This window comes from Acipenser ruthenus, chromosome 53 (genome assembly GCF_902713425.1).
Source record: "Acipenser ruthenus chromosome 53, fAciRut3.2 maternal haplotype, whole genome shotgun sequence".
NCBI classification, from domain to species: Eukaryota; Metazoa; Chordata; class Actinopteri; order Acipenseriformes; family Acipenseridae; genus Acipenser; species Acipenser ruthenus.
The window spans coordinates 4,558,483-4,619,430 of record NC_081241.1 but is presented as its reverse complement, the minus strand read 5'-3'; the positions used below and the strand labels follow the sequence as shown (position 1 = coordinate 4,619,430).

Here is a 60,948-nt window from a genome sequence, read left to right as displayed (position 1 = left end):
ACTGAGCACTGAGCACTGAGCACTGAGCACTGAGCACTGAGCACTGAGCACTGAGCACTGAGCACTGAGGTTTATGTCTGTGTTGATCAGTGAAGCCTGACATTAGTGTTTTGTTTGAACTGTTTATTTTGGCCCTTGTGCTGCTGTTTGTTTGTTTGTTTAATAAATGTCTGCAACAGCACTTAAACTGCAGCTCTCTGTGTCTGAGCCTCTCTCCGAATCACTTACTAACTTCACTAGTCTGCGCAACAGCACTTAAACTGCAGCTCTCTGTGTCTCTCCTGCCGGTAACGAGGCTTGCCAGTGATCCCACCCTGTCACAAAAAACTCATATAGTATTTGAAACACTCGTATGATTTTATACTCACGTGACTTTATACACTCATATAGTATTTAAAACACTCATATAGTATTTTAAACACTTATAAGGAGGCTTGGTGGTCCAGTGGTTAAAGAAAGGGGCTTGATACCAGGAGGTTCTAGGTTAAATCCCAGCCACTGACTGACTGTGTGACCCTGAGCAAGTCACTTAACCTCCTTGCGCTCTGTCCTTTTGGATGAGACGTAAAACTGAGGTCCTATTGTGTCTCTGTAAGTCACTTTGGATGTCTGCTAAATGACCAATTAATAATAATAATAATAATAATAATAATAATAATAATAATAATAATAATAATAATAATAATAATATTTCAAATACTCATAGTAGTTCAGAGACAAAACCACTTCCTATTCTGCAGCTCAGTTTCACTGCAATGCTACATCACTAATCTATAACCAGAAGATTTCCAACACAAAAAAGTGGGTTGACAATGCAGCTGTTTCTAATACTAGGTATATACATGCATTTTAAAACTTGGTTATCACTCCTGTACATGCTGCGGTCTATAATATAATAAGAGTCGAATGCATTATTATAATAACAACAATATACGTTTGTTTTAAGATAATGATAATGACGGCATGAAATGGAAAACAACAAAAACAGGTATGTATCTTTTTGTATTTTCCATCTGTCTGTCTGTCCGTATGAGTCTGACTTTCACTCTTAATTATTAGTCCTTTATGCTATTGTATTTAGTGCTCTGAATTGCATTGCACTTTAACATTGTATTAATTAATGACTGTATCTGTTTCAGTTCCTAACTTTGTAGTTGTCAGTGTGCTGTGTACACTTGGATCCATTGCTGTGCTGTCGGTGGCAATGGCACTGCTGATCACCCTATTCAAACGCATGAAAACCCTGAAGATGGAACCAGGTAGTGTGTATTTAGTGCAACAGCTCTGATCAGTGCCGTTTACACCTGCATTTCATCTGCTCATGCCAGCTCAAGAGATGGTACAAGGAAACTGACGTGCCCATATCTAAATCCAGTTACAAACTAGGTCTTATGCCAAGTGTCTGAGGGGTGGGTGTACAGCTATGGCCAAAAGTCTTGTATCACCTAGAATTTTTGGACTGACACATAATAACATAAATAAAATATATATAAACATCATTTTTAGATCTTTTATTTAATATCATTTAATATCAAGCCATAAGAGTAGTACATTATTTCATGTCAGATTTCAAAATGTCAATTTTTTTATTTGTGTCAGTTTTTCATTAAGCGGTATATCATTCAAATGTTAATGTAACATTATTCAGAAGGTTTCATTCGACTTTATGAAGCAAAATGTGTTAATTCTGTGAGGTGATGCAAAACATTTAGCCATAGCTGTACATACTACGTTGAACATCACCAAATATAACTAAAAACAAACTCAATGTATATGTCTAAATGTGTTTCGTAGCCAGGATACTTGAGCATAAAGGATGCTAAGTATCAAAATATGCATGTGTGCACAAGCAGTTTGAACTGTGATTCTGAGAGAATGTTCTGATTGGATTGTAAGTGCTATCACAGAATCCTGGATTGAAGTAAATAAACAACATATTAGGAGACATAAGCCGAAAAGCCACTGACCGAATAGCATCAACTGCAACAAAGACGTTCACAAACCAGCAAAAGCATTGTTAGTTCATACCTACGGCAGTTAACATTTGCAGATCAAGGTTCTTTAGATTTTGTCAACATCACCACCTGAGTGCCGTGTATAACTTAACAATCCATTGTTTCTTGGTATTTGAAATCAAATGTGTTGTAATATTGCTGTCCTGTTACAAAGCTGTTAAACCACAGATGCAGACTGGTGCTGTATTACCTTACTGCAGCAAGCCTGGTCATCTTATTGACACAACAGAAAATGAACATGTTCCTAAACAGCGATGCCAGACTAGTGTACATTTTTAATGCAAATTCATCTTTGCAATGCACTGTAAGGATGAGCGGATGTCTTTTTAATACATCAAAAGTTAAATGAATCTCACTGGTAAATGAAATAATAGCACAAGCAATAGTGTTGTTATTAGTTACAGCACACTCTTGTTTCATTATTTTTATGTGTGTAAATAATCAGCATGAAGCATTTTAAAATGCCTGTGAGAGGGGGCGTGTGGGTGAGTCACTGATTGAAGCCGAGTCACTTTTTTTTTTTTAAACGCCACACAAGCAAACTGTTTTCTTTTCACTGACACCGTTCTGAAGCACCTGCAGGTGCTAAAAGCACACGTAAAGTTCAAAATCAAACAATGAAACAAAAAGGAAAAAAAACACTAAATAAAACTACAAAGACAAGTACTGCTTTCCGGAGGGTCTCGCCACCTCCGCTATTCTGCAAGGTACGAGACTATATCGTTCTATTATTCCCTAAATATACTTTTGACGGGGTTACCCAGATCCCCCCAAGCTAACTAACTAACATCCCAGGGACTGGATTAACTAACACCAGTTTGGGTACATGGAAAATACAAGGTTGGCGGTTGTGTCCTTTCAGCCGTTTCAGTTTGCTCTTGCTGTGGTTGCTTGCAGCCACTTTTCGTCAGGCTTGTCCCACATCAAAATCCTAAAAGGTATAGACAATGTCGACCCAGGGGACTTCTTTGACCTGAAAAAAGAAACAAGGACCAGGGGTCACAAATGGAGATTAGATAAAGGGGCATTCAGAACAGAAAATAGGAGGCACTTTTTTACAGAGAATTTTGATGGTCTGGAACCAACTCCCCAGTAATGTTGTTGAAGCTGAAACCCTGGGATCCTTCATGAAGCTGCTTGATGAGATTCTGGGATCAATAAGCTACTAACAACCAAACGAGCAAGATGGGCTGAATGGCCTCCTCTTGTTTGTAAACTTTCTTATGTTCTTATGTTCTTATCCCTTTCTTTCGCCTCCTGTACCGTTTTACTCCAGTTCACCCGTCGCAGCTCCAGACAGATTGTCTCCTACAAGGGCAGCCTGAAGGAATAACAGAACATTCTTTTTTTTTCTTGGCCGCCCTGCCAGACCAGCCCCCGACCAATCAGAGGCCCTCGCTCAACCTCTCTGTGTCAGTGCCATGATTGACAGGCAGGTCAAACCGGGCTTTTTTATTTTTTTTGAAGATGTCTCAGCTGTAAAAATAAATACATAAATCAATAAAAATAAGTAGTAAAAAATAACACATGGGGTAATGTGTTCATGCTTCTTTTTTCTAGTTATAACTCTTATTGTTGTTATAACACGTATATTTCATACAATGTTGGTTCTTTGGAAGCTACCTTGTCTGTGGAACATGCATATTCCATATTCCATATTCCTTTGTATTTCGAAGCTACAGTATCTACACCAGAAACCCCCAGTGAGGCTGGTACCAGCTCCGCAGTGGATCTGAATAAGAGAAGGCAAAGTAAGGAATCAAACCATCCTCTTTTTCTCTTTCTCCTTCTGTCTGTGTCTTGCATTGTAATGTATATCATATGAAAGAAATCAACAGCTCCAATTAGGGAGCTGTCAAAATCCCAGTATAGAAGCACTGATATGGACCAGCCGTTTAAACTGATTTATAATCCAAACCCTCTGCTAATGAAATGAATGCTGAAAGAAGCTGCAGTCACTGGAGTTCACAGTGGTGAATTGAAATATCATTGCAAACAGTGAAAGTATTTTAAATCAGTTATAACAATGGCTGTTAATCAAAACACAAATGGGACTGACTTAAAAGGGTAACTTGGCTGGTGGCACTTCCAAGGTAAAATAATAATTAACAAAATTAATAATAATAATAATAATAATAATAATAATAATAATAATAATAATAATAATAATAATAATAATAATAATAATAAACTAGCCATGGTCCAGGAAGTTAAACAGAATATGAATTATAAAACAAATAATCAGAATTATGAAACAAGTAATCCATACGTTTCTTTATTGTGTTTTTGTATGATAAATGACTGTGCTGTCAACTTGCCGAGCACACTGCTACTGTTTTGTACTTTTAAAAATATGAATACAAAATAGCAAAACCGGGACGATTTAACAATTTACTGTCTCTGACCAGGACAAGAAATGAAGGCTGAAAACCAGGACGATCCAAGATTTCCTGTAATGTCTGGTAACCCTATGCTATTTATCCTTAGAGAAACTGAGTGCCTGACCTGAGCTTATTGACCTGCCAGCATAACACAGAGAAGACTGTCAGGTTGTTTAACATGGTTTCCAGTACAGTGCTACAGGAAAGAGCTGTCCACAAGCATCACATTATTATTTCCATGAAAGACACTTTTAATTGTCAATTGGCATAAACATGTCCCAGAATTTGATTGCAAGCCAGACATGGACCACTAACACTTTGTAATCATGAACCAGAAAGCTTACATAATGAAACAGTGCCCTCTAGGGGAGAAAAGAAAACCTGCACTGTGTCCACTGTTCTGTCACTCTTCAGTGGCTGTTGTTGCAAGGGCATGCTATACAGATTGTGATAGTTGAAAATAGAAAATATGATTTATGAAGAGGGAACAAGCGTGCTGTACCATCTGGAAAATGTTGCAGGTGATTGATTGATTTATTTATTTATTTATTAACCAGTGCTTTTTTTAAGTGTTTAAGCAAACGTGTAGACTCAACAGGACACATGGAGATAATATTTGTATTATGTATTGTGGACAATTATTAACTGCACTGTATGTTTCCACAGAGGTTACCCAAACACAAGCGAGGTGAGTGGATCTATTTTACTCTATACATTTATCAGTTTTTCCAGCAGCAGCTTCATCAGTATCTACACATAAACTTAATCCCATTTAACAGCCTCATACCTTCAAGCTTGAGGTTGCAATCTATTTTTCTTCTTTCTTGTTAGCACACAGCCAGCTGTTGAAGATTATGCAGAGCTACAGTGTTTTCCAGGTTAGTAAAATCCCATTGTAATTTAAAGGAGAGGTTTTTTTGTTTGTTAAGATACGAGAGCACATTGAGTAAAATGGGTTCTTCTGCACTGTGGTTGATATTATATCTGAAACATGTGGCTCCCTGTGGCAAAGTGTTTACCAGTGTGCATCTGCAGGTGATCCATAATCAGACAGGCAATAATAATCCAGGTGCAATGTTGTTTTATTTGTATGATCCAATTGCCTGTTTTAATCCCATTTGTTTTCAACCACACGTAACACAGACACCAACACAAAGCCCACAATGCATGCCCTAGTGCTCGTAGTGAAAATGCAGTTCTTTAGTGAAACAAGGTGAAGTGTTGTCCAGGTTCATGCTGGCCTTAAACGTCAGCTCCTGGATTATGTTTAGCCGTCTAACAAAACACAGACAGTGTATTAATAACGACAAACAAACACTCCCGGTATTACAGCACAGTTCTCCTTTCAGTTACCTTATAACCATTTACAAAGGAACAGATCACTTAACTAAGTCCCCTTACATACAGTCAACCATGACCCCTTGGTTAACGATTGCAACTGCTCCTTCAGTCCGCGACTGCCACATCGTTTCCCTTCCGGGTCGATGATTTAGTGTACGGTAGCTCCGCCCCCTTTCTAGATGACCGACTTCTGTCTAACTCTGGGAATGAATTGTCGGGCCATCCAGTCGAGGGTACTCTGTTCCCCTTATACAGCGCCCTCACAGGTCGGGAGGGAGATCTAACACCAAGAATCATTCGATCTCTGTCACAGTCCCCTTCAATGATTTTTTTGTTACTCTTCATATAATGTATCCCAGGAAATTCCAGAGAGGCAAACATAGAGGACTGTTACTGGACTCTAATGACTCCTCAGAAGAAAGGGAGAGGTAAGGCTCTTGGTCAAATGTCTATCTGATTTCTGTCTCATATTGTAAGAGGTTGTTTCTTAATGGTAGAACATGTTTAATGTTTAAATTAATGTTTAATGTTTTGACAATGTAATACATTACAATCTTAAAGGAGTATGGCACGCCAAATGATCACTTAGAGATACCTCAAATTGCATTTAAAGATATCTTGAAATATTTAAAAAATATCTTTAAATCATTTCGAGATATCTCAAATTGAATTACAGATATCTTTATTTGTGCAGTTTTTAAATATCTAAAATTCATTTTAAGATATCTGTAAATCAATTAGAGATATCTAAAAATGAAATAAAGATATCTCAGTTTGATTTACAGATATCTTTAAATGCTATGGAAACCATGTGTTTTTTGCTAGCATGGTACGCCAAACTGTCATTTAGAGATATCTTAAAATTAGGGTTTTAAAGATATCTATAAATCATTTGAAAAGATATCTCTAAATTATTATTATTTGTTTATTTGGCAGACGCCTTTATCCAAGGCGACTTACAGAGACTAGGGTGTGTGAACTATGCATCAGCTGCAGAGTCACTTACAATTACGTTTCAACCGAAAGGCGGAGCACAAGGAGGTTAAGTGACTTGCTCAGGGTCACACAATGAGTCAGTGGCTGAGGTGGGATTTGAACAGTGGCGACGCATAGGGGGGGCACGCCTGGTCACGTGCCCCCCCAGATTTCTGCCAGGAAGTGGCTTAGCCACTGTGTTAGGATCGTTCACTCTGAAACATGTGTAAGAAATTGCAATATTGTTATATTTTTCGCTTCCCATTATAGCGGGGCGGACGTGGCATGGGCGGCGCTGATTTTTCTTTTCGCTCACGGAAAGAACTTTTTATTTACCGCGTTGCTATCAACCAATGAGAATACATAAGCAAGCTGTACTTGCTCAACCCCAAACACAGATGCATGAAACATATAGGCTATGATTACTGTATATGCTATGTAGCCTAGCTACTACACACATAGATGTGGTAGAGGACATCTACTATGTAATGAGAAGCCTATGTATTTACATAGAATGCACTCGCCTCATGACATATCTTATTGCCAGCTGACCTCTCCAGCAGCCAGCCTACTAATAAGATTATCATTTTTCACGGATTGTGCAGCCAGCTTCATCAAGGGACGGTAAACAAGTCCAACCAGGTCTTGGAGATGGAGTGGTAAATGTACAACCTGTTATTAATTGAATAACTAAAGACATAAATCAGAATGAAAACAGTTCTGGACGCTGCTGAGAGAAAACCGGCAAAACTGTTTCAATTCCCGAGTTCGGTTACCTACTTGTTTTCATTCTGATTATTTGTTTAGGCTACAGCGTGTCCGTCAGCTCAACTAGCGAATGTCAGTGCAGTGTGATACCAAAAAAAATGAGTGGTTGGATTTGCTGTCAATCAACCCAAGTTTTTTGTTGGATCAGCTGTTTGCACATTTTTTTTTGTTTTTAAAGGCGCTGTAGTTATACAATGTAGTTAATGCAACTGTGTGCACAAGTCCCTCCTCCCCTGAACCTCCAGAAGATTAGGTACCATCGGCAGTCCTGCGTCAGTCAAAGAGTAATTACATTAGTCAGGATTTGTGAAATTAAATAAAATGGTTTGCTTTGCTTTGAACACCAAATGTGAAATGAACAACCATAAGTACGAATGAAATTATATATAGTTATTTATTATCATAATGTGAAATTGAAATCTGATGCGCATGTTAAAAGTTCAAGTCCTTTGCTTCGTATTTCCTTTTTTGTTTTTAAACGGAAGTGTTCTGAACTGAATCTCTATTTTTAACTATTTTGCACAACAGTGTATTTGGTTATTGGATCTTCTGTTAAAAAAAAAAAAGTTCTTTATTTTTCGAAAATAAAACGTCAATGCACTAATAAGAAATCAGGTTGCCAATTTCACCACTGTGACTATTCACCTTAAAAAAGTTACCATTGCCACCCTCTCCCGAAAAAAAATCCTGGCTACGCCACTGTTGCCAGGTTTTATTATTTAAAAATGCGCAGTTTATTTCAAACTTTCAAAACATAATAACATAACAAAGAGTGTCTAAGACCCTTCACCGTTATATTTGTTCTCGTGTGAGACTTTCACTTTTTCAGTCAGCGAAAACATGTGCTAAAACGGAGTGAATTTGAGCCCTGTTAAAATGGCAAAAAGACAGCTACGTTTGGAGTTTTTCTACAACAAAAAAGCTAAACCTCCAACGCCAGAGACATCAACAGAAACCGAACCTGACTCTTCTGTAGTTCAGAATGTTACGAACAGCACAAGAGTGTGACGATCCTTCCATTTCAAACGCTCAGGTTAGTGCAGGTGTAGCTGTCTGTCAATAAGAGACTCTTGCCTGTAAAGTGTTGTTTGCAGCTCTCTTGATTGTGACAATCTGGCGTAGAACTGTTTGTGATGAAATATCTGGTAATGTTAGAAAGCTAGCTTAATGTTTACATAAAAATGGTTAAAATCGGGCATCGGGTTTGAGCACGTTTTTTTTTTTTTGGGGGGGGCTGTGCCCCACCAGTTTTTCTAGCCATGAGTTGCCAATGGATTTGAACCGGGGACCTTCTGCTTACAAGCCCTTTTCTTTAACCACTGGACCACACAGCCTCCTTGATATTTTCAAATGAACCAGAAGCCTTTCAAGATATCTCAAAATGACTTCCTGTGAAAATGTTTTGAATGGACGACACATTTAGAGAGATCTCTAAATGAACAGGAAGTTATATTTAGGTATCTGTAAATGATACATTTAGAGCTCATTTAGAGATCTCTCTAAGTGAACAGGAAGTAATTTTAAGATATCTTAAATTGAATTTCAGATATCTTTAAATGATTTAAAGATGTCTCAAAATCCATTTTATATATAGATATATCATTTAAAGCTCCATTTAGAGATATTTGTAAATCAATTTAAGATATCTCTAAATGTATTTTAGATATCTTCAGATATCTCTAAATGTATTTTAGATATCTTCAAATATTTATTTAGATATCTTCAAATATTTATACATGAAACTTGGTATTAACATTATTTAGTATACGTTACATACACAGCTCAGTTCTAAATGGATTGACTCATGAACATTTGTAAATTAACACACAATTAAGGTGAAAAGGGGACATTTTATAAAGAGTAGACCACTTAGGTATTTTGTATTATGATAATAACAAATGTCTGTGATGTTCTTTGAGCCCTGGATGTGGAAGCAGCTATCTTGTTTGTTTGTGGTCGTGTTATCTCTGTGGTGCCGGGGCGATGTGTATTGCTCAGATCCACCCCTTTTTTTCTGGCTTTTCTCGGCTCCTATCGGTCTCACTCGGCCATTGAATGGTTTTCTCACCTTTTTCATGAGAAAAAACGACCAGAGACCTGTGCTTTACGTCTTTTTGATGATGTTGGACAGGGTCCGACGTCGGACCAGAAAGGAAAAATTGTAATGGCGGACCTGGTCTGTGCAGAATTCAGTAATAAATAAGCTAAGCCAAATCAAATCCACTCATGGCTGACCCTTCACATTTTGGTATTCAAGTTTTGTACATTGATAGAGTGATTTTCACTGCAATATAATTCAGTGATAGTGCAGGCTCTACCATGTGGAAGTTGACTGCGACTGGAGTTATGCATCCTGAAGGTGAGAATGTTAATGGAAGTCAAGGTCAACTATCACATGGTTGACCTTCAATTTAAAAAAAAAAAAAAAAAAAAAAAAAAAACTACTGTGACAGGATGATGGAGGTTGAGACTCAGACAGTGTGAAAACTTCAAAAATAAAGCTTTTTAATACACAAAAATACAAAATAAACCAGCACGAGGGCCAAACAAAAAGGTTTCAAAACACAGACAATAAAAACAAAACAAAACTTATAAAATAAGGCTTCCAGGCTGGGCGTTGCCTTCACTGGATTCAAAAATAAACAAAAAACCAGCACACACAAAAAACCCACTCTTACTTCCTCAGCTACTCTCCTCTTTCTAGAACTCTCCCTGGGAGGCTGAGGCCTCCTTTCATGCCAGGTGGCTGGATGGTAATTGAATAATTAATTGACTGATTGCTCCCACCTGACGCAATCAACCTGGGCAGGGAGGAGAATTTAACTCCATCCCTGCCAGTATTTCTAAGGGCAGAGCCCTGCTCTGCCACACCTACATTTACCTTGAACTTGTAATGATTCATATGGTAGCCTTAAAACACAACAATTCAAAGCGAGAAAGCAGGCACATGCACAGATTGATTTAAATTTGATTCACAGTTGATGCTCTGTCATTCCACCAGGAATCTACTATCTGATAGATACTGTTTTCTAATAACACTTTTTCCAAGTTCTTGATTTTACGATTAAAATGTAACAATATCAAGTTAGTCTCCCCTGGATGTGACTTTACTATTGGCACACTTCCAATGAGGCAATGAATCAAGGACAGAATATTGTTTTTTTTGTATCTATTATTATTTTAACAGTTATGGACATAAAAGTGTTTTTTAAAAGACATTTAAACAGTTATCATTTATTGTGCTTGTGATGACAATAACAGGGTTGTAAATTCCTTACAAAAAAAGTGACAATTAAATGAACTTCAATGGTGCAGTGAAGCCACAAATGTCAGGAAATGCAAAACCACCCATAACTCAGCTGCATGCAGGTTAGGCTTTTAGCATCGATACTGAGATGTAATGGGCAGGGTAGCATTCAATGATAAAGGGAGCAGTGAACATGGGAGAGGTAACAAAATTAATTTTAAAACCTTAGCAACAACATCTTTAACAAGGAATAATGATAACAGCAGCAGTGAAAATCCATCTTCAATGCCATTTTTCCTGCTCCCCTGATTATCTGTGGTTGAACGTTGTTAATATGTTGTAGATCTTGAGATTCGCTCATTCAGTTGTGGTGAAACTTGGTATGGGCATTCATTAGCACGAGTGCAGTACTACAAAATATCTGGGTGAAACAAACTACATGGAAAGGAGGTAAGATAAAATCAAACACAGTCAATAATAATTGCATACATTTTTTTGTACCAGGTTAGATCAAATAATTTGGGTTAAAACCAGTAGGTATACTATAAGCGTGCAATCCTCCCTGTGTTCCAGTAGATTGTTTTGGCAACCTTAGTACTGACCGTGTTAGGTAAATACATTCTTAAACACATTTTTCTTTTCGGTACCTGAACTTATTTATTAGATTTGAAAAAAGAGGTAATACCGCCTGAGTCTGCAGGGCCACCCTTTGTCCTCCAGTGGTTGGTTCCTGTTTGTATAAAGACTAATAGCTTGGTCGTGGGATTAGTTGAAGCTGACACCCTGGGATCCTTCAAGAAGCTGCTTGATGAGATTCTGGGATCAATAAGGTACTAACAACCAAACGAGCAAGGTGGGCCGAATGGCTTCCTCTGATTTGTAAACTTTCTTATGTTCTAATGTCTGTAAGGCAAGTAGTTAATAACACCCAGGCAGAATAAATTCCTGACTTTAGGAACAAATATAGCTGGGTATCATCAGCGTAGCAATGGAAGTTCACTCCCTGCCTGCGGATAATAGACATATTCCTACTCCATATTAATGACTTTGATTCTGCATTCAGAACTGGGCAGACACATAGCAAATTACATGTAATACAGAAAAGTGTAAGGAACTGCACGCAGGTAATGAAAATGTGCATTATAAATACCATATGGGAGATAATGAAATTGAAGAAGGGAACTATGAAAAAGACCTAGGAGTTTATGTTGACTCAGAAATGTCTTCATCTAGACAATGTGGGGAAGCTATGAAAAATATGCTCGGGTATATTGTGAAAAGTGATACATTTAAATCAAGGGAAGTAATGTTAAAACTTTATAATGCATTAGTAAGACCTCATCTAGAATATTGTGTTCAGTTCTGGTCACCTCGCTACAAAAAGGATATTCTTGCTCTAGAAAGAGTGCAAAGAAGAGCAACCAGAATTATTCCTGGTTTAAAAGGCATGTCATATGCAGACAGGCTAAAAAAATTGAATCTATTCAGTCTTGAACAAAGAAGACTACGCAGCGATCTGATTCCAGCATTCAAAATTCTGAAAGGTATTGACAATGTCGGCCCAAGGGACCTTTTCGACCTGAAAAAAGAAACAAGGACCAGGGGTCACAAATGGAGATTAGATAAAGGGGCATTCAGAACAGAAAATAGGATGCACTTTTTACACAGAGAATTCTGGGAGTTTGAAACCAGCTCCCCAGTAATGTTGTTGAAGCTGACAGCCTGGGATCCTTCAAGAAGCTGCTGGTTGAGATTCTGGGATCAATAGGCTACTATCGACCAAACGAGCAAGATGTAAACTTTCTTATGTTCTTATATCATTAATAATGTTCTCTCTAATAAGACAATGGCAGACGTCTGAGGTTTTGCTCTGTTCAGACGACTGTGCTGATGATCCCTCCTCTTCCACCCTTGTGTTGTTGTGTCTGTATCTAGATCTGTTCTATTGGAACCAGGAGCTTATTCAGTAAAACAAATGACATAGAAAACATGTAACAGCAAAATTACTTAATATGAATAATTCTGGTCACTCTTCTTTGCACTCTTTCTAGAGCAGCAATATCCTTTTTGTAGTGAGATGACCAGAATTGAACACGATATTCTCGATGAGGTCTTACTAATGCATTGTAAAGTTTTAACATTACTTCCCTTGATTTAAATTCAACACTTTTCACTATATATCCAAGCATCTTGTTGGCCTTTTTTATAGCTTCCCCACATTGTCTAGATGAAGACATTTCTGAGTCAATATAAAGGCCTAGGTCTTTTTCATAGATTCCTTCTTCAATTTCAGTATCTCCCATATGATATTTATAATGCACATTTTTATTGCCTGCGTGCAGTACCTTACACTTTTCTCTATAAAATGTAATTTGCCATGTACCTGCCCAGTTCTCAATACTGTCTAGATCATTTTGAATGACCTTTGCTGCTGCAACAGTGTTTGCCACTCCTCCTATTTTTGTGTCGTCTGCAAAATTAACAAGTTTGAATACTATACCAGAATCTAAATCATTAATGTAGATTAGGAATAGCAGAGGATATTGTTACCATATAGGTAATTTTCCATTTTAGATCATATAATAGTTTCCATAAGTTTACATAAAACAGAAGTCAGGCTTATTGGTCTGTAGTTACCTGGTTCGGTTTTGTCTCCCTTTTTGTGGATTGGTATTACGTTTGCAATTTTCCAGTCTGTTGGTACAACCCCTGTGTCAAGAGACTGTTGCATGATCTTGGTTAGCGGTTTGTAAATAACTTCTTTCATTTCTTTGAGTACTATTGGGAGGATCTCATCCGGCCCAGTGATTTTTTTTTAAATTTTTTATTTTAAGAGCTCCTAATCCCTTTAACACTTCTGTCTCTGTTATGCTGAAGTTATTTAAAACTGGATCGACGTGTGGGGCATATTGCTTGTATCCTCCTTTGTAAGAACTTGTGAAAAGTAATCATTTAATATATTTGCTATTTTTTTTCTCTTTTTCTATGATTTTGCCATTTGTATATCTTAGACATTTTACTGTGTGGAAGGGTGGTGGGCAATTCACTGACACAGAGGAAACAGAACTTTATTTGTAAGGCCGCTCAGGCACACTGATTTATTTTTACCCGCAGAGGGTGCTGTTGTCCATTGCCTGAATACTTTCAACAGTAAACAGGACCACAGGGTTACCAATACTGGTATACAGTCCAGTGCACATACAAGTGCTCAAAAATAATAATGAAAACAAAAGGCGAAAGAAAAATGGAAACTAAAACACTGTAATAAAACTAGAAAATAAAGTTGCTGCACTCGGCAGTGTTACCCCGACCGTCGTTATCCGCACGGCCCCGGTCTCCGTTCTATGCTCACCCGTTCCCTCAATCTGTGGATACTGTTCGGGGTTCTGCCAAGTTTTTCCCCTCTACTAAAAATTCCTTTGCTTTTCTTTTAAATTAATTTTATTGTTGTGTTCGTTCTTCTCCGGCCGTGCTGGGCCGCCAGCAGAGCTTCCGCCAGCTGACTCGTTTCATCTTAGAGGGGCAGGCTGAGGGAACAACAGAGCGTTAACTTATAGGGTCAGCAATCCCCCAAGGCCTGCCTTTCAGCCACTCAGAGAGAGGGAAAGCCAACACACCCTCTTCACCACCTCTCTGTGTCACCACCATGAATGACAGGTGGATCTACGAGGCCGCTGCCCCCTTCCTGCAGTACCCCGCATGCGCCAGACAGTCAGCACAGATCTCCCCTGTTACATACCGCCTCTTTGAATGTTCTCTTGCTGTTATAATATTGGAATTGGTTTTAGCCCCCTTAGCAATGCTCATTTTTATCTCTCTCTCTCTTTGCCTTTCTAATTTCCTTTTTGACTTGTGTTTCCCGTTCCAAGTACTCTTTATGTGTACTTTGTTCTTGGTCCCTTTTAAATGCTCTGTAAAGTGCCTTTTTTATCTGAATATTTTTTTTAATTGATCTATTAAACCATTTGGGCAATTTTGTTTTAGATTTAGATTTTTCCTTCTTCTCAGTCAGCTCAATCCCCTCGCTAACTGAACTTTCAAAAATAATAAATCTAAAGCAGGTATTTTATTTCTTTGGTTCTCATCGGTCGTGGTTTGGTACAACACATGCACCACTCCAGTACTTCCTGTTTCATCCTCTCCATCTGAGTCCTGCTAGTTTTCTTATATTCCTAAAAGGGGTGGAACTTCCTGTCTCCAACCAGGTCTCTGTCTAATTAAGAATTAATAATCCACCACAGCCTTCACACAGCAGCGACCATTAGTGATGTAAACTCAAAATGCAGTAAGCAAGAATCACAAGAAATACCAGGCACACTATAAATTATTCTCAATTGAAGGTTTTACACCTAACCTCTGTGACAGAGATTGAATGGTGCTTGGTGTTAGATCTCCCTCTCGACCTGTGAGGGCACTGTGTAATGGGAACAGAGTACCCTTAACTAAATGGCACGACAATTAATTCCGTAGGGTAGTAGTCTATCATCTGTATTGAAAAGAGCTTGCAATTTGGAAAAACCTCAACCCCCGGCAGAGATTAATCTTTTGGTGTTTTTGGGATAGACTAGGTCAGAATACATCCATCTAGGGTGGGTACGTCATTGGCAATGTGGAAAAATAAAAAAATACATGTAATAGGAAATGTAATACCGATCCACAAAAAGGGAGACAAAACCGAACCAGGTAACTACAGACCAGTAAGCCTGACTTCTATTATATGTAAACTTATGGAAACAATAATAAGATTCAAAATGGAAAATTACCTTTATGGTAACAATATCCTGGGAGACAGCCAGCATGGTTTTAGGAAAGGGAGATCATGTCTAACTAACCTACTTGACTTTTTTGAGGATGCAACATTGAAAATGGATAACTGCAAAGCATACGACATGGTCTATTTAGATTTCCAGAAAGCTTTTGACAAAGTCCCGCATAAAAGATTAATTCTCAAACTGAACGCAGTAGGGATTCAAGGAAATGCATGCACATGGATTAGGGAGTAGTTAACAGGTACAAAACAGAAAGTACTGATTAGAGGAGAAACCTCAAAATGGAGTGAGGTAACCAGTGGTGTACCACAGGGATCAGTATTAGGTCTTCTGCTATTCCTAATCTACATTAATGATTTAGATTCTGGTATAGTAAGCAAACTCGTTAAATTTGCAGACGACACAAAAATAGGAGGAGTGGCAAACACTGTTGAAGCAGCAAAGGTCATTCAAAATGATCTAGACAGCATTCAGAATTGGGCAGACACATGGCAAATGAAATTTAATAGAGAAAAGTGTAAAGTATTGCATGCAGGCAATAAAAATGTGCATTATAAATATCATATGGGAGATAGTGAAATTGAAGAAGGGAACTATGAAAAAGACCTAGGAGTTTATGTTGACTCAGAAATGTCTTCATCTAGACAATGTGGGGAAGCTATAAAAAAGACTAACAAGATGCTTGGATATATTGTGAGAAGTGTTGAATTTAAATCAAGGGAAGTAATGTTAAAACTCTACAATGCATTAGTAAGACCTCACCTAGAATATTGTGTTCAGTTCTGGTCACCTCGTTACAAAAAGGATATTGCTGCTCTAGAAAGAGTGCAAAGAAGAGCAACCAGAATTATCCCAGGTTTAAAAGGCATGTCGTTGCAGACAGGCTAAAAGAATTGAATCTATTCAGTCTTGAACAAAGAAGACTACGAGGCAATCTGATTCAAACATTCAAAATCCTAAAAGGTATAGACAATGTCAACCCGGGGGACTTCTTTGACTTGAAAAATGAAAAAAAGACCAGGGGTCACAAATGGAGATTAGATAAAGGGGCATTCAGAACAGAAAATAGGAGGCACTTTTTTACACAGAGAATTGTGAGGGTCTGGAACCAACTCCCCAGTAATGTTGTTGAAGCTGACACCCTGGGATCCTTCAAGAAGCTGCTTGATGAGATTCTGGGATCAATAAGCTACTAACAGCCAAACGAGCAAGATGGGCTGAATGGCCTCCTCTCGTTTGTAAACTTTCTTATGTTCTTATGTTCTTAATTACCTGAAATTAATATTTTAAAAACTATACAGAGGTTGTATTACAAATGACAATAACTGGGGTTTTAAACACTGAATTAACACAAAAATGGTATCAATGCATTCAGCAAGGTCTGTGTTTTTGTTTAATATGTCACAGTTATGAGTAATATAATCGTGTGCTGTTGTTAGGGGTCAAAGGTTACATCAAGTCATGTTCTGTGCTGATTTTGGACCTTCTGAGTTTAGATAATCCTCAGATGTGTTCTGCCAGAGCTAGAAGTGATTAAGAAGGTTAACAATATTACTCAGATTATGTGTCAGCTTTTTACCAATTAGATTTGACCCATGTCTTACCATTTGGTTTTGACATAGTGTCAGATCTGCCCCTTTTTTTTACAACGGAATGTGTCATTTTATGAAGATTCCGTGAAAATGAACAGTATTCTGATTACCTAAAATCTATGCAAGTTATACATCTATTAAACCCTCTTTGTTTCTCCATTATATTAAACATCATGTTTTTCAATAGAAGACAATTTTAGAAACTATTATCTATGCTCTCGGACATAAAGTATTTCATCCTGTATATGTAACATGTTGCTTTAGGCCTATTATATCAGCTGAATCAACCTTAAGCTTCCTCAATTAAAAAGCATTTTCAGCAGCTATTAAGTATTGTTACTATGGGATGACTCTTTGTATTATACCTTTAATTACCTCCCGAGGAATATTAATGATTTCCTCCAGAAAAATATGTATAATTAAATAATGCATTATTTATTTCAATATACAGATAACAATAATGTTCAGTATATTAAAACCAGAAACGCAGTAAGGATTTCATTCCATTTAATTTAATTCCATTTCATATTATTCTCTCTCCTCATCCTCTTCATCACTACTATAGGCAATAGCTTGCTGTTCATCATCTTGTGTATTAAATGGATTAAGGCACTCCTCTGATGCCATAAAAACACCAAAAGATTAATCTCTACCGGTTCATCACCAGATCTGGTGCTCAGATAATAGTCTATAGGTCGAAGTTGGTCATTTAGGAAAGGGGCGCAGCTATGGTATCCAAACTCAATGACCCAGACGGTAAACGGTGTGGCATCTGAGGATTGGAGGAGCAGATGCGCTCATTAACCTAGGGGTCATGAGCGAGGATATAAATAGGGGTCATAGCGGATGTGCTCTGTTCCTTGGTAAATGGTTAGAGACAACCTACAAGGAGCTGGTGTTACCATCCTGTAAATCGTGAGTTTGTTTTGTCTGTTAGTGTTTGTTATAACTGTCTGTTTGTTTTAAACTAGACTTCCTATAACACGATTGGAGCTGCAGCAGAAGCCAGCATAAAACCAGACATCACTTTCACCCCTGCATTTCACGGAGAACTGTAATACACCACTTGCACTTATTTCACTATCACTAAGAACTGTGTTTGTGTTTTGTGTTTAGTGTTGGTGTGTAAAACTGGACTTTTTAATTTATGTAGCATCCCGCTACCACTTTGCCACCCTAGTTTCTTCCTCCCTGTGTTAATGGCCGTTGGGAATTTGAATAACATACTATCCATGAAATGCTGGTATTCAAATGCTTCCATTTAAGCAGGCTTTTGAATATTGTTTATTTTATTGGCCTCCTGCTGTTTTGAATGCCATGAACTTCATGAACATACACCCCAGGTCAGGTGTAGGGCTTATACTTGCTTAGTACCTGTTCCAGATTTTAGCTTGTTTGAGTATCTGGCTTTTAACCCTTTGCAGTCCATTTATTAAGTGCGCGTCAGGTCCAATTTATTTTCACACGCGCAGTTAATTTTAGATGCACTATTTAAAAGTATTTTTTTTCACAGTCAAACGGGTTTAAAAGGCCCTGCATATCAACAAAGCACTCACTAGGCATCTCCAGCCCCGCCCCTCCCTTTCGTTCGCTATAGCTTTCACGTATGCTAATAAATAAATGATAATACTAATAATAATAATAATAATAATAATAATAATAATAATAGTCGTACATACCGATCAATCATCTCCTGATCACTCGTTTTATCACCAAACTCCTCAATAATGCAATCCAAGTCATTATTTTATTACTATAACATCTCAAAAAAGCTCTGCAAATGTCAGTGATAGTCTCTGTGTGCTGATGCAGTATCAGACAGCTTGTTTCCTTATGACCGCCCATATGGGATGCCAGGGGCAAGTATGACTATTCATGAGATACGCCTTTTTTTCCGCTTGTCTCGGCTCCTGTCGCTCCCACTCAGCCATTGAATGGTTTTCTCGGCTTTTTCTGGAGAAAAAACGACTAGAAACCCGTTTTTTGCATTTTTTTGATGATGTAGGACTAGGTCCGACAATGGACCGCAAAGGGTTAAAATAAGCCTGTAATTTTAGTCTACTGCACTCCTAGACCAATACTTTATTTTTAGTTGAACTATCTCACATCTCTGTGTCCAGCTTTCAACAGAATTGTACTCAGGTGATTTTAAAATTCATATGGACACTGTGAACTGTTCATTTGCTGCTGACTGAGTTTATTGTATTGTTTTGGCCATGTTCAGCATGTCAATGTTCCTACACATAGTCATGGTCACATTCATCTCATTATCACTGGTGGTTTGTCAGTTTCTGACCTCCATTATGTGAGCTTGGCATTTCAGACCATATGGCTGTTATATTTGATCTGATTACTCCTTTACCCTTGTGTAATACCAAGCGTGTTATGAAATTTCATAATTTAAAATGTGAACTGAATTTATATCTGTAAATTTATTTATTCATTATTACTCATAAACTATTATTTATAAATATTTATTTTGAGAAAACAATTGAGTAGTGTTCGTTATTGCTTATAAAGATCCTGAGAATACACATTTATTATGGCATTGTACTGTGTTTGCTTATAATAGCCATTTGTAGTTAGCACTATTTATTGTTGTTCTTGCTGTTTAAAAAATACTGCCCATAATAGGAAGTTCAGAGTTTAGCGAGTTAGTGAGAGACAGGAGAGCAGTTTCAGCGGAGTGAGCAGAGCGGAAACCAGATTGGAGAGGGTCGAGCAAAAGTTAGATAGGAAAGCAGAGAGCTGGCGGTGTACTGCCTGCTCGAGGGTTTTTGAGAGGAAGGGTAAGAGGGAGACAGGACAGTAGTTCTGGAGGGAGGTGGGCTCAAGGGTAGGTTTTTTGAGGAGGGGGTGATAGAAGCTTGTTTTAAGGCAGAGGGAAAGAGGCCAGAGAGGAGAGAGGTGTTGAGAAGGGAGTAGATGAAGGGGAGTAGAGCAGGAGCAGCAGATTGAAAGAGGTGAGTGGGGAGGGGGTCCAGGGCCGACATGGTGGGTTTGTGGTCCTGAAGGAGGGAGGAGAGGTCAGAGACTGAGAGGGGAAAGAAGAAAGAGAACATAAGAACATAACAAAGTTTACAAACGAGAGGAGGCCATTCAGCCCCTTCTTGCTTGTTTGGTTGTTTGTAGCTTATTGATCCCAGAATCTCACCAAGCAGCTTCTTGAAGTATCCCAGGGTGTGAGCTTCAACAACATTACTGGGGAGTTGGTTCCAGACCCCCACAATTCTCTGTGTAAAAAAAGTGCCTCCTAAACTCTAGTATTGATGATTGCAATGCATTTTTCTTTGGTATTTCAACATGTTTTTTTCTCGATTGTGGCTTGTGCAAAATGTTGTTGTTAGAGTTTTAACAAGAATAAAGAATCACAAGCACATTACCCCATGTGTTAGCAGCCGTACACTAGCTTCCTGTACAGGATACTGTTCATTTGGTTGATTTTATGTTCCTGCCTCTAACTTATAAAGCTTTAAATGACCTTGCTCCCCTACATATAAAATATTTGCTGTCCTTACGTCCCTAGTCGCTCTCTTAGACCTCAGGACAATGTTTTACTCAGTATTCCATTGATACAGAGAGAGAAGGCAGGTGGCAAAGCGTTCCTCTTTAGAGCCCCAACGTTGTGGAATATCTGGCACGATTTGTAAAGGAGGCACCATCTCATGCTGCTTTTAAATTAGGATAAAAAACACATTTTACTAATGCAGCATGCATTTTAGAGGGAATATTTATCATCCTATTGTATACTGCTTGTTTTTATTTTTATGTAACTTTTTTTGTATTATTTGAATATTTTTATGTAACTTTTTTTGTATTATTTGAATGTATGTAATTTAAAGGGGCATTTTATCATCTTATATTTTACTATTTCTCTAAATGGTTTTGTATATTAATTTGAGTTATTCCTATCTGTACAGTGCTTTGAGGAGCTTTATCATGAAAGGTGTTGTATATAATAAATACAGATTGATTGATCCCCTCAGCGTGTGTAATATTGCTTAGAGGCAGAGACACTATCACATTGAATTGATCGGTGTATATTTTTGCTGATTTCTCATTTGAAAATTTGAACAAAAACTGATAATTAAAAAATGTGACATTTCAAAATCTAACATGAAATACGGTTCTACTATTATGGCTTCTGGTAGACTTCTGCGATATCATTTTGTAGTTTTTTTGATTACATGGTGTTAAATAAAATATCTAAAGTATGTTCATATATAGGTTTGTTTTAAAATGATGTCTCAAGCTTACAATTGTAGGTGATGGAAAAATTTTGGCAATAGCTGTAAAGAATGATTTTTTTTTTTTTTTTTTTTTTTTTTTTTAAAGTACAGAATTGGTAATTGCAGATGACGTCTTGATGCTAAACAATGCCTACAGGGCCCTGTTAAAGCTCATATGTGCATATTAAGGGCATGCAGATTTCTGAGTAACCTTTAAGGTATTTCTTGTGACAGTCAATAATTGAAATCAAACAAGCCCTTTAATTTAATTGAAACTAGCATTGTGAAATCAAAAGGATAAAATAAATGTAAGCTCACTGGATTTAGTTTGATCGTGATATATATTAATGAAACTGCACCACTCATGGTTCGTTGCCCCTTTAAAAACAGACCCAGGACACAGGAAATGGAGGTTTAAAAAGTGCGGACATGCTTTTTTTTTTGAATGACACATCACCAAAAGAAAATAAACAAAACCAACCAACCAACAAACAAACAATCAACACATCTAGCTCTTTCTTGAGCACTAACTAAACAACACTGGAACCTAACTATAAAACAGAACAGCTAAGCTGGTTTACCTGTAACACAAAAACAAAAGATTCAAACAAAACAAAACCAGACAGGTTTACACTACATTTTCTTGTGATTCGCGTGTGTCCACTAACAAGCGGGCGCTCCCCACTGCAGCCCAGAACAGACTGGCTGCTTTCCTTTTATATCCTGCGCCTGGCTCTAATTTACAATAATCACCAGGTGCAGGGGATAATCACTAATCAAACAATTAAACAATTAAACTCAATCAATGCGTATTTGCACATGGTTTTCATGCAGGGTGGATATGAACCCCCTCCCTGCTATCTTACACATCCTCCCCCTTGTCTTTCCAAAACACCGGCCATTTGACGGCCACTTCCCTCCACAATTAAAAGACCACCCACCCTCAAGTCCCATCGTTTTAATCTTCGCCTTTTTCCACGGGGGCTTGAGGGTGGGTCGGTCCTTCCTCTGGCACACTCAGGAAGGGACCACACACCAGCAAAAAGGGACCTGGACGGCTTGCCCTGGGCGACTGTAGCGCAGGCCGGTGACAGGGAGCAAGGACTGGCAGGCAGAGGTGCACGGCTGTGGAAAGGCACAGCAACGTCTTGGATCTCAGGGGGAGCGGAGCAGTAGGCAGGTGGAATGGAGCAACCAGCAAGGGGAGCAACCAGCAAGGGGAGCGCCAACGACGTCTGCTTTTTGAGCACTGACGTCTTCCTCCTGCGCAGCGACGTCTGGGTTGCAAGGGGAAGTGGAGTAAGGGACCAGGCAAGCGACTGTGCCTTGTGCCTGGCTGTCCTGCGACCTGGGAACAAGGTTGAGTGGAGGGAGGTCGAGGCATTCCGGGCTGGTGTCCATGTAGCTGGAGCACAGGACCGCACTTGATAGCGCCGGAGTGCCCCCTCTGTTGCTGAGGCTCTGTTGGAGGCGAGCTGCTCACCTCCTCCCCCTTGACTTCAGCCGGTGACTCCGGTGACAGGAACAACTCCACCTCCTCTGGCTCTCGGGACGGCAGCTCCACCCCATCTGGCTCTCCGGTCGGCAGCTCCACCCCCTCTGGCTAGCCGGACGGCAGCTCCACCTCCCACTTCTGGAGCAGAAGGTCCAGCTCTGTAGGCTCTGGCTCCAGCAGGCCTAACTCCACTCTCTACGTCTTAGTCTGCTCCACTTGAGCCGTGGTGTTTCTGTTGATCCTTGCGATCAATTCTTCTATGCTTTCCTTTTTTTTACTCTGGGTCTTCAGGGTCTCCCACACAAGTTGCCACCATATGTAATAAAACTGCACCACTCACGGTTCGTTGCCCCTTTAAAAACAGTCCCAGGACACAGGAAATGGAGGTTTAAAGTGCTGACATGCTTTTTTTTTTAATGACAATCACCAAAACAAAATAAACAAAACAAACACCTAGCTCTTTCTTGAGCACTAACTAAACACAACACAGGAACCTAACTAAAACAGGACAGCTAAGCTGTTTACCTGTAACACAAAAACAGAAGACTCAAACAAAACAAAACAATGCCTTTATTTAAAAAAAAATAATAATTGATATAAGCATATTAATATAAGATACATTTGTTTGAATGAATTATGAAATCATGAGGTTTGTTGACTGAGACAGGGTGGTGAGAACAGGGAATGTAGTTGTACTGCTGTTCCATTTCACATTTGACCTAGTTTCCCACTGTAAATGCCTGACTATTGACGAGTGTAATGTCATTGAATCAGTCCTGCACACCTGCTGCTGTTGCAAAGCACACAAAGAGATCATCGATTTGCATTTTAACATGGATCATCAAATCTATATGCTTGCAGACAGAAATGGTTCTGCTTGCAATCACCTCTAATCGATTGCACCTGCACACTGTGAATGTGGCCAAGGCTATGATGCTCTAATCAGCACATTTTACATTTTTAAGAGACTTTAGTGACAAAATGGCCAATAAAAAAAAAATACCTTGCTATCAAGAGTAAATGGGTTTGAAAAACTCACAAACACAAATATAAACTACAAAAATAAATATGATATTGCATATTGAAACTCAACATGCACAAAATCTAGTAAATAAACACAACAACATATTTGTAAACACATACCTGTAACACAGTACAAATATCATGATATCCATCAGAAAATATAAAGGACAGCAAGAACACCTAATACACAGAAAAAGAAATAGTCTTTCATAGATTATTATATAATGATCGTATTTAAAAGTGATTGGGATCTGACTGGACAAAATAATGCCATAGAGCCTATGTCTTTCTCTACTGGGAACTTTGATTCCTCAAGGATTTTTTATGTACTGTAGTTAAAATTAGTTCCTTCCTCCCTGTGTTAATAGCCATTGGGAATTTGAATACTAAGCTGTCATTGATACGCTGGTATCCAAATGCATCCATTTTAAAGCAGGCTTTTGAATATTGTTTCTTTTATTGGCATCCCTCTGTTTTGAATGCCATGAACTTCATGAACATACAACCCAGGTCAGGGATTTTCCTATCCATTCCAATAGTTAACCATCTGGCCCAACAAACATACAGTACAACACGAAAACAGAGGACCTAAAATAGAGCCCTCTGGAACAACGCAGACAACGCCGATTTCACACCCCCAACAGAGACCTAAAATAGAGCCCTCTGGAACAACGCAGACAAGGCCGATTTCACACCCCCAACAGAGACCTAAAATAGAGCCCTCTGGAACAACGCAGACAAGGCCGGTTTCACACCCCCAACAGAGACCTAAAATAGAGCCCTCTGGAACAACGCAGACAAGGCCGATTTCACACCCCCAACAGAGACCTAAAATAGAGCCCTCTGGAACAACGCAGACAACGCCGATTTCACACCCCCAACAGAGACCTAAAATAGAGCCCTCTGGAACAACGCAGACAAGGCCGATTTCACACCCCCAACAGAGACCTAAAATAGAGCCCTCTGGAACAACGCAGACAAGGCCGATTTCACACCCCCAACAGAGACGAACTGAACCCTATCGAGATAGGGCAGTGTATACAATGCCAGTGGAACAATTATTAATAATATATATAATATTAATCTGTACACTTACAGTAGTTATGTACAATTTACCGTTAAAAGGGCCTAACCTGGAACTAGAGGATCGTAAAACCAATTTGTATTCATACTGTAAATACCATACATATACCACGTATAGTTTCAAAGAGTACAGAAATGTCATTTTAAATGGATTACTGTTTGATAAAACAAATATTTTTTATCTACAGACTATACGCTACAGTATATAACACAAGACACACATACACGCTAAATAGCTTTGCATATTAAGAAACTGCTACTAAAATGTAGTTAGTTTATTTTAAAGGTAATTAGATAATAACGGTGAATGCAGGTTGTTTACAAACACGCTACGTTTATTTGCCAAAACTAAGACGTTTAAATAAACCAGGCCCCAACAAAATGTAGCCCCGTTATTTGTTGGAAAGAAACAATACAAAATAAAACACATTTTGATCCTTTTCCTGTGTGTCTTACAAGATTTAAAATGTAAATCACTCACCTAATTCACCGTCCCAAAAACTAAACTGCAACTTTTCCACTTCAACAACTTACAAGATGGCGGGTTATTTGAAAGTTACATTCTTGGCACGTCACTGGCTGTCGTTTGCGGCCAGCCAACGTGAACCGCAGCAGCAGCAATGTCCCCCACCTGGGATTGAATCCACGACTCTCCGGTCAAGAGTCCAGAGCCCTGACCACTACTCCACACTGCTCTATTTCTTAGAGCTAAGAACATGTATTCTGTCGTGTTTTATATATATATATATACACACACACACACACACACACAACATTTATAAATATCAAGAAACAATTGGATTTAAGCATATACTATTTCATGAATTAAATTTATCAGGTATGTGTTTTCCTTATTACTGATAATAATGGAATGAATAACTATTATTTTATTTATAAATATTTATTTTGTGAAAATAATCAAGAGTAGTGTCCATTATTGCTTATAAAGACCCTGAGAATAAACGTGTATTATGTCATTACAATCACTCAGGTCTTGTCATTTGCCCAAACATCAATATTTTTTAGCAAAACTTTCAGAAAGTATTGTAAGGTCCCTCGGGTCACAGAATAACACATTTTATACATGTATCTGTAAGCAGAATGCATAATTAAAAATATGTCATTTCTTTTTACAATTGTGTTGAAAAAAAAGCGAAAAGTTTGTATGGTTTCTGAAGTACTTTATAATGTTGTAAAGTATGAATATTATGTTGTGCTCCTATTGTAATTGTGACAGCTCTTGACTTCTTTTTAAAAAAATCAAGTTTGATATTCATGAAACTGTTCTGTAACATTTATGGTTACGTTAACAATGGTGAAACAATGTATTTGTTTTCTTCTTTATCTGTGATCCTGTTGTGTGCATTCTCTACTCTCCATGACATTGATGCATTCCTAATCCTGATGGTGCATTGGATATGCATCATGGACTTGTCTCTAGAACTAAGCTAAAACAATTCTGGAAAAGTTACTGTCATACATTTCAAGGAGAACTAACAATATGACTACATTTACGTTCCCACCTTTGTAATTTTTGAGCATGAAGTTTACTGGAACAAGGAACGTTCGGCAGCAGAGTGACTGGAATTAAGGATTGCAGCAAAATGAAAAATTGCAGCGCTTGTAAAATGGATGTCAAGGGGCACTAGAGTAGAGTCCAAATCTCAGTTACGCCACAATTAGTTTTTGATTAAGGGGTGTATACTCCTTTCAGAAATACAAGTATTCCAATAAGAAATTGAAGAACCCTTGCACTCATTTCAATACTGCTTCTCCTGAGTTCATAAAGGACACAAGTGAGTTATTTTTGAAGTTTAAGCACTTGTAGGGAAAAAAAAACATTCAGAATCTTTCATTAAAAAAAGCAGAGGCTAACTCCTCCCTCTGCATTACATCGATTGCATTTTTAGCAACTGATTTTAACAAGCAATCCAATATTCTCCAGTGAAATTCAATTCAATTCAAAATACAAATGGAATCAATAGTTAGTATCACTATTTTTAAATAATGCTCAACATACTGCTTAAAACTGCGGAAGGGTACACCAATGGCAATTGTTATCAAGAGTGTAAGGGCAGGATATTCAAAAGATCGTAAATGATAGCTCCAGTGTTAATCAAGAAATTGGTATGTAGCATTGATTTTTCGGCATTTCCAAGCGGTCATTGTGCCTATTTTGTTATTAAATAATCATCCTAATGTGATTTCTGAAATTATGTTGATTTACGAAATAATGTTAATAAGAACATAAGAATATAAACATAAGAAAGTTTACAAACGAGAGGGGGCCATTCGGCCCATCTTGCTCGTTTGGTTGTTAGTAGCTTATTGATCTCAGAATCTCATCAAGCAGCTTCTTGAAGGATCCCAGGGTGTCAGCTTCAACAACATTACTGGGGAGTTGGTTCCAGATCCTCACAATTCTCTGTGTAAAAAAGTGCCTCCTATTTTCTGTTCTGAATGCCCCTTTATCTAATCTCTATTTGTGACCCCTGGTCCTTGTTTCTTTTTTCAGGTTGAAAAAGTCCCTTACCTTAACCAGCAGTGCTTCTTGCGACTATTTATTTTGTTTGCAAGGGAATTTATTAGCAAATCCATGTTAATTGTCTTAATTTATCAGCCGTTAATTTGCGCTTGGAAAAGGAGGGTTTTAATTAATGAAACAGTATACAAACTCCCCTTGAAACAGAATTTTAACAGACCGCGGGTGACAATACAGAGAGAGAGAGTGTACAGGAGTTAATTTTTTACAGACAGCCTAGATAATTCAATATTTGTAGTTATGAAAATATTTTAGGCTTTTCTATACTTATAGTGGTTATTAAGAAGATTTATTCACTTGTTTAACCAGTGTAACCTTAGAGAATGTTTGTTGTATTGCTAAAATGATATACCGTTATTTGTACGAAGTGTTACTACCAGGAAATTATCATTGCAACTGTAGCCTATTTGAATTCTGCATACATACATTATATGACAGCTGATCTCTACTGTAGATTTTATTTTAATTGTATCGGGGGTGTTTTATCAGGTTTTATCAATTCAAACCGAAAATCAGAAGCCCTAAATATATATAAGGCTAGATTTACTGGAATTATTTTCTCAGCTATACGTACTATAAGTGCTGTTGGACAAACCACCAAGGTTTTGGCAATGAAGCTGGTTTATTCACTGGCAGCTCTGCACATAGTGATTTCTTATTTCATTGAGTCGAAGCGTGTACTCATACACATACACTGCATGCACACTGGAAATAATGACTTGGATCACATTATTGAGAAGTTTGGTGATAAAACGAGTGATCAGGAGATGATTTATCAGTATGCACGACTATGAAGAGGTATGTGATAAATACAGCAAACAAGAGGTGGGGTGGGGCTGGAGATGCAGAGCCTTTTAAACCTGTTTTACTGTGAAAAAAAATACTTTTAAACAGCGCATATAAAATAAACAGTGCGTGTGAAATTGGACTCGCTGAATAAATGGACCGTTTAGCTAAATGGTATTTCTATTACAGGACAAGTGCTCACTTATCCATCATAATATCTGTCATGGTCCATCTCTCAGAGAAAAGGGGCAGCACACACCTATTACAGTGGCGAAGCACAGGAATGCTTGTACAGTAAAAACATTATTATTATTATTTGTTTATTTAGCAGACGCCTTTATCCAAGGCAGCTTACAGAGACTAGGGTGTGTGAACTATGCATTAGTTGCAGAGTCACTTACAATTATGTCTCACCCGAAAGACAGAGCACAAGGAGGTTAAGTGACTTGCTAAGGATCACACAATGAGTCAGTGGCTGAAGTGGGATTTGAACCGGGAACCTCCTAGTTACAAGCCCCTTTTCTTTAACCACTGGACCACACAGCCTCCTTAAACAGTAGGTGGAAACCCAGCTAATTGCTAAAAACATATGAGGGTGTGGCTTACCCTACTATTTAGGCTCCAGTCCTGTCCTTGGTGTTCATTATCTGTTTTCAATGCCAACAGAGAAGGTTTAACTCATCTGCCTGCTGACAACATCATAACATTGTGGTAAGAGAGAATGTGTGACACATATATATATATATTGTTTAGTTCACTGTTCTTAAAATATAGAGGCAATTTCTTGCCATCTTAAATGTATATTACTTTAATGTTGTTGATTGTGATTTGCCTGCTTCCATGGGATGCTCTTTTATTTCAGCTAACAAAAAAGAATAATGAGATACCTGCTTTCATTTACAAGGCTAACATGAACAGTGATGCATTGTGATTAAAACTAAAGTTTTTACATGTGTCTCCCACACCAAGACACACTAAGTTTTAGTTTTACTTGGCTTTTATGATGATGGTACACAAATGATATCTTATGTTTTACGATAAAGTGTAAAACACGGTTTTGTTTTACCATGCTAGCTTGTTTCTATTACTAACTACTTTATCATTTTAACAATTTAAAAAATATATTTCCTGGACAATTTAAAAGGACTGTCAGTTGTGATATGGTAAACACAAAGTCTACTTGTATATCTAAAGGAAGATTTACAGTCAAACTTAACTGTCAAAGTTAAGGTTGCTCTGTAATTAATCTATTAACATCAGCATGATATTTCAAAACATAAATGCAGAATGTAACTGGTAACCACAGGATTACTTTACAAACAACAAACGTGCAAATTACAATTGCAGAAAAGTCATAACATAAAAAAAACAGTACAATAAAATTAACTCAGTTATGACCAACTCAACAGTGTTACAATGCAGTAAGATCTTGTATGTGTCCTGTTAATCATTAATCTTTCTCTCACCAGATACTCTTGACCAGTGAAACCCAGTTCCTTGTTGAGGCATTCAATGCACAATGGATTATTTCTACTCAAACTCAACTCTTAGTACCAAATTTGATGTGGAATGTAAAGATAATCGGGCTGGGCTTCTATTCTGGGCAGTTCTGGAGGCTCTAACTGCCATTCTGGGTTTGCCAGCCAATGTGATAGTGCTGTGGATTTTACTGAGGAAACAAACTGCCCTCTCCTCTTCTGAGGTGTTCATAATTAACCTGACTGTCATGGATGCTTTGTTTTGCCTCAATGCACCCGTTGATTTATATAATTATTACTTTCTGAAGAATACAATTGTTTACACAGTAACAGATATGATGTGTAATTTGAACCTGATAGGAGCTCCTCTGTTCCTTTGTTGTATCTGTGTGGAGCGTTACATGGCGGTGGTGCATCCAGTCACCTACCTGGGGTTCAAGTCGCTCACCTATAGAGCGGTGTGCTCTGCTGTGGCTTGGGCTATTACTATTGCCTTCTCCATCTCTCTAGGTCTAGCAACCTATGAAATGTGTGCATATGTTGTCTCAGGTTACAGCTGTGCCATATTTATTGTCATGATATTCTGTAGCATCTCCATCCTGAGGGTCCTGAGGAAGTCGACACCAGGGAAAGACGAGATCCATCCCATGATGAAGAAAGCCTTCCAGATGGTTTTTACCATTTTAATGATTGTGTTAATTTCCTTTTTCCCAGCAGTAGGCATGGTCCCATTTGAACCCTATTTCAATGAAACTACATTTAAATGTTATATAATGCCAGTATGCTATTCTTTTTTTACCCCCAGTAGCTGCATACAGCCTTTGCTCTACCTGGCTCATGCAGGTGCATTGTCTTGTGGGTAGTTTCCATGCAATGGAGGGTGCTGTATAGCACTGAGCCCCACTCCATGAAGTCAACAGAAAACATGTTCCATTTAGAGCAAGTAGCTTCTAATTAGATGTTTCTGTCCTTTTTAACTATTACGATGTTTTCAATAGAGAATTTGTGCTGTAAATTTCAAACAGCTACAAGCACCTCAATCAAGAAATACACCGACATCAATGAAATTCATTATTTAAGAATTGGCACTGAGGCCAACTCAAAGCAATTGCAAACATCATTACAAGTTTGAAATGTCATGTTACGCTAATTGCTCTAACTGTTTAATGCTACTCTTTATTGGCTGATTTCACTATAAGGTGGTGTAATTATATTACACCACTTTATAATAACTTCAGGGAGTTTTATTGTGTAAAAGTTGCTTGCCTCTCCATTGTAAATAATTTCATTCTGTCAGTTGGCTTAGTCTCCAAATCAAAGCTTCACTACATTTTAGTATATACTATGCATATTTTACTTTGTATAAATGCCATTAAGAATTGCAAATAAGATTTTTCTAGGGTGAAAATACTAGGATGTTCAAATTATTTTTAGTAAAATATACCATTTTAAATACTCATGATTGATTTATATTGTTGAATATTTTAATTTTAGATGGTTTTTTTAACAAGGGAACTTGATTGATTATAGCTGTAAAGCACATGTGTTATTAATGTCTATACTTAATGTTTATCCAAAACAATTCTAAAAGAGACTTCTTGTAAGTTTTATTGTAGGTATGGTAAGGTCCACAGTCACAAGGACACACTTTGAAATCTGTAATTAAGAACTTTAAATATTATAGTATGACAGCTTGTTGGTCAATTTTAGTAATGGCATTGCCTGTCTGGTTATAGAATACCGAATCCATTGGAGAGACTGATGCTAAAATGTTAAATAATATGTATACATGAGAATTGTTGGATATGTTTATAAATGCATATTAATGGATTTTCAAAGTTAAAAGTGAATAAAGAATGGTAACTTACAGTAAATCACACAAGCACTTGAGCGTTTGTCTGTTTATTATTCATGGGTAGTTATCTAATTGATGTGGATGATTCTGTTGAAGTCTGAAATAAACAGTTTAAGAACAGAAGCTCCTGTGTTAATTACCATTGCATGGAATCCTCTGCAAGCAGATTGCACTGCAGTACCTGTGCTTTACCTTTCAATTAATCTATAAAACTCAGGATTACATCTGTAGCTCGACTACAAACTGTACCAATTTGACATTTTAATCAAAATTACACACATGTTGTTTTAACCCTTTAAGGACAGTGATCATGTAAATACGATCATACTGAAGTTTCTTTCTGGGCCCGTGTGACAGATATACAGTGATTCTTGGTAGTAAATCTTCCTCCCAACCTGTGAGGGCACTAAGTAGCAAGAACAGAGTACCTTGTATAGGTTGGCCCGACAGTTCTTTCCCAGGGTTCAAGGGAAGTCGGCCAGCCAGAAAGGGGGCAGAACTCCGATGCATTAAATCATCGACCCGGAAGGGAAACAATGTGGCAGTCGTGGATTGGAGAGGCGGTTGCACTCGTTTACCAAGGGGTCATGTGTGACTGCATAAAAGGGGACGGAGAGATGCAATCTGTTCCTTCGCTTTGGTTTACGAATAGAAACCGGAACGACCTGTGAGAGAACCTGTGATAACGTATCATGAGTGTAATGGCTAAACACGTTCCAGAGCTGTCGCCAAGGGCCAGCAAAAAACCCAGAATAATACTGCACTATTGTCACAAAATAAATTTCTATCACCCACCACGAGCACACTACCGTGGGGATGGATACACCGTATTTGGGACTGCAACCCTGTTATTATTTACCCCGTGCACTACACCTTGTTGTGTATTGCCAGGCATTATTATTTGGTCACCAGACCTGGATTAAAAAAAAAACAGTTTTCCAACTGGATTATAAACCTCTGTCTGTTGATTACGCACCGCATCACTCCTGCACCTGTACACAATAAACCACTTTGCCACAGCCCATGATCAGGTAAATATGATAAAAGCACACATCAATGTATTGACTCACTGGGCCACAATACTTTGCCTTACAGGTTGGAAACACATATCATTGGACAGGGAACGTGTGATGTCACTGGGACGGTGTGACAGAGGTAATATGCTTCCTGGTGATAGACCTGTGAGGGCGCTGGACTGGCCCTGCCCTGGACTGGATGGCCAGACAATTCATTCTCACGGTTAGGCGAAAGTCGGCCATCTAGAAAGGGGGCGGAGCTATGGTACACTAAATCATCGACCCGGAGGGAAACAATGTGGCAGCCGCAGATTGGAAGAGTGGTTGCAGTCGTTAACCAAGGGAGCGTGATTGACTGTACATAAGAGGACGTAGCGAGGTGATCTCTTCCTTTGTTATGTAACGCGAAACCGGAAGGAGAACCGTATTGTAACGTGAGTGTTTTGTTTGTTTTGTCGTGTCTAAAAACTGTTTGTTTGTTGTTATTAGATGGCTAACACGATCCGGAGCTGTCGCTAAAGGCCAGCACAAAACACGGACAACACTGCACTTGTTTCACGATTGATTGTATTTGCACCGCGAGCACTACACACTCACTTGGGACTTGTGACCGTGTTTGTGTTTAGTGTAGGCGTTTAAATTTCATGTCTATTATTTCATGGCTGACCAGTGGATTTAACATAGCAATACGCATAGCTGTGTATTGCCTGTTCTCATTATTGTTTACTGTTGTCATCAGACTTTGGATTATAAATAAACCCATCATTTCACCAGTACTTTGTTGCTTGTCCTTGTCTTGAGCACTGCATCACCCCTACACCTGCACATTGCAAACCACTTTGCCACAGACTGGGATTTCATTTTTAAAGGGCTGTAACAGGGCGAGGATCCCTGTACATGATTGTTTATTTATTTTTAGAACGGGGTCTCCCCCTCCGCCGCTGTGTCTCATTTGTGTTATTTTGTATTTGTGTTTTATGATTTATGTGTTTATTATATAGGACGAGCGAGGTGCCGTCCTTCAGGGTCTTGTATTTGTTTTGTTGTATTATTATTGTTATTATTATTGTTGTTGTTATTGTTATGATTTACTTATTTATAAAGGACAGTGAATAACCGAGTGTGTTGTGGATTTTAATGGATGTTGTGTTATTTAAAAATACAATGTTTTCTTTGTTATTGTTTGGTTTGTATGTGCTCTTTCAGATGCGATGGTAGCAGCTCGTATCTGCCAGACATCTCGTGAGAATGTGGATGGTGCCATTTATTGAATTATTGTTTAAGTGTTTGTAATTATTTTTTTAAAGCCACGGTATATAAGCCTGCAGTTCTCCCTGCTCTGGGTGGGTGTACAGTGGAGAGTACGGGAGAGCGAGAGGAGAAAGGAGAAAAGAAAATGATACAGGATCAGTGACAGCGTTTGCCCAGCCTGACCTGTATTGGCTGTTCTGAGTTTGTGATTTGTTTTGTTTTGAACTTTTATTTTCTTTTTCTTTTTTCTTTTTTTTTAAATAATTTAGTCGTTGCCAATTAGTTTTTATTATTTTCTCCCCAATTTGAAATGCCCAATTATTTTTAGGCTCAGCTCACCGCTACCACCCCTGCGCTGACTTGGGAGGGGCAAAGATGAACACACACTGTCCTCCGAAGCGTGTGCAGTCAGCCGTCCGCTTCTTTACACTCTGCAGACTCACTGTGCAGCCGCCTCAGAGCAACAGCGTCGGAGGACAACGCAGCTTACAGGCAAGCCCTCAGGCACCCGGACAGACTACAGGGGTCTCTGGTGCGCGGTGAGCCAAGGACACCCTGGCCGACCTAACCCTCCCTCCCCCCGGGCGACGCACGGCCAATTGAGCGCCGCCCCCTGGGAGCTTCTGTCCACGGTCGGCTGTGGAATAGCCTAGACTCAAACTCGCAACGTCCAGGCTATAGAACGCATCCTGCACTCTGGAGAGTGCTTTTAGTGGATGCGCCACTCGGGAGCCCCAAACTTTTATTTTCGCTCTGTGAGAGTGTTTGTTTTTTTTTGTTAAAAATAAACGGCGTCGCAGCACCTTTGCACCGCAGTATTTTTTTGTTTGTTTTCTTCCTGGATCTGGCCTGACGTCACCACTTAGCCATCCTATCACAGCGGCGTAGACAGTTTATAGCAGCACGCTGAAACCAAACATCACAGGAACTGTTAGACATAAGAAAGAAACAGAAAACACTGTAAATTCGATGTATTTCACATAATTATATTAGCATATTTGTTCTGTCTCATGTGTTTTAATATATATATATATATATATTGTGAGATGGTAGGGAGGGGGTTAAAACCTCTCTGCAGAAAAAACATGTGCGGAATGCACATTTGTCTTGTTTAATTGTTTTGTTAATTGTTTTGTTTAATTGTTTTGTTAATTGTTTTGTTTAATTGTTTTATTGATTAATCTTTACCTGCACCTGGCTACTATTGAAAATTGGAGCCAGGTGCAGGGTATTTAAGGAGAGCAGTCAGTCTGCTCTGTGTGGCTGCTGAAGAGGGCAGAGGCCCGACTGTGCTGGTGTGTGGGTACAGCCGTAATTTAAAAAAAGAAAAAGGTAGAGTGAATCCTTTTTTGTGTGCTGTTTTGTTTGTTTGTTTTGTTACAGGTAAACAGCTTAGCTGTCCTGTTTTCAGTTTAGGTTCCTGTTTTGTTTTAGTTATTGCTCAAAGAAGAGCTAGGTGTTTGTTTTGTTTATTTTTGTTTTTGTGTTCATTAAAAATAGCTCAACCGCGCTTCAAAAACCCATCCGTGTGTGTTGGGTCGTGTTATAAAGGGGCAACGAACCGCAGAGAGGTGCGATTCTTTCACAATATATATATATATATATATATATATATATATATATATATATATATATATATGATATTGTCAGCTTGGGGCTCTGTTTCAGGATGGTAACCAGAGATCAAACCACTCAGTAGGCAGCAGTGAAAGTCAAAATAGTGCAGATTTTATTTACAGTGAAAGATTTAACAAACGTTATAAAGAAAATAAAAACCTAAAAAACTCATCGGGCCCTAGTCTATACTTCTTCAGGTCCCTAGCCCCAGACCAAATTAAACGAACAACACAGTCCCACACCCTCAGGAGGGTTGTTAGCTATTTTTCTTGCAGTTACTCCTTGCCTGTAATTCCATCAGTGGCCACTAGGAGGGTTCCCAGGTAAGTTTCTTGTCTCCTAGTTTGGGCAGTTGTAGTATTCTTGGTCTTGGTTGTGAACTTTCCTTCTTTTTTCAGGTTCCGCAAGTAAGCTCCACAGGTAAGCTCCGGGGCTATGGAGTGCAGCTCATGTGAACTGTATCCAGTTGTTGATCCATCACAATTTTTGGAAATCTTTTATTGTCAGAAATGTTCTCTTATAAATACATTAACACAGAAAGTCGCTGAACTTGAAAATCAAATCGTAACACACAGAGACATATATACAAGTGAGCAGTTTATAGAAAACAATGTTCATGAGATAAACAACACCTGGTTAACTTGTAGGTGAGACCTCTAACTTATTGGTCTCAAATGCTCATGAGGAACCAAACTTATTATCAAACGCTGCATATTCTATTATGGAGGGGTTACATAGAGAGGATGTTAACTTGAATAGACCATGGGTGACAGCTAGGAAAAGCCATAGAACATCTAAAAATAAACAACCAGAGGGTATTGTATTATCCAACAAATATCAAGTCTTAAGTACTGAAAAATTAGACGATACAGAAAGCAATGTAGATGTTTTATTGGTAGGTGACTTTATTATTCACTATGTTGATCGTGATTTCACTCATAAAGGTTCATTGAACAGGTCTGTAACCTGCCTTCCAGGAGCAAACATTCAGGACATTGATATTAGAATACACAAACTGGTAAGTGGTTCCAACAAAACACAAAAGGGGCCGGTAGTAATTGTGCATGTACAGTGCCGAGAAAAAGTTTGTGAACCCCAATGATAATTATGGAAATTCCATGGTTTTACCATGATAGCCTTCTTGAATCAAAACCTTTTCTTAAATATCCAATAGGGTTTATATTAACTAATTCCATGTCTTTTGAAACAAAATGATGTATGAATTAGACAAGCAATGAGTAATTAAGATTCAGGGTATGTGAAAAAGTAAGTGAACCCCTGGTTTTATCAGCACAATTAAGGGGATAATTAGAATCAGGTGTTTAAATAATTAGGTAGATCTTCAGGGGTGAGTTTGGGAGGCCCCATCCTATGTAAAGATCAGAAACTTTGTGAGTTTGGTCTTTACCATACAGGTCATGCCACGATTAAAATAAATCCCTGAGGACCTCAGAAAAACAGTTATTGATGCTCATCAGTCTAGAAAGGGTTATCCCCGCATAAAAGATTAATTCTCAAACTGAACGCATAGAGATTCAAGGAAATGCATGCACATGGATTAGGGAGTGGTTAACAGGTAGAAAACAGAAAGTACTGATTAGAGGAGAAACCAGTGAGGTAACAGTGGTGTACCACAGTATTAGGTCCTTTGCTATTCCTATCTACACTAATGATTTAGATTCTGGTATAGTAAGCAAACTTGTTAAATTTGCAGACGACACAAAAATAGGAGGAGTGGCAAACACTGTTGAAGCAGCAAAGGTCATTCAAAATGATCTAGACAGCATTCAGAATTGGGCAGACACATGGCAAATGAAATTTAATAGAGAAAAGTGTCAAGTATTGCATGCGGGCAATAAAAATGTGCATTATAAATATCATATGGGAGATAGTGAAATTGAAGAAGGGAACTATGAAAAAGACCTAGGAGTTAATGTTGACTCAGAAATGTCTTCATCTAGACAATGTGGGGAAGCTATAAAAAAGGCTAACAAGATGCTCGGATATATTGTGAGAAGTGTTGAATTTAAATCAAGGGAAGTAATGTTAAAACTCTACAATGCATTAGTAAGACCTCACCTAGAATATTGTGTTCAGTTCTGGTCACCTCGTTACAAAAAGGATATTGCTGCTCTAGAAAGAGTGCAAAGAAGAGCAACCAGAATTATCCCGGGTTTAAAAGGCATGTCGTATGCAGACAGGCTAAAATAATTGAATCTATTCAGTCTTGAACAAAGAAGACTACGCGGCGATCTGATTCAAGCATTCAACATCCTAAAAGGTATAGACAATGTCAACCCGGGGGACTTCTTTGACTTGAAAAAAGAAAAAAGGACCAGGGGTTATAAATGGAGATTAGATAAAGGGGCATTCAAAACAGAAAATAGGAGGCACTTTTTTACACAGAGAATTGTGAGGGTCTGGAACCAACTCCCCAGTAATGTTGTTGAAGCTGACACCCTGGGATCCTTCAAGACGCTGCTTGATGAGATTCTGGGATCAATAAGCTACTAACAACCAAACGAGCAAGATGTTCGTAAACAAAAAAACATTAAGAATCACAGTACAAGTATTAATGCAATTAAGAGCAAGATAAAATACATAGGCTTTACAAGGCTTCACTACGGTTTACCATTCTCTGTGCTTTACAAGGCTTTACTGTACTTTACCAGACCTCTGTTCACAATGCTTTGCCAGACATCTATGCTTTACAATGCTTCCCTATGCTTTGCCAGACATCCGTGCTTTACAATGCTTCCCTATGCTTTGCCAGACATCCGTGCTTTACAATGCTTCCCTATGCTTTGCCAGACATCCGTGCTTTACAATGCTTCCCTATGCTTTGCCAGACATCCGTGCTTTACAATGCTTCCCTATGCTTTGCCAGACATCCGTGCTTTACAATGCTTCCCTATGCTTTGCCAGACATCCGTGCTTTACAATGCTTCCCTATGCTTTACCATTACCTATGTGCTTTACAATACTTCCCTGTGCTTTACCATACCTCCATGCTTTACAATGCTTCCCTGTGCTTTACCAGACCTCTCTGTGCTTTACAATACTTCCCTGTGCTTTACCATACCTCCATGCTTTACAATGCTTCCCTATGCTTTACCAGACCTCTATGCTTCACAATGCTTTCCTATGCTTTGCCAGACCTCTGTGCTTTACAGTGTATCCGTGTGCATTACAATGTTTCTGTGCTTTACCATACTTTGCTTGATTTGCTTTGTCGTCATTCTTTTGGTATTTTACGTCTAAATGCTGAAAGCTAGATTTTAGCAACCTGAATCAAAACAACGCAGCACTAACTTTGTCCCACCTGTTGCTCAGTAGAGCAGGTCACAGAAAAGCAAGTACAGACGCACGATAGGCTGATTAAACATTTTTGTCATCTTAACAGTAAACAAGAAAGTTAACCGCTTTGATTAAATTATATTTCACCAAGTTTTTTTTTTGCCTAAGTGCTTAGAAATACAAAAAACGCCCATCTACAAAAGAAAGATGCGGAGTTTGCGTCGCTTGCGTTGTGCAGTAGTTCACGAGGTTTCTTTCCTCCCCTCACCAACTGAAAGTGTCCCGATTTTTCACTCTTGCTATCTGGTCACCCTAGGTCAAAATGGGAAAATAAATATGCACACAGGTTTAAGAGTTTAGTTTAGTAGAAAGGCTCGAATGAACAGAATTAAGACAGCTAGCCGAATGCTGACAAATAGCTTTAAATCGCTGTGGTTTGAAGAGATATGTGCGAGTTTCTGGAGTGTCATGACTATATAACTGCAAGCCCCGACGCTTTATCCTGTGTAAGGTGAAGAGGAGACGTGAGGATCCTAACTAGGTAATGGTAAGTAACTGACGTACTTTCATTGTATTTAGTAATGCTTAAAATGTAAGATTGTGTTCTCGCTGGTTCGGTGACGCTGCCTATTGGACTTTTTAAAGTGCATTCACTGCGAATATATGCAAGTACATTTATTTTCTGTATACTTAAAACATTTTAAATGGTTTACATGCGAGCTATATAGTGGTTGGGAGAGTCTAGAGACAGTTTTCCATTTTAAATATTTTGGGAACTGAAATGAGTGTGTGTTTTGAATGTGTACTGTAGCAATGCCAGGCATTAGCAAATAAAAGTTGCTTTAAGCTTCTTGCAATTTACCGTGAAAAAAATAGGCATTTTATTTTTCATACAGTATTTCACGCTATGAATTCATACTTTTATCAGCGCCGTGCATTTGGTTAATCAGGCAACGCGGTCAAACAAATAACGACTTCATCATGATTGGTGTTCGAGTCATGCTACAGACCTATCAAGTCAGTGGCATGTATGATTTTACAATTCATTAATCATTTTAAGGTATCTGTTTTAAAACTGCATAATTACTTCTACATAGTATCAGAAATGTAAAGTAGTAAGACCTCACCTAGAATATTGTGTTCAGTTCTGGTCACCTCGTTACAAAAAGGATATTGCTGCTCTAGAAAGAGTGCAAAGAAGAGCAACCAGAATTATCCCGGGTTTAAACAGAGTTGAGGAGAAGGAGGCAGAGATAGCCAGGAGGAAACCACTGCTCTCTAAAAATAATATTGCTGCCCATCTGAAGTTCACCAAAGAGTACATAGATGAGACACAAGGCTTCTGGAACAATGTTCTCTGGACAGACGAGTCAAAGGTAGAACTTTTTGGCCTCAATGAGAAACGTTATGTTTGGTTAAAACCAAACACTGGGGCTCCCGAGTGGCGCATCCAGTAAAAGCAGTCGCTAGAGTGCAGGATGCGCTCTATAACCTGGACGTCGCCAGTTCAAGTTCAGGCTATTCCACAGGTGACCGTGGACGGGAGCTCCCAGGGGGCAGCGCTCAATTGGCCGAGCGCCGCCCGGGGGGAAGGAGGGTTAGGTCGTCCAGGGTGTCCTTGGCTCACCGCGCAGCAGCGATCCCTGTAGTCTGGCGCCTGAGGGCTTGCCTGTAAGCTGCCCAGAGCTGCGTTGTCCTCCGACGCTGTAGCTCTGAGGCGGCTGCACGGTGAGTTCGCAGTGTGTAAAGAAGAGGGCGGCTGACGGCACACGCTTCGGAGGACAGCGTGTGTTCATCTTCGCCCCTCCCGAGTCAGCGCAGGGGTGGTACCGGTGAGCTGAGCCTAAAAAAAAAAAATGGGCATTTCAAATTGGGGAGAAAATAAAAAAAAACCAATTGGCAACGACTAAAATTAAAAAAAAAACAAAAAACAAACATTGCGTTCAAACAGAAGAACCTCATCCCAACCGTCAAGCATGGTGGTGGGAGTGTGATGGTTTGGGGCTGCTTTGCTGCCTCAGGACTTGGACGGTTGCCATCATTGACACAATCATGAATTCTGCACTGTATCAGAAGATTCTAGAGGAGAATGTCAGGCCATCCATCTGTGAGCTGAAGCTGAACCGAAAGTGGATTATGCAGCAAAACAATGATCCTAAACATACAAGCAGATCTACAGGAGCGAGCGTCTTCTTTTTGAACTGCAGTACTGCCTGGTGTCAGAGTGTTTCCCTTTCTGCTTCTGACCTGACGTCACTGCACAGCCACCCTGTCACACGTGGTGTCCAGCGTGGGATCATCAGCGCCTCCTGGACTCAGGTCAGAAGAGGGTACTGCAGTTTTTTTTTATTATTACATTTGGAGTGAGGAAGAAGGATGGGAGAAAAAGGAGGATGGGAAGGAGACAGCAGCCACTGCAGCAGCAACAACAGCAGCAAGTCTGCCTTACCTGCCTGTGGGGGCAGGAGTGGTGTTTTAATTGTGGGGAGCCAAGGCACATATCCCCTGGCACCTTCCCCATATGGCAGGAGGAACAGACGCAGACAGAGTTGAGGAGAAGGAGGCAGAGAGGAAGGAAGGAACGAGAGGAAGAGGAGTGGTGCACCAACTGCATGCGGTATGGGCATGAGGAGCACCACTGCCTGGAGGTCTTCCAAGACACAGACCTGGAGTGGAAGGAGCCTGAATGTCCTGCGCCTGAGTGGAAGGAGCCCAAACGCCCTGCGTCTGAGTGGGAGGAGCCCGAACGATCTGCGTCTGAGTGGGAGGAGCCCAGACATCCTGTGCCTGAGTGGGAGGAGCCCGAACGTTCTGTGCCTGAGAGGGAGGAGTCTGAATGTCCTGCGCCTGAGAGGGAGGAGCTTAAATGTCCTGCGCCTGAGAGGGAGGAGCCCAAACGTCCTGCGCCTGAGTGGGAGGAGACCGAACGTCCACAGCCCAAGAGGGGGGAGCCGGTGCGTCCACAGCCCAAGAGGGGGATGTCGGTGCGTCCACAACCCAAGAGGGGGAAGGCCAAACATCCACAGCCCAGGTATCCGCCAGCAGAGGGAGAATACCTGCTGGTTCCACCTCCACCTCCCACCGTGGCCGCCACCCTTGGCCCATTGCTGCCCCTGTTCCAGGACTGTGAAGTGGGACTTTGGGACTGAGGGGGTGGAGGTGGCCGTTGGGCCAGGTGTGCTTCGCACAAGGAGGGGGATATGTAACAGGACGAGGTGCCCTGTACATTGATTTGTTTGTTTTATTTTTAGAACAGGGTCTCCCCCTCCGCCCCTGTGCAATTTATTGTTTTGTATTCTGATTTATTTATTTGTATAAATATGATGGAGAAGCGCCGTATGTTTTGTTGTTGTTTATTTGTATTTATGTATAAATATAGTGGTGTAGCTGCATTGGGAGTTTTTATTATTGTTTTGTTTAGTAGCGTGGATGGGAAGCCCCATCCACAGTAATTTATCATCAACTATTTTCCTGGCCAGCTCATCAGTGAAGGATATGGCTCCAAACTCTTGTTCACAGATTTAAAAAATGGCCAATTTTCACCTCCCCAACAGAGGGAGCCACTCCACCTCTAAGCCTAGCTGCACAGCCTAAGCAGCTCTCAATTGTAAGTATGTATCACTCCACCAGCAACGCTCACAGGAACAGCCTCCATCAGAGAAGCAAAGAAAACAGAAAACGCTTAAAACCTTACTAATCAGTAAGTCTCTTAAATATTCACTAAAATGCAGACTGTAATTCATCATAATACCATCTGGAAAGATAAACAAGGTGCGTTTAACATATCATTATGTGATCTATAGTTCACACTTTCCCCCCATTCAAGTCTTTAATTTATCATGGCTACACAGCATGGTCTGCTGGCCTCTGCTCTCTCTGCGCTCTGTCACGGCTGTACAGTGCTGCCTGCCTGGCCTCTGCTCTCTCTGTGCTCTGTCACAGCTGTACAGTGTTGCCTGCCTGGCCTCTCTTCCCTCTGCTTTGACTCCAAGCCGCTGCTAAAGATCTCGCTTCCAATTTCGTCTTGTCTACCTTCCTGGACACACACACGTGGTTTTACTCCATCACGCCACTGTGACGGTGCAGTGGGTGTGGAGGTGGAACACACGTCACAGAGTCACTTTATAGAGGTGAAAAACCTCTACCACAATGGTAGAGGGTGAATTTTATTAAAAGGGAAACACAGTCCAAAACAAAAGTACAAATCATAAGTCCCAATAAAGCACGTCCCTCTCGGCTCTTTGGGTGCACTTGTGGGGTGGTGAAAAGTGCAGGTGCTCAGGTGCTGAAGTGTCCAGTTCAGTTGTGCGGGCCGTGTGATGTCCAAGGTGACGAGTGCTGGCAGTAGTGTGGCAGCTCCTTGGCATCTGACCCCGGTCCTGACGATAAATAAATCACAAACACATAGACCACCAACAAACAAAACAAACACACACCTCAGCAACCCAGGCTTACTATTACCTCAAAGCCCCCACACTTACAGAATGACAGCCCTTATATACAAGGAGACTCCACCCTATGATCAGCGCGACTCAGCACACCTGCCAGTTGTCTAATGCAGCACAGCTGATCACAGTAATATTGTCCCCTAATATGGTCATTCCGCCCTGCACCAAGATGGCCGACTTCCTTTTCTGCCCCTCTCTCCAAGCCGTCCCGTCTCTGAACAGGCATGCAAATACCTCTGCTTAGCGCCCTCTTGGGTCGAGAGGGAGATTTGCAGCTCAGATCCTCACGCTCCCTGTCACAGCCACTCACACAGTTGGTTCTCTCTGTCTCGTTTGAATTTTGACCTGACAGTCTATTGCTTTCACGTGCAACCAATTTAGTATCTCAACCCAGCGCCCCGGTCTACCAGGCAACCAGGTGTTCCAAGAAGTGCCTCCGAGTGACACAAAAACAATAAGTACATTCACAAGTCATGCTCAAAAAAAAAATATATATATATATATATATATATATATATATATATATATATATATATATATATATATTTATTTCTTAGCAGATGCCCTTATCCAGGGCGACTTACAATTGTTACAAGATATCACATTATTTTTACATACAATTACCCATTTGGGTTTTTTATCGGAGCAATCTAAAGTACCTTGCTCAAGGGTACAGCAGCAGTGTCCCCTACCAGGGAGTGAACCCACAACCTTCCAGTCAAGAGTCCAGAGCCCTAACCACTACTCTACACTGCTGCCCAATATCTTTGGGGGGTCTTCCCCAATTCTCCCTTTCCAATCTCCTCAATAGTGTACCTCTCCCACAATGTCTTGTGAAATTAAATTGCCTCACATTGGCTGCAAAATCTCTTCCACCAAGGGCATTATTGGTGGAACCCCATGCTCTGGCACATATTCGGGATACATGATACAGGATTTCAGAAAATTCCTATGTAGAATAATGGGGCCATCCTTAGCTTCTGGCTTTACCTTATACACTGGATTTCTACAGACGGTCTGTCCTATCACCACATACGGCTCACTCTCTCACCTATTTTCTCCGATCTCTCCTTTGTTTATTCTGTACCAGTACTCTTTCTCCTGGCAACAGTGGGGCATCCCCAGCAGTACAGTCATACCTATTTTTAGACCGCTCAGCAGTTTGTCCAGAACGCTTCCCTGCTTTTTGATAAGCAACTGTTAACCTTGCTTATGATTTACTTCCCATTCACTTAACCATCCCTCTCAATCGAATTATGTGGTACCCAGCATCACGTCCCTAACAGGGTTTGATTACATTGTTTGCATAACCCTTTCCCGTGGGTGTGGTAGGGAGTAGTCCTACTCTTACAGGCACTGTAATATTAGCACAAGCTCTTAATTAGATCTGACTTAAGTTTGGACCTTGAAACGAATGGAACCTACTAGGGCACCCAAATAGCTGTAATATACTGTAATAATACATGAGTAGTTGTGAGGGCAGTCTGATCCCGAGTAGGGATAGCCCAAGCAAATCTCGTAAACAAATCGGTGCTCACCAATACATATTGGTAAGTATCATTGGGCCTGCTGAGAGTAAGAAATCCATAGCCACCACCTCTAGAGGCGCAGATGTTTGGATTGGCACTAACTTAGCCCTACCATCTGGTCAAACCTTCCGCAGATTGCAGCGACTACAAATTGCATGCCAGTGCTGTACATCTTTGTTCATCTTGGGCCAAAAGAAGTTTCTTCTTATCGCTGAGAAAGTCTAATTTATTCCCAAGTGGCCTACGTTGGTATGATACGTTTTCCAAATGTTTTCCCTACATGGTTTCCCTACTCACTCAGTTCAGGAGCAAGAACTTGTAATCGTACTTCATGAGTGCTTGGAGCCAGCATTTGTCTACACATCACTCCGTCTCGCTGCCCCAGCCGTTTCCATGGCTATAGCCAGGTCAAAACTGAAAAGGCCTCTTGCCTCTGTTCGGCAGTGTCCCAGTCCCATGGTGCATGTACTCCCTCATCTGGTTCAATGTGGGATCCTGTTCTTGTTTCATTCACAGCTTGGGAACTCGCCTGTACACCCACTTTGTCCTCTCTTGGTCCACTTGGCCATGCGCCAGGGAGCCTAGAGAGAATTTCAGCATTTATGTTATTTTTACCAGGATGATATTTTATTTCAAATTGGAAACTTGCAAGTTGAGCCACCCAACGTTGCTCCACAGCCCCCAATCTTGCTGTATGGGATTATTATCTATGTTGATCACAAATTGGGCTCCTATCAGGTACTCTTTAAACTTTCCTGTTACTGCACATTTCAGTCCCAAGAGTTCTAAATTAAAAGAACTATAATTCGCGTCATTCTTCTCAGTCAGATGCAAGCTCCTACTAGCATAAGTTATGACGCATTCTTTTCCGTCCTGACATTGGGCCAGCACAGCTCCCAGACAACTTTAGCTTGCATCGGTATAAACTGTGAAAGGCAAAGAAAAGTCATCCGTTTCAAATGTACACGATCACATCATCCAGATATACGTGTTAAATATCTATCTATCTATCTATCTATCTATCTATCTATCTATCTATCTATCTATCTATCTACTGTTTCTGTCAGTCGCAGTGAATGCTGGTTGTGGATGGGCAGAGGTGAAGGTGGAGACGTGTGTGAGTGCTGCTGGCAGGTCTGTTGCAGTTTGTTCTTTATTTTTTATTTGTAGTATTTACTGTTTATAAGTTTAAGAGTCTTTCTGTTCTGAGCTGATTTTTTTGTCAGCAAAAGCGGTCAGGATGAATTTCTGTTTTGAAAAGTTAACTGGTCGGCATGGTGTTAAAGTGTCTTCCGATGGGTTCATTCCTCTTGAGAAGTGTGTGCTCGCTAGAAAAATGCCTCCACTTGGAAAAAAATCTCAGTGTTACTTTTTTGCAGGAAACCCTATAGATCCTAAAAATCCATTAGACATGAAAAAAGAATGGGAGGCTATATTATTTTTGGAAATTCAGCAACACGAAAACACCTTCACCGACCATTAACTCCAACACTAACACCCGTGATCACCTTATTTATTCACCAATTCACGGCTCCAGCAACATTCCCACGTATTTTTGCAGGGAGGATTTTCCCTGCCACTCAATATTCTTCACATACACACACACACACACATACCTCCCTCCTATGTGCGCAACACACATGGCCGCCATCAGACACCTCCCCAGCAGAAATGCTGGCTCCTCCAGACGTGCACCGGCAGTGGCAACACTGGCAGCGGCATTGCTGGCAGCTGGAGACAGCGGGGCCTCTCCCTGTGTCGCTAGAGACAGTGGCACAGGGAGTGGGCCTTACCCACAGGGTCAGGGAGTGGGCCTCTCTGGACGTGGCTGGTGCTGGCAGTTGCAATGCTGACCTCAGGGCAGGGCCCTCTGGCAGTGGCAGTGGTGGCGCAGATAACGACAATGCTGATTGCAGCGTAAGGCACTCCAACAGTGGTGGTGGGGCTGGGCACTCTGGACATGGCGGTGGTGCTGGCAGCGGCATTGCTGCCCTCAGCACGGGGCCCTTCGATAGTGGCTCTGCCGCTGCGCACTCCTCTTCTGGGAGGTGGCAGTTGAGCGGGAAATGTCCCCACTCCCTGCAGATGAGACACAAACACATGGCCTCAATAGCTCTGAGGTAGTCGTCCCAGCTGCTCTACCTTTTTTGCACTGGAGATGGTACTGCCTCTGGGGACAGACGCTCCTCCTCTCCTTCGTCACTCACGCATCTATAAAACACAGCAAAACACTTCCCTTCAAACCGTATTTAACCATGGCTGTTCTCAGTTGTCTTCTACTGTTGCTTCTGTTAAGATTATTATTATTACCAGTTGTATTCCATCCAAATATCCTTTTTCAATGACAGGGTCTGCTTCACATTTTCAAGGCCTGCTGAATTTCTGAAATGTCAAGAGGGGTGTGAAAACCTGGTTTGCAGAGCTTTTCCTTTTAGTAAAAATGTAGTAACTCTCAGCCACAAGGGCAAAGATGGACAGTTAGTAAACCTGGTAAATAATGAACTGGGCAGAAACCACAATAGAGACTACTGTACAGTACACAATACACGTACAAAGATATTAAACAGGTTAGAAATGTAGTATACTGATCAAACAGCAAATAATTATTCACTGTATTTTGACTGTGGGAGCAATTGTTTACTCAACCTCACTGATGTAAATGATAAAAACAGAAATTAAACTGTTTAACTTGAACTAGATAATATTTTTAATATTTCCTATATTTTATAAAATAAACACACAAAATGACAAAAGAAAAACTGAAATTCAGAATCTCTAATCATACTGTATTATTGGGGAAAGAAAATATCGGATTGGATTGTAAGAACCTAATACTGATCCCTGCGGTACACCACTGGTTACCTCGCTCCATTTTGAGGTTTCTCCTCTAATCAGTACTTTCTGTTTTCTACATGTTAACCACTCCCTAATCCATGTGCATGGCATTTCCTTGAATCCCTACTGCATTCAGTTCAGATGCACTGAATAAATGAACAGCTAAGGGTTAAAATACTTGAAACCCCCTGTTGTTTAAGCCTGCTTCAGGAGGAAAACGAGCTTTGAGAAAAGACAACAAGGAAACAATGAGTGGAAACGTCTTTTAATAAAGGACAGTGTTCATTTAAAGTTGGCCAGCAGATGGTGCCAAATACCCTGAAAGGGTAAAGGACTGAACTGTAGCTTACCTGGGAAACCTATACAAGGGAAGAAAGGTTATTCGTGGTAATGAAAGCAGTGACATAAAATAAAGTGTTGTAAATATTTAAAGTTCACTAACCAGTGCGCAGTGCCACAACTGGAGTGCAGGGTTACAACGCTTCTTCAAGATTTAAGAATCAGTGGACCACAGAAGATTTCCATTAATGACCATTTCCTTTTCATTTTTGTTTTATTTGAGTTTGGATTAGCCATCCTCAAATATTTAGATAGACCTGAAGTATAGATAGGGCTTCAATGAGAGGGCTATGTTTTTCTTTTCTATTTTTTTGTTTATTTGTGAAACTTTCAAAATAAAGGTCTTTTTTGGTTCATGAAACAAAACCGAAAGTAAAAAGAAAAGTAAGCAAGCAATTGCTACTTGTGCTGAGCAGAGCAGCACGGTATTTGTTTGCATGTCAGTTTTGTGTTCGTGACTTGTTTTTGTTTAAACCTTTTATTTCGCTCTGTAAGCAGTGTTTTTGTTTAAAATATTTATTTTATTTTGTTTGAATAAAAACGCAGCTGCAACGCTTTCAACCGAGTAGCAGCCTGTGTGACGCTCTGTCAGCTGTCTGGTCTGGGGATTATTATTATTATTATTTGTTAATTTCGCAGACGCCTTTATTCAAGGCGACTTACAGAGACTGGGTGTGTGAACTATGCATCAGCTGCAGAGTCACTTACAATTACGTCTCACCCGAAAGACAGAGCACAAGGAGATTAAGTGACTTGCTCAGGGTCACACAATAAGTCAGTGGCTGAGGTGAGATTTGAACCGGGGACCTCCTGGCTACAAGCCTGTTTCTTTAACCACTGGCCCACACAGCCTCCTATGGGGATGTCATCACTCGGCCAGCCTGTCAAAATATGGTTTGATGATTGCGTATTTGATTAAGGGGTGTATACTCCTTTCAGAAATACAAGTAAGTTTCCAATAACAAATTGGAGAACCCTTGCACTCATTTCAATACTGCTGCTTGCACTCATTTTAATACTGCTCCTTGCACTCATTTCAATACTGCTGCTTGCACTCATTTCAATACTGCTCCTTGCACTCATTTCAATACTGCTGCTTGCACTCATTTCAATACTGCTGCTTGCACTCATTTTAATACTGCTCCTTGCACTCATTTCAATACTGCTCATTGCACTCATTTCAATACTGCTCCTTGCACTCATTTCAATACTGCTGTTTGCACTCATTTCAATACTGTTGTTTGCACGCATTTCAATACTGCTGTTTGCACTCATTTCAATACTGCTGTTTGCACTCATTTCAATTGTTTGCACTCATTTCAATACTGCTGTTTGCACTCATTTCAATACTGTTGTTTGCACGCATTTCAATACTGCTGTTTGCACTCATTTCAATACTGCTGTTTGCACTCATTTCAATTGTTTGCACTCATTTCAATACTGCTGTTTGCACTCATTTCAATACTGTTGTTTGCACGCATTTCAATACTGCTGTTTGCACTCATTTCAATACTGCTGTTTGCACTCATTTCAATTGTTTGCACTCATTTCAATACTGCTGTTTGCACTCATTTCAATACTGCTCCTCCCTTCATTAAGGAACTCAGTGGACACAAGTGAGTTACTGCTGAGTTTCAACTTCTTGTAGGAAAAACACACACAAGCAAGCAGATGCTCATCTGAACATTCTGATTAAAACTATGGAAACAATGGTAATTGTTATCAATAGTGTAAGTGCCTAATTAATGTGTTAATAAGTAATGATGATAAATGCAATTTTATGATTCAATTATTGTATGTTGTGAAATATCACAACGATGTGGGGTTAGCTTCAAAACCCAAGTAAAAAATAAAATTCACCATTATGTGAGCATGTTTCATATAGAACAAACGTGAGACCTATGGAACGATGGAATAATGAGGCGATTTACTGAAATTATTTTCTCAGCTATAATTATTGGCTGCTGGACAAAAAGCCAAAGTTTTGGCAATTAAGCTGGTTTATTCACCAGAAGCTCAGCACATGGTGATTTCTTACTTCATTGAGTCGAAGCATGTACTCATACACATACACTGCATGCACACTAGAACGGATTTAATATTGTTTATTTAGGTAAATGGTATTTCCATTACAGGGCGGTGCTCACTTATCCATCATACTATCTGCCATGGTCCATCTCTCTGAGAAAAGGGGCGGCACACACCTATTGCAGTGGCGAAGCACAGGAATGCTTGCACAGTAAAAACATATTTTAAACAGTACATTTTAAGTAGGTGGAAAGACAGCTAATTGGTCGTTTCTATATGACGGCGTGGCTTACCCTGCTACTTAGACTGTCGCTGGTGTTCATGATCTCTTCCTAAGGCCAACAGAGAGGGTTGAACTCAACTGCCTGCTGACAACATCATAACATTGTGGTAAGAGAGAATGTGTGGCTCATATATCCTGTTTAGTGCAATATTCTTAATATAAATGTATATTTTAGAGGCATAGAAGTCTCTACCGGTATTCAAAGTATTTAGCAGTGTCTTTACAATTTCTCTTTTTTTAAATGTATATTATTTGTTTAGTTGTTGATGATTTGCCTGCATACACAGGATGGCTTTGACAAAGAGATGGTCTTTCATTTCAATTAACAAAAAAATAAATAAAGAATAGTGATATACTTCCTTCCATATATATGGTTTACATAAAAATTATGCATTGCGATTAAAACTAAAGTCATTTTCATCAGGCAAGTTTAAAACACTTCCTAGAAACATGTGTCTCCCATAAAAGTAATTTGGATGCTACAGTTATTAACACTAGAAGCCTCATGGCAGTCATTTTGGTGGTTTTTGGTTTTAAAATGTAATCGTGTAACACATATGGGTCTGTGTGTTCGTGTACCTTTCTGTCCGTATGTATTAAATATTCTCACAAAGCATGAAACGCGGGAACGCAGAAATAAAGGAGATATATTACATTATATACAACAATTGTATTGTGATTATACAGAACGGTATTCTACTTTATAATTTTTATTTACGTCCGAAATGTGTTTAGCTGTAATCAGATGAATCTCTACTCTCTGCCTGAGTGAATGACTGACAGTTTATTGTTTTCAATCAGCCTTTGAAGGCTGGCGCCTGCTTGCCAGCTGCGCTGTTTTTGTCAGTCAATTAGCATCGGGACTAGTGAAAATAAATACTAGAGACCGTGGAGTTTTACAACGCAACAAAGTATGGAGTTGATAGTTTGGATCAGATGGCACGGAAGTATTCAGTGAAGGCTGGCTCCCAACGGTGCCCTGTTCAGGTGTTTTACAATGTAGTGGACCTAGCAGCCATCAACTCCTGGGTACATTACAAAGAATGCACGGAGAAAAATTTACCAAGGAGAGAATATATTTTACAGTTAGCACAGCAACTTCACAAGAAGCATTTGGAACACTGGGAGCCTGCCAAGCGTGTACCCACAGCTGAAGCTGGCAACCCCACTGAGAGCCGCAAGAGACGCCAATGCCAGGTTGGCAAGTGCAATAAAAATAAAACTTCAGACAGCTGTGCCCTGTGCAGAAAGGCGGCATGGAGAAGCACATTATCTGTGTTGATTGTGAACAGCCTTAGACTCAAGGTAAAGGAATACACTTTCGTCGAAAAAAAGAAAAATAAATTAGACTTTTTTTTATAACTTCTTGTGCTGTGCGCTTCTGTAAAATGTTTTTTTCTAAGTTTATTTATCCACGTTGTTCAGTTACTTTTGCTCATCTGATAATAAACCGATTGCTGTTGAAAAGTAATTCCTTTTGTTGAAAATGTATTCCTATCGTTTCAGTTTTATAAATATGTATGTTGTAAACCGATGTCTGTTCAGATATATATATATATATATATATATATATATATATATATATATATATATATATATATATATATATGCATGCACGCTTCGGTTGTTCACGTTTATGTGATGTACTACATCCGACTGCATCCATACTACATCCGACTGTTTTTCCTTTCGTTATACTATTTACAGTGTTTTAAATACAGCCGTCAGAAAGAATGCTGTGGGGCTTCTAGGTATGAGTATATCTCCAGTCCTTCTAGTGTTAACAACTACAGGCCAATTTCCAATCTTCCATTTTCAGCCAAGGTCTTGCAGAAAGTTGTTGCCAATCAATTACTCAAATTTTTAGCCTGTAATGCTTTATTTGAGAAATATCTGCACATAGCACTGAGACAGCTCTTGTTGGGGTAGTAAATGATCTTTTGGTTTAGGTCTTATTTTTGCGATAGGTTTCAGTAAGTTTTTGTCAGGGTGATGAAGTCTGATTTGTCAGAGGTTGTCTGTGGTGTTCCTCAGGGTTCTATTTTAGGTCCCTGTGACAGGGTGTCTGGGCGGTGATGTCACGACAGAAGCAGGAACGTAAACAAACTGACACCAAATACTGCAATTGCAAAAGAAAGACGCGGCTGGCCGACGTTTTATTTAAATACAAAAATAAATAAAAGGTTTTAAAAAAAAAGACTTGCTCACAGAGCGAAATAAAAAGGTTAAACAGAACAAATCTCAAACACAAAATACTACGAAAACAACACAAAACAATACAGGTCAGGCTGGGCAGTAGCCTTCACTGTTCCTGTAATATGATTATTTTTAAGTTTCGTTTCCACTCGCTCTGTCCGCCCTCGTTCCTCCTCTTGAACACCCCCCCACCCCCCCGAGTGCAGCGAGCTGCAGGCTTTTATGCAGGTGACCATCTCCCGATTAATAACAAATTAATCACTTAATTAATTCGGGAGATGGCCACCTTCTGCATGAGGTTTCTAATTATTCCTGGCAGAGGGCGAGTACCCACTCTCGCCTCTGCCAGAACACATTTTAAATAAAACAATAAACAACCAAAACGCACTGCTACACCGTCATATTTAAATACAATAATAAATACAGAAAATAACAGAACACACAGCGCCTTGCCATCATAAATAATAACTACAATAAATAAATCATAATAAACAAATACAAAATAACACAGGGGCAGAGGGGGAAACCCCGTTCTAAAAATAAATAAATACATTTAAACAGCAGGGCTTACTACCGCCCTGCTACAGTCCCCTGTTGTTTTCATTATATATGTTGCCATTAGGTGATATTATCCACTGGCATGGAGTGAATTTCCATTGTTACGCAGATGATACTCAGCTGTACTTGTCTTTCAATCCAGACAATCCCTCTACTGGGACGTTATTAGCTGCTTGCTTTGCAGACATAAAGTGTTGGCTGTCACAACATTTTCTGATGTTGAACACTGATAAAACGGAGATCATGCTTGTGGTTTCACAGCACCAATTAAAAAATGTTGATTTATATAAAATAGATCTTAGCAGCCTTTCCTCAGAACTAAAACGTGAAGCAAGAAATCTGGGGGTCATTTTTGATCCTGTTCTATCATTTGAGTCCCTGTGGCAAAGTGGTTAACAGTGTTCAGGTGCAGGTGATCAAGAACAGACAGACAATTGTAATCCAGGTGCAAAGTTTTGTTTTTATTTCTTTTATGTCCAGTGCCTGACAGCAAAACAAACAGTAAGTAATAAAGCTGGTAAGTAATACAGCAGCGTGTATTACTTACGTTATAATCCCCTGGTTCGTCCCGAAATAATAGTCCCGTTATTGTGTCCCCACATTAAACTCAAAACACGTACACAAGTCTGTTTAGTGCGTGAATTAGTGATTGTGGTACAAATACAGTTTATTGTTAGCTCCAGAACGTGTTAGCTGTCTAGTGATTACAAGCAACAAATAGACAAAACAAAACAAATACTCACGATACTGATTCACAAAACACAGGTCCTTCCAAGGTCACCTTTCATTAATCAAAATGCAGGAACAGATTACGTCGCTTAGACCCCTATTTATACCATCACTCATGACCCCTTGATAAACGATTGCAGCTGCTCCTCCAATCCGCGGCTGCCACATCATTTCCCTTTCGGGTCGATGAGTTAGTGTGCCTTAGCTCCGCCCCTTTTCTAAATGGAGAATCGACTATTGTAATGCACTTTTTACTGGGATTCCAAAGTATTTGGTGTCTCGCTTGCAGCTTATTCAGAATGCTGCTGCAAGAATTCGAACTAAAATCAGAAAAGGTGAACATATTACTCCTGTCTTGGCCTCCTTACACTGGCTTCCTGTGCAGTTCCGAATTGATTTTAAGATTTTATTTTTAACTTATAAAGCCCTTAATGGATTAGCACCCAGTTATTTACAAGAGCTGTTGATCCCATACATTCCTAAGTGGAATCTTAGATCTCAGGATTCAGGCTCTTGGTTATTCCAAGGGTCAATACAAACAGTATGGGAGGAAGGGACTTTTCTTATAAGGCTCCTACATTATGGAACGCTCTGCCGTTTTTTGTCAAAGAAGCTCGGAGTCTTGCTGTTTTTAAGTCAAGATTGAAGACTTATTTATATACACAGGCCTTTTTATTATAGTCTTTTTTATTATTACTGTTTTTTTTGTTATTTTTTATATACTTGATTGGAAATGTATTTACTTTTATTTATTATGCTGTGTGTATTATTTTTTTCTGTAAAGCACTTTGGGGTCCATGACATAAGGTGCTATATAAATGAAATAAATAAATAAATATAAAATAAAAAATACTAAGAGGTTTCTTTAGTTGTACTCAATTTTTATGATTGGGTTATGGAAACGTCATGCATTATGCATGGTTTTATACTGTACTGTACAAGTGTACATAAGAACATAAGAACATAAGAAAGTTTACAAACGAGAGGAGGCCATTCAGCCCATCTTGCTCGTTTGGTTGTTAGTAGCTTATTGATCCCAGAATCTCATCAAGCAGCTTCTTGAAGGATCCCAGGGTATCAGCTTCAACAACATTACTGAGGAGTTGGTTCCAGACCCTCACAATTCTCTGTGTAATAAAGTGCCTCCTATTTTCTGTTCTGAATGCCCCTTTATCTAATCTCCATTTGTGACAACTGGTCCTTGTTTCTTTTTTCAGGTCAAAAAAGTCCCCTGGGTCGACATTGTCTATACCTTTTAGGATTTTGAATGTTTGAATCAGATCACCGTGTAGTCTTCTTTGTTCAAGACTGAATAGATTCAGTTCTTTTAGCCTGTCTGCATATGACATGCCTTTTAAATCCGGGATAATTCTAGTTGCTCTTCTTTGCACTCTTTCTAGAGCAGCAATATCCTTTTTGTAACAAGGTGACCAGAACTGAACACAATATTCTAGGTGAGGTCTTACTAATGCATTGTAAAGTTTTAACATTACTTCCCTTGATTTAAATTCAACACTTCTCACAATATATCCGAGCATCTTGTTGGCCTTTTTTATATCTTCCCCACATTGTCTAGATGAATACATTTCTGAGTCAACATAAACTCCTAGGCCTTTTTCAATCGGAAGAATACATAATAATTATTTACAAAATTGCATTTGTCTTGCTACTTGTTAGAAACTGTAACTTTATGGCTATACTGCTTGCAAATGTTGTAAAATTGAAGGGCAAACTTTGTGGCATGAAAGCGAGAGCGTCTGCATTGCAAGCTGCATTGGAAGTATGTCTTGGGTTCAATGAAAGCTAGGGCATCTGCATTGTAAGCTGCATTGGAAGCATGTCTTGGGTTCAATTTCCACACAGAGTTTATATTGCATTATATTGCATTATTTTTTAAATGTATTTTATTATGTGAAACAAACACATTTATTAATGTGAACAAAATTTAGTTGATATGAATGACACTTTCATTGAACATACATAGTTTTGCACACATAACTTTAACGTGCATATATATATATACAGTACTGTGCAAAAGTTTTAGGCAGGTGTGAAAAAATGCTGTAAAGTAAGAATGCTTTCAAAAATAGACATGTTAATAGATTATATTTATCAATTAACTAAATGCAAAGTGAGTGAACAGAAGAAAAATCTAAATCAAATCCATATTTGGTGTGACCACCCTTTGCCTTCAAAACAGCAAAGTCAGGGATTTTGTAGGCATATAGTCAGGTGTATGATTAAACAATTATACCAAACAGGTGCTAATGATCATCAATTCAATATGTAGGTTGAAACACAATCATTAACTGAAACAGAAACAGCCGTGTAGGAGGAATAAAACTGGGTGAGGAACAGCCAAACTCAGCTAACAAGGTGAGGTTGCTGAAGACAGTTTACTGTCAAAAGTCATACACCATGGTAAAACTGAGCACAGCAACAAGACACAAGGTAGTTATACTGCATCAGCAAGGTCTCTCCCAGGCAGAAATTTCAAGGGAGACAGGGGTTTCCAGATGTGCTGTCCAAGCTCTTTTGAAGAAGCACAAAGAAATGGGCAACATTGAGGACCGTAGACGTAGTGGTCGGCCAAGGAAACTTACTGCAGCAGATGAAAGACACATCATGCTTACTTCCCTTCGCAATCGGAAGATGTCCAGCAGTGCCATCAGCTCAGAATTGGCAGAAAACAGTGGGACCATGGTACACCCATCTACTGTCCGGAGAAGTCTGGTCAGAAGTGGCCTTCATGGAAGACTTGCAGCCAAAAAGCCATACCTCCGACGTGGAAACCAGGCCAAGCGACTCAACTATGCATGAAAACACAGGAACTGTGGTGCAGAAAAATGGCAGCAGGTGCTCTGGACTGATGAGTCAAAATTTGAAATATCTGGCTGTAGCAGAAGGCAGTTTGTTCGTCGAAGGGCTGGAGAGCGGTACACGAATGAGTGTCTGCAGGCAACAGTGAAGCATGGTGGAGGTTCCTTGCAAGTTTGGGGCTGCATTTCTGCAAATGGAGTTGGGGATTTGGTCAGAATTAATGGTCTCCTCATGCTGAGAAGTACAGGCAGATACTTATCCATCATGCAATACCATCAGGGAGGCATCTGATTGGCCCCAAATTTACTCTGCAGCATGACAACGACCCCAAACATACAGCGAAAGTCATTAAGAACTATCTTCAGCGTAAAGAAGAACAAGGAGTCCTGGAAGTGATGGTATGGCCCCCACAGAGCCCTGATCTCAACATCATCGAGTCTGTCTGGGATTACATGAAGAAAGAGAAGCAACTGAGGCTGCCTAAATCCACAGAAGAACTGTTGTTAGTTCTCCAAGATGTTTGGGCCAACCTACCTGCCGAGTTCCTTCAAAAACTGTGTGCAAGTGTACCTAGAAGAATTGATGCTGTTTTGAAGGCAAAGGGTGGTCACACCAAATATTGATTTGATGTAGATTTTTCTTCTGTTCACTCACTTTGCATTTTGTTAATTGATAAATATGAACTATTAACATGTCTTTTTTTGAAAGCATTCTTACTTTACAGCATTTTTTTACACCTGCCTAAAACTTTTGCACAGTACTGTATATATACTGAATACATATATATATATATATACACAGTATATATACTGCATATATATATATATATATATATATATATATATATATATATATATATATATATATATTCACTCCAACTACATAACCTCTATGCTACACAGATTCACATCTTAACCCTTTCAACAGACCAGGCTACTATTTACATTGACCCTATCCAACGGCAATACATTGCCTCAATATAGCTTTAACAATTTAGTGTGTGTTATTATCCATTAAGTGAAAAAAGAAGTGATATCTGAAACAAAAACACATTGGGGCAACCTTGCGGTGGAGGTCAAGTTTGCCCAGAATTATTTCTTCTAACTTAGCTTGTGTTAGAAGAAACAATTGGGGCAACTTTGGCCCCCGTCGGTTTTACAGTTGTGCCGATTTGCTTTGTGTTGGGCGAGGTTGCCCCAGTGGTTTGTGTTTTTGGTATCTCCACTTTTGGACACTAGCTGGGTACTTTTGATAACTTTCACAGGATAAATACGCACTGTCAAATGTGAACAGAAAAAGTCTACTGGTCTATATAATGTATATTTTAAAGCTTTGATAACCATAGTTATTAAAAAAAAGCATTCAATATAAAAAGTCAAAACAGGAAAAAATCCAATACAATAAAATGAACTGGGTCACTATGCTCTATGATCCACTCAACAGTGTTACACTGCAGTAAGATCTTGTATGGGTGCTGTTAATATTTAATCTTTCTCTCACCAGATACTCTTGACCAGTGAAAGCCAGCTCCTTGTTGAGGCATTCAATGCACAATGGATTATTTCTACACAAACTCCACCATGGTCTCCAACAACACCACAGCTCTTTTGACTCTTTCAACCAGTTTTGACCCAGAATGCAGAGACAATCTAGCTGCGTTTGCATTCTGGTCAGCTATACAGATTCTAACTGCCATTCTGGGTTTGCCAGCCAATGTGGCAGTGCTGTGGCTTTTACTGCGGAAAGAAAATGCAGTGTCGTCTTCTGAGGTGTTCATAATGAACCTGGCTGTCATGGATGCTTTATATTGTCTCAATACACCCATTGATGTATGTAATGATTACTTTCTGGAAAATCCAATTATTTACTTAGCAACACATTTTGTCTATAATTTTAACGTGATTGGGGGTCCTCTGTTTCTTTGTTGTATCTGTGTGGAGCGATACATGGCGGTGGTGCATCCAGTCACCTACCTGGGGTTCAAATCGCTCACCTATAGAGTGGTGTGCTCTGCTGTGGCTTGGGCTGTTACTGTTGCCTTCTCCATCTATCTAAGTATAGCAACCTTTGAATTCTCTGCGTATGTTGTCTCAAGTTACATGTCTGCCTTGTTTATTGTCATGATTTTTTGTAGCATCTGCATCCTGAGGGTCTTGAGGAGGTCTGCACCGGGGAGTGACGAGATCCATCCCATGAAGAAGAAAGCATTCCAGATGGTTTTAACCATTTTAGTGATTTTCTTAGTTTCATATTTCCCAGCAATAGCCACGTTCCCATTTGAAGCCTATTTCAATGAGACTACGTTTCAATGTTATATATTGCCAGTATGCTATTCCTTTTTTAGCCCCAGTAGCTTCATACAGCCTTTGGTACATCTGTCTAATGTAGGTGCATTGTCTTGTGTGCAGTGTCCACACAATGGGGCGTGCTGTAAGCCCTGAGCCCCACTCCATGATGTCATAATGTGGCGGGTCGCAACTACACTTTTTTTTTTTGGAAATGTTTCTGTTTTAGGACGCCCCCCCCCCCAATTTTCTTCCTTTTCCCATCCTCCTATCAAGTGTGTTGATTTGCCTCACCTGGATGATTCTAAAGACTGGGTTCCCATGCAGCGAGAGGACCAGAATGCATAGAGAATGGGGGTTGTCGCCGTGGCAGCATCTGTTTTGTGTGTACATGTCGCTGGCACTAGTGTTGTGTAACTTTCTTCACAAAAGAATCCTGCGGCTGTTATATTTGTGCGATTGTGCAGATTGTAACCCTGCCTTTGTGAGATCTACGAGTAGCGGGCAAACTTTCTTGGAATTATGAGAGGGCGTGAGTAAAACAATTTGGATACATCTTTAGTAATTGGTTATTTAGTTACAGCCGTAGCTGGCTGTTGGGAGTATATCCCTAAGGGAAGTGAAAAGTACTGTTCAAAACTAAGCAAGTTTACATTTACTGTGGCCTGCTACTTGTTAAGTGACACACAGGCCCGGTATAAGGTGAATCCCTGACAGCCTGTCGTTCTGTAGATTAAAGGGAGGTTAAGTTTATTTTAGTTTCTGTTTTTTCTTGTAGAGAAACACCCCTGATGTTCACCTATTTTATGTATCGTGTTTAGTGGGAAGGTTTCTAATGATAATATCCTGTGAAGGACCTGACTTGATTAATACATATTTAATAATTATGTTGTAATTAAATACACCTGTATTGTGCTAGCGGGGGATAACACACCCAAAAAACTAATGATCTTGCCTTTTTGGCAAAACTATTTATATAATAGCACTGCTTCGTGTGTGCTGTAATGAGATAGTTACATATGGTAAAATATTGGCTTGCACTTTTGTGGCTTTGTCTGATTTGTGTATCTTTGCTTGAAATTTGGTTTGTTTTATTTGATATATTTTTATTTATTATTATTATAACTTGTTCTTCTTTTATATGTATAAGTATAAGTGATATTTGCAGTTTTGTTAGTTTGCTCATGTTTTCTGTACTGGTACTGTCCATCACACAACCACTCTGCTGTATTTCTCGAAGCTGCTGCTGCTGATTGTTTGTAGTAATTAGCTGATTTTATATAAACTTTACAATCCTACTTGGATTGACCTTCCTACTTTCAGTGTCTGTGTCCCTAATAAACATTGTATGACTTTATACTGGTCTGTGTGCCTTTTCTCCTCTGATTACATCCCAATTATGTACTACTGCCCTATAAAACGAGCCTGTGATAAACTCAATTGGACCACAATAATTCAAATTCTGAGGGTGAAATGCCCTCAGGGGCGTAGTGGGACTACTGATTTTGATCCTGTGCCAAGGACCAGGGGTCACAAACGGAGATTAGATAAAGAGGCATTCAGAACATAAAATAGGAGGCACTTTTTTACTCAGAGAATTGTCAGGATCTGGAACCAACTCTCCAATAATATTCTTGAAGCTGACACCCTGGGATCCTTCAAGAAGCTGTTTTATGAGATTCTGGGATCAATAAGCTACTAACAACCAAACGAGCAAGATGGGTTGAATGGCTTCCTCTCGTTTGTAAACTTTCTTATGTTCTTATATTCTTATGACATAACTGTACATTGCAACCGAAGTCCAAAAGTCCACCATCAAACACACATTTTTCAACATATGCAACTAACCTTGAATTTCTGTGTGCTTCTCTGCTGCCATCTCTGTGTGACTCTGTGCCATATGTGTCTCCCCTGGGTCGACACTGTCAATACCTTCTAGAATTTTGAATGCTTGAATCAGATCGCCTCGTAGTCTTCTTTGTTCAAGACTGAATAGATTCAATTCTTTTAGCCTGTCTGCATATGACATGCCTTTTAAACCCGGGATATTTCTGGTTGCTCTTCTTTGCACTCTTTCTAGAGCAGCAATATCCTTTTTGTAACGAGGTGACCAGAACTGAACACAGTATTCTAGGTGA

The 60,948-nt window shown here is 39.5% G+C and overlaps 1 protein-coding gene across 3 annotated transcripts; it reads left to right on the top strand.

Moving 5' to 3' along the window:
* The first annotated feature begins 2,585 nt into the window (after nucleotides 1-2,585).
* LOC131696664 (chemokine XC receptor 1-like) lies at nucleotides 2,586-31,573 on the top strand. 3 transcript variants are annotated; one of them, XM_059016745.1, is made up of 7 exons: nucleotides 2,586-3,766; nucleotides 4,424-4,477; nucleotides 4,861-4,917; nucleotides 5,063-5,084; nucleotides 5,228-5,274; nucleotides 6,097-6,165; nucleotides 29,716-31,573. In XM_059016745.1, the coding sequence occupies exon 7, from the start codon at nucleotides 29,766-29,768 to the stop codon at nucleotides 30,585-30,587; it is 822 nt and encodes a 273-aa protein (XP_058872728.1). In that variant the 5' UTR covers nucleotides 2,586-3,766; nucleotides 4,424-4,477; nucleotides 4,861-4,917; nucleotides 5,063-5,084; nucleotides 5,228-5,274; nucleotides 6,097-6,165; nucleotides 29,716-29,765; the 3' UTR covers nucleotides 30,588-31,573. The 3 variants fall into 3 exon arrangements, with proteins under 3 accessions (XP_058872728.1, XP_058872730.1, XP_058872729.1); XM_059016747.1 differs by having other exon boundaries at nucleotides 29,716-29,769; XM_059016746.1 differs by lacking the exons at nucleotides 2,586-3,766; nucleotides 4,424-4,477; nucleotides 4,861-4,917; ... (1 more) ...; nucleotides 5,228-5,274; nucleotides 6,097-6,165 and adding an exon at nucleotides 28,839-28,957.
* The last annotated feature ends 29,375 nt before the right edge of the window (nucleotides 31,574-60,948 follow it).

Excerpts from the sequence above, each read along its gene's own strand:
- LOC131696664 (XM_059016745.1), top strand. The coding sequence starts at position 29,766 with ATGGATTATTTCTACTCAAACTCAACTCTTAGTACCAAATTTGATGTG.